At 49.3% G+C, this 59,592-nt stretch overlaps 1 protein-coding gene and 1 long non-coding RNA gene across 2 annotated transcripts; one reads left to right on the top strand and one right to left on the bottom strand.

Moving 5' to 3' along the window:
- The first annotated feature begins 18,985 nt into the window (after nucleotides 1-18,985).
- PDIA4 (protein disulfide isomerase family A member 4) lies at nucleotides 18,986-42,360 on the top strand. The gene is made up of 10 exons (XM_039253905.1): nucleotides 18,986-19,336; nucleotides 26,641-26,818; nucleotides 28,503-28,708; nucleotides 31,214-31,352; nucleotides 33,641-33,846; nucleotides 33,955-34,113; nucleotides 36,420-36,571; nucleotides 39,606-39,762; nucleotides 40,228-40,461; nucleotides 41,144-42,360. Exons 1-10 carry the CDS (start codon nucleotides 19,249-19,251, stop codon nucleotides 41,557-41,559), a joined length of 1,935 nt encoding a protein of 644 aa, XP_039109836.1. The 5' UTR covers nucleotides 18,986-19,248; the 3' UTR covers nucleotides 41,560-42,360.
- A 3,098-nt stretch (nucleotides 42,361-45,458) lies between these two features.
- LOC120246421 lies at nucleotides 45,459-47,620 on the bottom strand. Its single transcript, XR_005532046.1, has 4 exons — nucleotides 47,137-47,620; nucleotides 46,041-46,211; nucleotides 45,746-45,799; nucleotides 45,459-45,625 (listed from the first exon to the last, which is right to left on the bottom strand). It is a non-coding gene; the product is annotated as an uncharacterized LOC120246421 (long non-coding RNA).
- Nucleotides 47,621-59,592: the final 11,972 nt, after the last annotated feature.

Here is a 59,592-nt window from a genome sequence, read left to right as displayed (position 1 = left end):
AGGGGTAACAGTAACTCAATTTCCAATACTTAGCCTAATTTGAAACAATGTTTGCCAAGAAACATGACAATTTCTTACTGACTTTTTCTGCTATGGCAACAAAGGAAAAAAGTTATTAAAAATAGAATCCTTAGTGATTGTAATTTAACTCAGTCATTTTATGGGTGAGTAAAAGTGAGTTACAGAGAGAGTGAAATGACGTCCTCCACGTGACTGATAATACAACTTTGGTTTCCTGAGTTCCAGTTCTATGCCTGCCTTCCCTTCAACAAGTATCTATTAGGACTTCTTGCCTTTAACAGCTACTAATAATATTCACAATATTCTCTTGGGTGGTGACTGCCTAATCAAGCTTCTGATCCACGTTTTTCAGGTTATCAAGAAGCATTTTCCTTATTCCCCTTTATCACCTTCTTCTAGGTAAAGTGATAATTTGATTTTCTGGTGCTAAAGATAATTGGAGTTTTGTCATTTCCTTCTGACATTTGTAAGGTGTTCTTGGGCCAGATAATCAGTTTTCAGTTTAAATTTCATTTTAGTGGAGCAACACAGAACCAAATGTAGAAGTCTCTGTACGCATAACTTTCTGTATTTCCCATAAACACATGAGTGTTTTAAAGATACCTCCCAGAAAATGTTGAAGACAGTTCTGTGCATACTTTATCACACACTCCCATGTTGACATGACTGGGTCCTGCGGTATGTGCTCAAATGTTCATTTAATTGAATCAAACTCCTCATTTCAGGTTGTTTCTCCAGTTAGAAATGAGTGTCTGTGGCATTAACAATGACTGACTTATTTACGAGTCCCCCCACGAGTACATATTCTTATAAATCGAGAACCTATGTTTTCAATATTCCACCTCTCCCAGGGTGCGAGTCTGGTTTGGGTGAAGTATATGTTAACTTGTAGAAAAAGGACCAGCAAAGCCATCACAAGCCTTGCCTGTTGTACATATTGAAAAGTATGCCTTCTCAAGATTCATGAAGTTCTTACCCGATACGAACAGAGGTAGAAGCCTTCTAACTATTTTTGATGAGGACAGGTGTGGAGCCATCCTGAGACGACAGTGAGTGTTTGTGGGGCCAGGAGGCAGTGACCCGTACTGATCTGTTTCTGAGCACAGGAGGAAGAGAAGCCAGATGAACATCAGAAGGAACCTTCCACGCATGTCATAGAGAATACCTGAGATGGATCTTTCTAGGCATGACTGACATGTTTTTGTTGAAAAATTGAGAGTAATTCATGAAATCAAAGACTAAGCAAGTCCCAGCAATTCATTTGTTCCTTGTGTTTGCTGCTTGGCCAGGCTTTAATGAGGTGGCAACCTTCTTTCTCAATAGGATTTCCTTCACTACCCTATGTAGTGTCTTCAATGACTTTTTAAGTCGCATATATTTCTTTTTAAGGCACTTCCTGTTGAAGATTTAGCAGTGATTCAGAATGTCTTCCACAGGAAGTGAAAGCACAGGAGTGAAAGAGTGCAACTGTATGGGAAATTCTTCCATTTCTCCATTCTCTTAGAGTTGTCAGGCAGAGAGAAGAGAAAGCTACCTGCAAGTTTACTATTTGAAAATCATGTCATAAAGGGGCGCCTGGGTGGCTCAGTTGGTTAAGTGTCTGACTTTGGCTCAAGTCATGATCTCATGGTTCATGAGTTTGAGCCCCACATCAGGCTCTGTGCTGACAGCTCAGAGCCTGGAGCCTGTTTTGGATTCTGTGTCTCCCCCTCTCTCTGACCCTTCCCTGTTCTCTCTCTATCTCTCAGAAATTAAAAAAAAAAAAAAGAAAATCATGTCATAACTCCTTTATTTTATGACTCACATGGGGGGAAACACCCTCTTTCCTGCTGGATAAAAACAAGGAAGGATGTGGCTCCAAGAACTCAACCAACATATGGGAGCAGAACTGAGAGGGAAACCTCTTCCTGTTAACATTATTTGAGCCCCAGAGTAAGCGGTGCCTGAACTTATGCTACCCCTGGCTCCTCAGTTATGGGAACCAGAAGCATTTCCTTCTTGTTTAAAATGTTTCGAGTTGAGTTTTCTCTTACAAAATAAAGAATCCTGATTGGGGCGCCTGGGTGACTCAGTCAGGTAAGCGTCAGACTTCGGCTCAGGTCATGATGAGTTCAAGCACCGCTTTGGGCTCTGTGCTGACAGCTCAGAGCTTGGAGCCTGCTTTGGATTCTCTGTCTCCCTCTCTCTCTGACCCTCCCCTACAGGTACACACACTCTCTCTCAAAAATAAATAATAAAACATTAAAAAATAAATAAAAGACAAATAGTTAATAGAAAGGGGGTTTGCAAGTAATAAGAGACTAAACTATGGAATTGACTGCTTAGAGAAAGTAGAATGGGAGAAAGTAATTAAGTGTCCTGTCTGAGAAGTTGACAGTCTTTGTTAGCAGACTGTGTATATACTAGTATGTACCACTGTGGGCTTGGCAGGTAGAAAAAATATTCAGGTGTTGCAGTTTGTTTGTTTCAGCCCTTGGTAAGTTTCTAGGGGGAAAAAAAAGCAACTTTAGCCCGTCAGGACCTTCATACTTTTCAGGAATACAGCACAGTTGTTTTGGAGAATGTCCCTCAGTTTGGGTGTGCCCGATGAGTCCTCAGGATTAGGTTCAGGTTATTTCCCTTCAGAGGGATGTACAAGAAGCATTGCTGTGTTCTCATCGCATCTTTTTGGGTAGCACAGGATTTCAGTTCGTTCTGTTACTGATGATGTTCACCTTGATCAGTTAATCAAGGTCGTCTGCCAGATTTCTCCACTGTGACGTTACTTTTTTTCTTCTCTGTGATTATTAAATATGTGGTGGTTTTGTGGCGATGTACTTTGAAGCCACATAAGTATGCCATTCCCCATCAAATGTTCCATTTATTTAGGTATAAATTTTATATCTCTATGGCCCCATCAGTTCCTTTTTTATTCTTATATTATCCAGCGGTTTATAATCCTTTTCTGTCAGTATTTATTTTGATGCTCTGATTTTCCCAAGTTTGGCCCATGTAGGTTCCCTTACACAGGCTTATTTCTGTGTCCTTTTGACATGTTCCCATCATTCTCGAGCAACTTCCTTTGTTCTCTGGCACAGTTGTTCCAGGCTCACCTTCTACTTTTCCCTGTCCTTGGGCCAGAGCTGGACATTTCAACAGAGAGCCCTGGTTCCTTTTATTTAAAAAAAAAAATTTTTTTTTAATTTACATCCAAGTTAGTTTGCATATCGTGCAACAATGACTTCAGGAGTGGATTCCTTAATTCCCCTTACCCATTTAGCCCATCCCCCCCCCCCAACCCCTCCAGCAACCCTCTTTGGTTTTCCAGATTTAAGAGTCTCTTATGTTTTGTCCCCCTCACTGTCTTTATATTATGTTTGCTTCCCTTCCCTTATGTTCATCTGTTTTGTATCTTAAAATCCTCATATGAGTTCAGTCAAATCCCTGACTAACTTCGCTTAGCATAATACCCTCTAGTTCCATCTACGTTATTACAAATGGCATGATTTCATTATTTTTGATTGCCGAGCAATACTCCATTGTGTGTGTGTATATATGTATATATATATACCACATCTTCTTTATCCATTCATCAGCCGATGGACATCTGGGCTCTTTCCATACTCTGGCCATTGTCAATAGAGCTGCTATAAACATTGGGGTGCATGTGCCCCTTTGAAACAGCACACCTGTATCCCTTGGATAAATTCCTAGTAGTGCAATTGCTGGGTGGTAGGGTTGTTCTATTTTTAATTTTTTGAGGAACCTCCACACTGTTTTCCAGAGTGGCTGCCCCAGTTTGCATTTCCACCAGCAGCGCAAAAGAGATGCCCTGGGTCCTTTCAGCGGGCAGTGGCTTAGAAGCCAAGATCTGGCACTAGAAGTGCTCATTGCCACACCCAGGCCCTCTCAGTGCCTAGAGTGAGAACATGCATACATATAACACATACGTGTTTATATTTACACTTATTTCCCTTTCTCTTTTTTTTAAAAAATGGCTCCACAGCAATACTGCCAATTTCAGTCCAAAACCACAGTGTCCATTCAGGTTTGTCCCTTCTCATATTTGTAACTGTGTCTCCGACAATGAGAAACGTTGCTCCCACTATCCTTTTTTTTTTTTTAATTTTTTTTAAATGTTTTATTTATTTCTAGGAGAGAGAGAGAGAGAGACAGCGTGAGCAGGGGAGGGTCAGAGAAAGAGGGAGTCACAGGCTGAAACAGGCTCCAGGCTCTGAGCGGGCAGTCAGCACAGAGCCCGACGCGGGGCTCGAACCCACGAAGCGCGAGATCATGACCTAAGAGAAAGTCGGACGCTTAACCGACTAAGCCACCCAGGCACCCCTGATCCCACTATCCTTAATAGAGTCCTTTATCTGACCAATCCCTTTGTATGCAGCCCATCTCACCTGGCCACTGCCTGCCACTACCTGCCCTGAGCAGAGGCCCTCCTTGCCCCACCGCAGGTGTGACACTCCGTGACACTCCGCTCTGGACTGGCCCACCCCTCTTCAATCCCCCGCTGGTGTGGATGCTCACCACACCATTAAAAATGGCTCCATTTGATGATTTTGGAACTGAATTGTTCAGGAAAGGAAGGGAAGAGAAAGAGGAAGGAAAGGAAGAGGTAGTGACAGTGTTCATGTGAAGGGTTTAGTTGACAAAATGAATCCGTGTAGAAGCAGAAAAGATCTGCAGGCGGATATATGACCGAAATTAACCCCAAAAGTGAGTACAGAGTTGGGGCGCCCGGGTGGCATAGTCGGTTAAGCGTCCGACTTTCGCTCGGGTCATGATCTCGCGGTTCGTGGGTTCGAGCCCCGCGTCGGGCTCTGTGCTGACTGCCAGCTCAGAGCCTGGAGCCTGTTTCAGTCTGTGACTCCTTCTCTCTCTGACCCTCCCCTGCTCACGCTGTCTCTCTCTCTCTCCTAGAAATAAATAAAACATTTTAAAAAAAAAATTAGAAAAAAAAAAAGTGAGTACAGAGTATAGATTTGGGAATAATTTAAATAAAGGTGACTCTAATGCTATAGAATTAGGAGCAGTTCACTGAGATCACAAACATCAACAGCAAAGTGTGACAGCCATGGCTGAGGTTGGGAAAGCACACACAGTCAATATGTATTATATGTATGCATGTTCTCATATGCATACATGGCTGAGGTTGGGCAGCACCAGAAAGAAAAGCAGTCCTGTGCGTTTGCCCAGCGCTGAAATGGCCAGGGACTGTCCCCGCCCTCAGGAGGCTCACAGTCTAGTAGGCAGAAAGAGGACTAAACGGGCAGATACAGTGAGGTGGAAAAAGCACCAGGCTAGGGGCAAAGCAGCAGTGTGAGGGCAGCACGTAGGAAGGTCACTTGACCTGAGCTGGAGGGGCCGGAGAAGCTGTCCTGGAGAAACAGACATCTCAGCTGAGTCCCAACCCACGACGAGTGGGTGGCTGCTGTCCGAGTAGACTCGAAGTTGACAGAAACGCAGGTTCTGGACAGGTTAACAGAGCCAAGGAGGAAAGGAATGCACGTTTTCAACAAAGCGGTCCACGTGTGGTCTCCGGAAAGAGGCAGTGTAGACTAACGCATCGGGCCACAGCGCTCCTCCCTCGGCCCCGCCCCCGCAGGCCCCGCCCCTCCGCCGGCCACGCCCCCCGCCCGTGCGCCAGGTTCCCTGCTGATTCCTGGCATCTGCTTCCTAAACTGCTCCCAGTCATTTCCTCCGCTCCTTCCTGGGACTATGTCGTCCAGCCTTGGAACTGCCTGTTGGTTCTGAACAGAATAGTCCTATTACTTGTGTTAGATGCTACTATCTGCGCATGCCTACTACCACAAAATGTTACCACCCCGGGCTTTGAGTCACGTGACAGGTACACCGAAACAGGCACCTCAATTCCAAGTACAGGTTACATCCTCGGAGTGCTGACCGTTTTTATTTTCCCTTCCTGGAACCACAGGGTCCTCAGGGGGTTAGGTTTTTGTTTTTACTTTCTCTCTCCCAGTATCTTGCGGCTTTCGTGAAACACGGGAATTCTAGCACCACTGAATGTGCTTTTGGACGTAAAGTTGGAGGAAATTAATCCACCTCACGGTGACCACGCTGTGCAGACTGATAGTCCCAAACCAGACTCGATACCCCAGACTGAAGTTGGGGCGAGAGCCTCTTGCTCTTTGGGGATCAGAGGGAAAGGAGGCGGAAAAGACAGTTAACTCCCATGCCGGTGAGCGTGTAGTTTGAAGAGCATCAGAGCGTGGCTGCTTTGGGGGCAAGAGCACTGCCATTTGAGACTCTGCACTGAGATTATACAAATCCCTTTTCTTAGTCTCCTTGGTGTGGGGGGTTGGGGAATGGACGTGACTGAACTAGAAAAGAGGGCTCATTGCTTTTCTAGAAAGGAATGAGAACTGTTCGTTTATTCACTGATTGATTTATAAAGCTGGTATCAAAAACAGAACAAAATCCCTAAGAGGTGACCGAGACTTCATCTCTAGAGTTAAACTGAAGTTTGTCTCTCTCTCTCTCAAAATAGATAAATAAGCTTGGGGTGGGGGGAAGGCCTGGGAAGCCATTCTTTAAAACAATAATAAATTTTCTTGCTTTTATAGAATGAGCCTTATCGCAAAGTCTCCCTTTGAGACCAGTCATAAACTGAAAATGTGACTGTAACATAGTTGAGAGGATCTGAGGCATCTGGTTCCATTTCCTCTCTGTTCTTTATGGGGAATCCGCCAAGTCACTGGCTGCTTTACTGTTTCTGGACTTCCTGGGATCCTTATTTTGACTCTCCTATACCTTGGTATATGAAGTATGTATTCAGGGTCAATGCCAATAATAATCTGGGGGAAGAAATTAACAACCTCCCTGAAGTTCAAGGAGCTGAATCCTTATTGCTGTTCAGGAAAGGCTGTGACCTACTCAGGTCCTAGAGTGGAGAAGTCACTTTCTCCTCCATAAGGTGCTTTGGAGAAGGTCAGGTAGCCATAGTCCATAGTACACAGATTTGCAAAATCGGAATTCAAAGGCAAGGGGAGAGTTCTGTGCAAAGATGGTGGAGCAACCACTCAGGTGACTGAAGCTTATGAGGATACGCACAGATTCACCTCCAGAGCTGCAAGCGCAGGGATTCTACCCGGAGACCTGGTGCACAAAACCTACAGCCACCCAGATCAAAAGGTAGCAGCTTAAAATACTCCGTGTCTTGCTGCTGTTTCAGTGCCGTTGGCAAAAAATCATTAAAAAATACAGAATTGTACAAAACAAAAACCAAACTTTTCTTTCTCTCAAGTTATAAAAAAGCTTAAAATTTTTTCTTTTTATTTCTTTTTTTAATGTTTTATTTATTTCTGAGAGAGAAAGAGAGAGAGAGAGACAGTGTGAGCAGGGGAGGGTCAGAGAGAGAGGGAGACACAGAATCTGAAGCAGGCTCCAGGCTCTGAGCTAGCTGTCAGCACAGAGCCTGACATGGGGCTCAAACCCACAAACTGTGAGATCATGACCTGAGCCACTGTCGGACTCTCAACCAACTGAGCCACCCAGGCGCCCCTGAAAAATCTTTTTTAATGTTTTATTTATTTTTGAGAGAAAGAGGCAGAGTGTGAGTGGGGGAGGGCAGAGAGAGAGAGGGAGACATAGAATCTGAACAGGCTCCAGGCTCTGAGCTGCCAGTATAGAGCCCAATGCAGGGTTTGAACTCACAGGGCCATGAGATCATGACCTGAGCCAAAGTCGGATGCTTAACTCACTGAGCCATCCAGGCATCCCATAAGCTTTTTGAAGTATGTATGTTGTCCCATTGTTTTATGCTTTGCAAAACATTACTGATTTTTTTTTAAAAGACACATTTATTCAGCGTCATGATTAGACTATTACATTTAGCAATCAACAGCATGGGTGCAAAAAAAAAAATTCTACATTAAAACCCTTTGTTGGAATGCTTTACACTTTCCACAGAACAGAAACTAAAATAACCTGTTATACAATTAGTCACAAATACAGTCCTCGAGTTTTTTGCCCATACACATGAGTATTGTCTAAAACATGTCTTTGTAGCAGCTAGGCCCTGCCACCACTGTACTTGGCTGAGTTCACAAATCTGTTGTAACCTGTAGCTTCCCTGTCGCTTCTCTGGCTCTCCTCTCCTGCTAAGCTTTGTTTCCTGGCAGTAATTAAAACCTTCTGCCACTGCCATAGCTACTGCTGCTGCTGGAACCGCCATAGCCACCTTGGTTTCGTGGTTTGGCAAAGTATTGGCCTCCACCACCATAGGGGCCAGAGCTTCTGCCTCCAAAAGTTCCTCCTTTCATGGGTCCAAAATTTGAAGACTGATTGTTGTAATTGCCAAAATCATTATAGCTTCCAGCATCTCCAAAGTTGCTTCCACTACCACCGCCAAAGCCGCCTCCGCCTCCTCCGTTGTTATAGCTGTCATAGCTGCCACTCCCGCCATAGCCACTGCCCTGGTTTCCATAACCCTGTCCACCACTTCCATAGCCTCTGCTTCCTCCAGAGTAACCAGGGCCGCCTCCTCCATAACCACCATCGTTACCAAATCCGTTATAGCCATCCCCATTGCCACCATATCCACCACCACCTCGACTGCCACCAAAGCCACCACACCCACTGAAGTTTCCTCCACGACCAAAGTTGTCATTCCCACCAAAACCACCTCCACGACCACCACCGAAGTTTCCAGAACCACTTCGACCTCTTTGGCTGGAGGAAGCACTAGCCATCTCTTGTTTAGACAGAGCCTTCCTTACTTCACAGTTGTGGCCGTTCACAGTATGGTATTTTTGAATAACAATCTTGTCTACAGAGTCATGGTCATCAAATGTTACAAAAGCAAAGCCTCTCTTTTTGCCACTGCCTCAGTCAGTCATGATTTCGATCACTTCAATTTTCCCATACTGTTCAAAATAATCTCTTAGATGATGTTCTTCAGTGTATTCTTTAATGCCACCGACAAAAATCTTTTTCACAGTCAGGTGGGCACCAGGTCTTTGAGAATCTTCTCTCGAGACAGCCCTCTTTGGTTCTACAACTCTTCCATCCACCTTGTGTGGCCTTGCATTCATGGCCGCGTCCACCTCCTCCACAGTGGCATAGGTGACAAACCCAAAGCCTCTGGAGCGCTTGGTGTTTGGATCTCTCATTACCACACAGTCCATAAGCGTTCCCCATTGCTCAGAATGGCTCCTCAGACTCTCATCGTTTGTTTCAAAGCTCAAACCTCTGATGAAAAGCTTCCGCAGCTGTTCAGGCTCTTTGGGAGACTCTGACTTAGACATGACGGCGGTGGGAGGGGAGACTTTATCGATGCTTACTCGGCGGCGTCCACGGGCAGAAAGGTACTGATTTTTTTTTAGTGTTTATTTTTGAGAGAGAGAGAGAGAGAGACACATCGCAGGAGTGGGGGAGGGGCAAAGAGAGAGAGGGAGACACAGAATCCAAAGCAGGCTCCTGGCTCTGAATTATCGGCACAGAGCCTAACACTGGGCTTGAACTCACGGACCCCAAGATCATGACCTGAGCAGAAGTTGGATGCTCAACTGACTGAGCCACCCAGGTGTCCCTTAAAAACATTATTAATTCAATAACAGATGTTTGATAACCTTACTCTGTCCATTGAAACGTTTCAGCTTTAACATGACCGATAATAATTTCCTTATGTACAAGGCACAAATGTCCAGCTTAAAATTTAAATATTTTGTTTACAAACAAAGTTACTTTCATGGGTATAGCCAAGTGCTGTGAAAATGGAAGAGAGTTTATTGTTTTATGATCCCTACGTAGTTATACAATAGAACTAATGTGGCTTATCCAAAAGCCTCCAAGGAATTTCAGAATATTTTGATTGACCAAATGGAGAAACTGCAGCTCATTTGAGAAATTAAAGCCTACGGAATATGTTTCTCGTTAGAGCTTTTCATACAATGGCAATGAGATCAACGTTTATAGCAATTTAATATAATTCACCTAAATGCAACTGTAGCTTAGCTTTCAAACATGATGCTGATTTTTTAGAATTACCAACTATTGTATGCTGCTTAAAATTATGTAAGTGAACAATATATAGGACTTAAATCACCATAATGTTTGTATTTGAGTTCTCTTTCTCTCTCCCTCCCTCCCTCCCTCCCTCCTTCCCTTCTTTCTTCCTTCCTTCCTTCCTTCCTTCCTTCCTTCCTTCCTTCCTTCCTTCCTTTCTTTCTTTCGTTTATTTATTTATTTTTAGAGTGAGAGAGCGCATGAACAGGGGAGGGACAGAGAGAGAAGGAAAGAGAGAGAATCCCAAATAGGCTCTGCGCTGTCAGCATGGAGCCCAATGCGGGGCTTGAACACACACACAAGATCGTGACATGAGGTGAAACCAAGAGTTGATCACTTAACCAAATGAGCCACCCAGATGCCCCTTTTCTTTCATTAACGTATAGTTGACACACAATGTTACATTTGGAGATGTACGAGCTTCCGTGGTTTTTTTTTAAACACACACACACACACAGTAAATCATTCCAGAGTAAAATATCAGCGAATCATCAAGAGCCAAAGCATGGAAACAGCCCAAGTGTCCATTGATGGATGATTGGATAAAGAAGATGTGGCATATATACAATGGAGTATTACTCGGCAATCAAAAACAATGAAATCTTGACATTTGCAACTATGTGGATGAAACTAGAGGGTATATGCTGAGTGAAATTAGTCGGAGAAAGACAAATATCATATCACTTCACTCATCTGAGGACTTTAAGATACAAAACAGATGAACATAAGGGACAGGAAGCAAAAATAATATAAAACAGGGAGAGGGACAAAACATAATGGAGAACAAACAGAGGGTTGTTGGAGGGGTTGTGGGAGGGGGACATGGGCTAAATGGGCAAGGGGGCATTAAGGAATCCACTCCTGAAATCATTGTTGCACTATATGCTAACTAACTTGGATATTAATTTAACAATAAAGAAAAAAATAATAAAAAAATCAATGAACATCAGGCTTGTGAACTTAACTTTCTCATTCACGAGTGGCCAAAGAATTCCCTCATTGGAAATGACTGTACGCTCCAATGGGTTTTCTCTCATTTTTAAAAAAATATTTTAAATGTTTATTTATTTTTGAGAGAGAGAGAGAAAGAGAGAGAGAGAGAGAGAGAGAGAATGGGGCAGAGAGAGAGGGAGACACAGAATCTGAAGCAGGCTCTAGGCTCTGAGCCATCAGCACAGAGCCCAACGCAGGGTTCGAACCCATAGACTGCAAGGTCATGACGTGAGCTGAAGCTGGCACTTAACCAACTGAGCCACCCAGGCACCCCCCAATGGGTTTTCTTTATTGCCTATACGTAGTTTGTTAGCTCAACTGGACATCTCACCAGAGCAGTGAGAACAAGATGATGGATGAAATCCCTGAGTGGGCCAATTTAACGTGTCGAGTCTATGGCCATAGATTTATTTTTTTCAACAGAATTCTTTAGAGATTATGGAAAAACACCATCTACAAAGTGTCTATTAGGTATGAGCACTAGATGGGAAGACTGCAAAATCAGTTCCTTTCACAGGTAGCCTTGCTTTTCTACGTTGCTTCAGGAAAGACAGGGCCATAAACTGACAGACTCAGAGGAGTACGTTACTAACTGAATGTCTGTGTCCCCGCCCCCCCCTTTCATATGTTAAATCCTAATGCACAGTGTGATGGTATTAGGAAGCAGAGCCTTTGGGAGGTCATACCTTCTCATCTACTCTTCTTGAACATTTGTAAAGACATCATAAAGAAACTTCAGGGCCACTCTGGACACAGGGAAGCACTATTAATATTGGAGTCTAAGTGAATGTAAACACTGGATCACCACCACAGAGAATACAATGTGAGCGGTGCCCTGTCTTCGTCCATTCAGGCTACCATCACAGGATCCCACAGACTGGGTGGATTATGAATGACAGAAGCTTATTTCTCACAGTTCAGAGGCTGCAAGTCCAAGACCACAGCTTTGGTAGATTCCACGTCTGGTGAGGACCGCTTCCTGGTTCATAGAAAGCAGTCTGTCACTGTGTCCTGGAGGTAAGGATCTGGGGTCTCTTTTATAAGGACACTAATCTCAGTCCCAAAGGAAGTTTATTTATTTTGAGAGAGAAGAGAGGGCACACATGTGTGAGCAGATGAGGCGCAGAGAGAGGGAGAGAGAGAATCCCAGGCAGACTCAGCTCTGGCACCTCAGAGCCTGACATGGGGCTCAAATTCACAAACTGTGAGATAAATGGAGCTAATACAAGAGTCAGATGCTTAGCTGACTGAGCCACTCAAGTGCCCAAGACCACCCTCTGTCTGGTGTTTCTGATTCCAGGTGCTTCTCTGCTTCCACATGATCACAGGAGTATCTGTATAAAATGCAAATATTATCATGCTGCTGCTCCCCTGGTTAAAATCCCCTCACTCTTTATTGCCATCAGACCAAAGCTTTTTTTTTTTTTTTACAGTTTATTTATCTTTTTTTTTTTAATGTTTTATTTATTTTTAGGAGAGAGAGACAGACAGACAGCGTGAGCAGGGGAGGGTCAGAGAGAGAGGGAGTCACAGGCTGAAACAGGCTCCAGGCTCTGAGCTGGCAGTCAGCACAGAGCCCGACGCGGGGCTCGAACCCACGAACTGCGAGATCATGACCCAAGCGAAAGTCGGACGCTTAACCGACTAAGCCACCCAGGAGCCCCTTACAGTTTATTTATCTTGAGACAAACAGACACACAGACACAGTAAGAGTAGGGGAGAGGCAGAGAGAGAAGGAGAGACAGAATCCCAAGCAATCTCCACAGTCGCAACACAGCCCAACACAGGGGCTGTAACCCACGATACTGTGAGATCATTACCTGAGCCAAAAACACGAGTCAGACGCTTAATTGACGGACCCACCCACATGCCCCCAAAGCCTTTTATTTATTTTTTAAAATCTTTATTTACTATTGAGAGAGAGAGAGACAGAGTGCAAGCAGAGGAGGAACAGAAAGAGAGGGAGACACAGAATCTGAAGCAGGCTCCAGGCTCTGAGCCATCAGCACAGAGCCTGATGCAGGGCTTGAACTCACAGACTGCGAGATCATGACCTGAGCCGAAGTCAGATGCTTAACTGACCGAGCCAGCCAGTTGCCCCAGCTAAAGCCTTTTATTATCCGGCTCCGTCTTCTCCAGCTTCATCTCTTGCTGCACCCCCTGTCACTATATCTCAGCACTACTAAGTAACCTGCCTTTCTCCAAATTCTCCATGTTCCAGTTCCTTGCATGGGCTCCCCTTATATGGAATACCTCTCACTATGCATCCAAGCTATATTGTGTTTCCCATTCTTTGTGTTCTAATTCCTTGTATAGTCTCTTCTATATCCACCAACACCACCTGCCTAATTCATGGTCTAAAGCTATAATTAGAGGGAAGTGTGTAGCACAAAATGCCTATATTTGAAAAAAAGAAAGGCCACAAGGCCATGACCTCAACTTACACCTTAAGAAACTGGAGGGAAAAAAAGGTGAATGAAACCTGAAGTAAGCTAAAGAAAAGAAATAAAGATTAGAGCTGAAATCAGTGGAACAGAAAACAGGAAAACAATAAGGAAAAATCACTGCAACCAAAAACTGATTCTTTGGGGAGATCAATAAAACTTATAAATCTCTAGCCAGACTAATAAAAAAAGAGAGCAGACAAGAATTATCAACATCAGCACTGAGAGGTGACCTCACTACAGATTCTATAGTTACTTAACATATAAGAAAAGACTATTATGAACTTTATGCCAATAAATTTAATAACTTATGTGAAATGGGGAAATTCCCATTAACTATCAAAGCTCACCCAAGAAGAAATAGAAAACCTGAATAGCCCTATGTCTATTAAAGAAATTGAATTTATGGTTATGATCTTTCCCACAAACAAAACTTCACTAGAGAATTTTAACAAACACTTAAGAAAGAAAAATATGTCAGTTCTACACAAACTCTTCCAGAAAACAGAGAGCGAATACTTCCCAATTCACTCTATGAGGCCATCATTACATGACATCAAAAATATCCCTTTTAGGGGCACCTGGGTGGCTCAGTCAGTTAAGTGTCCGACTTCAGCTCATGTCATGATCTCATGGTTCGTGGGTTCAAGCCCCGTGACGGGCTCTGTGCTGACAGCTAGCTCAGAGCCTGGAGCCTGTTTCAGATTCTGTATCTCCCTCTCTCTCTAACCCTCCCCTGTTCATGCTGTCTCTCTCTCTCTCTCTCTCAGAAATAAATAAAACATTTAAAAAAACCCTTTTAGTAGATGTATAAACCCAATAAAATTTTAGTAAATGAAATCCAACAATACATAAAAATGATAACACATCATGACCAAGTGCAGTTCATCTCAGAAATGCAAGGTTGGTTTAATTTTTGAAAATCAATCACATATTGGGGCACCTGGGTGGCTCAGTTGGTTAAGTGTCATACTTTGGCTCAGGTCATGATCCCGTGGTTCATGAATTTGAGCCTGCATTGGGCTCTCTGCTGTCAGTGCAAAGCCCACTTCAGATCCTCTGTGTCCCTCTCTCTGCCCCTCCCCCTTGCACTTTCTCTCTCTCAAAAATAAACATAAAAAAAGAAAATCAATCAATATAATAATTTACAGGAAGAGACTAAAGAAGAAAAACCGTGTGATTCATTCCTAATTTAAAAATAAAAAACTTTTGGGGCGCCTGGGTGGCTTAGTCGGTTAAGCGTCCGACTTTCGCTTAGGTCATGATCTCGCGGTTCTTGGGTTCGAGCCCCGCTTCGGGCTCTGTGCTGACTGCCAGCTCAGAGCCTGGAGCCTGTTTCAGTCTGTGACTCCCTCTCTCTCTGACCCTCCCCTGCTCACGCTGTCTCTCTCTCCTAGAAATAAATAAAAACATTTAAAAAAAATAAAAAAATAAAAAACTTTTGGGGGTGCTTTGGTGGCTTAGTTGGTTAAGTGTCCGACTTCAGCTCAGGTCACGATCTCACGGTTTGTGGGTTTGAGACCCGTGTCTGGCTCTGTGCTGAACGCTGGCTCAGAGCCTGGAGCCTGCTTCGGATTTGTGTCTTCCTCTCTCTCTGCCCCTCTCCCGCTCACACTGTCTCATGCTGTCTCTCAAAAATAAATAAATGTGAAAAAAAATTTTTAATTAAAAAAAGAAATGTTTAAAAATAAAAATAAAAAACTTTCAGAAAACTATGAATCAGAAGGGAACTTCATCAACATGAAAAAGAGCATCTACTAAAAATTTATAGCTAACATCATCCTATATAATGGGAAAGACTGGATTATTTCCCTAAAATCAGGAACAAGGCAAGGATATCCACTCTTACTCCTTCTTTCGAACATTGTACTGGAGGTTTTGGCCAGTGAAATAAGGAAAGGTTAAGAAATGAAAGGCATCTATAATTAAAAAGAAGTAAACTGTCACTATTTGCAGAGAATATGATTTATATAGAAAATCCAATGGAATCTACAACAAAGCTATCAAAACTATTGTGAGTTTAGCAAGGCTGCCATATTCAAGGCCAATACACAAAATCGATTGTATGCCCAGATATTTGCAATGAACAGTAGGAATCTGGAAAATTTTAAATGTACTTTAGGGGCACCTGAGTGGCTCAGTCAGTTAAGGGTCAACTTTGGCTCAGGCTTGTGAGTTTGAGCCCAGGATCAGGTTCTGTGCTGACAGCTCAGAGCCTGGAGCCTACTTCAGATTCTGTCTCCTCTCTCTGCCCCTACGCTGCTGATGTACTTTCTCTTTCTCACAAAAATAAACATTAAAGACAATTTTAAAAACCCTAAAATGCACTTTAAAGTAGCATAAAATATTACAAAACACATGGAAGATTGCACATGGGTAATTACTTGGCACATAGTAGGTACTTAATAAATATTGAATGAGTAAATAAAGTGGTCGGGTCTAACCTCAAGGCCAGTATGACTTCAGAGCCTCTACTTCTTCCCTTCACAACAAATACAATAGATATTTTTTGTTTCTAATTTAAACTTATTATGTCTTTGATTTAACTTTTACTGTTTAATTTCCACAAATACCAATAATGTCTTTTTAGTAACAGCTACCACATGCCTGGAACCTTCTAGCATTTGGTGACAGTAAAATTTAAATACTAAAGGAATAATCTTAGTTTGACTCTTAAAACATTTTAAGAATTCCCTCACTTCAGGGACGTCTGGGTGGCTCAGTTGGTTAAGCGTTCTACTTCAGCTCAGGCCATGATCTCATGGTCTATGAGTTCGAGCCCTACATCGGGTTCTGTGCTGACAGCTCAGAGCCTGGAGCCTGCTTCAGATTTTGTGTCTCCCTCTCTCTCTGCTCCTCCCTTGCTCATGCTCTGTCTCTCAAAAATAAATAAACGTTAAAAATAAGAATTCCTTCACTTTAGAACAATGAGAAATAGTGGCCAAGACCATTGGCTTAACAAAGAAATACCTGTGCCAGTTGCCTTTTCCTGCCAAGTTGGAAAGAATGTCTTGTCACAGACAACCTCCTGCCAAAAATGTCAACTTGACCTTCCTTTCAATGGTTGGCCACACCTGTATGTCTGAACATTTCCCTGTTTTGAATCATATCAAAAGCAGTCAGTACTCAAAGCTAACTGAAGATGCAGAAGTTGCTGCTGCTGAAATATAGTTATACCCTAAAATATAATGATAGAATCTAAGTACAGGGTCCTAATGAGGCACAGAATTAATTGAAGGATGGTGTGGTGGGCATTCTCAGGCAGCTAACGGCGTCCTGAGTGTGGGCCTGGGACCTCATTTCCATCTCTAATCTTAGTTAAAGGCAGACCCTTCAAGAGAAAGCACAGTTCTCTAGGAAGACAAGGTAACAGTATAGAACAAATGATTATAATGTAATAATAAGTTTAAAATGTAGGATAGGAAATTACATGCAGGTGTATCTCTGGTTAGCTATCTTTTGGCTGAAGAAGCAGATATTTGTGGGAGTGAATTCCCCAGTGTGGGACTTGAACTCACAACACTGAGATTAAGACGTGGAAGCTTAACCCACTGAGCCACCTGGATGCCCCTATACTATAGATGCTTTAAAACAGAATGTATTCGGGGTCCCCAGGTGGCTCAGTGGGTTAAGCGTCCGACTTTGGCTCAGGTCATGATATCCCACTTTGTGAATTTGAGCCCTGCGTCTCGTTCTGTGCTGACAGCTCAGAGTCTGGCCTGCTTCAGATTCTGTGTCTCCCTCTCTCTCTGCCCCTCCCCCACTCATGCTCTATGTGTCTCTCTCTCCCAAAAATAAACATTAAAAAAAGAATGTATTTAGTTTCACAGTAATGCAGTACTGATTACACACATACACACAGATATATCTTCATACTACCTTTGGAACGATTTCCTTTCATACCTTGTCAATAAAGCTTCTTAGTGAAATGGTTATATTTGTCCCACATCCAGGCACATGCAGAGGAAGGGGCTCCTCTTCCTCTCAGTTTAATATGGATCTGTAGAGGGGTGCCTGAGTGGCTCAGTTGGTTGAGCATCAGACTTCACCTCAGGTCATGATCTCTCAGCTCACAAGTTCAAGCCCTGCCTTGGGCTCTGTGCTGATAGCTCAGAGCTTGGAGCCTGCTTCAGATTCTGTGTCTCCATCTCTCTTTGTCCCTCCTCCACTCATGTTTTGTGTATCTCTCTCAAAAAGAAATAAACATTGAAAAAAAAAAGGTTTAATATAGATCTGTAGAAAACTACCACGAAAAGACAAAAATTCTGGCTGGGCTCTAGTTGATGAGAATCATGTAGTGTATAGAATTGTTGATTTACTATACTGTACACCTGAAACTAATATAACAATGTATGTTAAATATACTGGAGTTAAAAAATAAATTAAAATGATATTGAACTATTTGATATTCTATACTAATACCATTGTAATAAGTCATTCAGTGTATACCTAGTTGCCGAATGTCTTTCTGCCCTACAAAATTGAGAGAACCATCAAATTCATAGGAATTCAATACATTTTTAAATTAAAATGTTCTAATTGATAAAGCCTGTAAGTAACCAGCTTTCTTTCTTCCTAATTTAATTTGTATACACAGAAAAATTCTCATTCTCCTGGACTAGAGTCTCTACCCCGCCCCCCCCCCCCCCCCCATTTGTCTTCTATAGCTCTTCAGGCTTACTGATTCCCACATGTGGAAGAAATCACAAACCACAGGCCTGGGATACAGAAATCATTATTATTTGTACAAAAATTATTTTAACCTAATCTTTTCAGTTTTCAAGAGGGAAAACTTGGACCATATTTAAATATACGTAAGCCACTAGATTGCCTATCTGTTATTGCACCTTTGCTGAAAATCACGAGAGCAAAAAACAACATGAGACAAAGTTTAGACAAGCAACTGCTGGTCTGTTCCCAGATGAAACCGTGGAGAGCAGCTTCCAGAGCTCTTAGGTCTGGATTACCTTTACTGCATACTCATCCCCGCCCCCCAAGCTCCATATATGTTTTAACCCAGGGGAATAAAAAATGCATACACACACATAAAAACTCAGAAGCCCGCGGACAAAAAGCAGACGCAAAAGCCACTTTCCCTTCTTTTCGCATTAACAGAACTCGCTCAGTCCCCTCTGCTACTTCGACCTCAAGCCTCCCCATAGCGAGCTGGTTTTGCGACCTGCCCTTCTCCCTAGAGCTCCCCGAAGGACACGTGTTCTTCCTGCCAAGCTGCCCTGAGCGACCCGGAGCCCCGCCCCGCCCCACATTCCCAGGTGCCACCCCGCCCACCGCGCCGACAGCCAATCGCGCCCCAATGCGCAGCCCGGCCCCGCCCCTTGGGCCCTGGCCCGCCGCCTTTGTTCTCCCTCACTCCCCGTCTCAGCCTGTGCGCTCCCGGCAAACCGAGTGGCAGCCGCTGATTGGTGGCTGCGGCGCAGCCAATCAGAAGGGGGCACCTCACGTTAGGGCTCCGAGCTTTAAACGCGCGAGCCGCGCGGCGCGCGGAGGAGGGCCGGGAGGAGGGCCGGCGAGGAGGGCGGTGCCGCGGGGCTCCGACGCGCAGCCAGGCGCACGCGGCCCGGGCCCCCAGCCCGCTTGGGATTGGCCCCGCGGTGGGTTGCCCGCCCCCCGGCGAGCGCCCGCGAGGACTTCCTGGGGGGTTTCTCGCCTTCCCTCCGGTTTCGCTTGCGAGGCCAGGGGCCGCGGTCCGGGAGCGCCCGGGGGCCGAAGAAGGCGCGGGGAGGCCGCGCCGCGCACCGCCACCACCGCCGCGATGAGGCCGCGGAAAGCCTGCCTGCTGCTGCTGCTCCTGGCGCTGGCGCAGCTGCTGGCCGCGGCGAGCGCTGGGGGGCCGGACGACGGTGAGCGGCCGGCGGCTGCGGGGCCTGGTGGGCCGCAGGGGCCCTCGGGTGGGGGCCGGGATGGGTGCGACCCGGGACCGGTGGGTTCCATGCGGAGTCCCTCCGTTACTGGCGCCAGCTTGCCGGAGTTTGAGGGCAGTAGCGGTGGGCGGGATCGGTGAGGAGGTCCCGGGGGAGGAGGGAGGGCGGCGGAGGCCTCTTAGCAGCCCCCTGCCTTCGCGGTTTGGACGCGGAGGGGGTGTCAGGTGCCTTGGCTCCTTCACCCTGATTCTGCTCCGTGTTCACTCGGGTTCAGGTTTGACTGCTCGCTCCTGGCAAAGGGGAGCCGGGGAGCTGGCTAAAATTTCCAGGCGAGCACGCCCAGGGAGCGAGAAGGCAGAGGGGCCACTGTTTCCAAAACGGGTCTTGGCAAAGAGGCGACAGAGGGGGAGCTCTCCCGGGCAGCGGCGGGCCGCAGGCGTCTTACTTTTTAAAAATGCGGCTTGTAGATTTGGAAAGAAGTAACTCCTGCGTTTTGGTTTGAGGGAGAACGGGACGGCTTGGTTTGCGTTTGTTAGAAGCCAGAGGTTCATTTCCTCTGCGACTGTTTACTTTTTTATTTTTTTATTTATTTCTAGGAGAGAGAGAGAGACAGACAGCGTGAGCAGGAGAGGGTCAGAGAGAGAGGGAGATATAGACTCTGAAACAGGCTCCAGGCTCTGAGCTGGCAGTCAGCACAGAGCCCGACGCGGGGCTCGAACCCACGAAGCGCGAGATCATGACCTAAGCGAAAGTCGGACGCTTAACCGACTAAGCCACCCAGGCGCCCCCCTCTGCGACTGTTTATTCAACACCTACTATGTGCCAGTCACCGTGCAGGCTTCTGGGAGTATAGGATGAGCATGGTCACGGCCCATAAAGCGTCCTGCTCCAGTACGAACGTTAGACAGCTCCTAGCCGTCGTGTCCGCATTTTTCTATGAAACCAGCTCGTTGCAAACAAACGGTATGAGAGACCTTCCATAAGTAGAAAGCAGTAGTCAAGGAAAGAATACTGTTCCTAGAGAACGGGCATCCGATTCCTGGTCTTAACTTTCTTCCTCTCTGGCCTTTCTCCTGATGACCAGTTTTTTTTTTTTTTTCTTCTAGCCAGTTTGTTCCAGTATAAATAACCCCCCTTTTCTAATAGTAGTGCGTAGGAGAAGTGTGAACTTTATACCCTTACAAACAGATTGAGTAACGTCTGTGTGGGTCACTAATTCAGGCTTTCGCCAAAATAGAAAAGGAAGTAAAAACCAGCACCTGCCGAAAGACCTTTATCCAAATCCTCTGATGCTTATTTAAATACAGAGACCCAATGGGGCGCCTGGGCGGCTCGGTTGGTTGGGCGTCCGACTTCCGCTTAGGTCATGATCTTGCAGCTCGTGAGTTCTAGCCCCGCATCGGGCTCTGTGCTGACAGCTTGGAGCCAGGAGCCTGCTTTGGATTCTGTGTCTCCCTCTCTCTGCCCTTCCCCCATTCATGCTCTGTCTCTCTCTCAAAAAGGAATAAACATTAAAAATAAATAAATAGGGGCGCCTGGGTGGCTTAGTCGGTGAAGCGTCTGACTTTCGCTCAGGTCATGATCTCGCGTTTCGTCGGTTCGAGCCCCGCGTGGGCTCTGTGCTGACTGCCAGCTCAGAGCCTGGAGCCTGTTTCAGTCTGTGACTCCCTCTCTCACTGACCCCTGCTCACCCTGTCTCTCTCTCTCTCTCCTAGAAATAAATAAAACATTAAAAAAAATTTTTTTTTAAATAAGTAAATAACTTTTTTAAAATGCAGTATATGTTAAGGGTAATAAAGCAAGGTATGCCTGTACCGTGTATCTGTTTAGGTCCTATGTGTATATTTGGGCTTTATACATAAATGTAAGACTTTTTTTTCCCACACACCCACCCAAGAACCAGCTCTCACCCCCTTGAAGGTAACATCACCTCGCTGGGAATGCAGGGTTTCCTGATCTTTTTTTTTTTTTAATTTTATTTCTAGGAGAGAGAGGGAGAGACAGCGTGAGGAGGGGAGGGTCAGAGAGAGAGGGAGCCACAGACTGAAACAGGCTCCAGGCTCTGAGCTGGCAGTCAGCACAGAGCCCGACGCGGGGCTCGAACCCACGAACCGCGAGATCATGACCCAAGCGAAAGGAGATCATGACCCAAGCGAAAGTCGGACGCTTAACCCACTAAGCCACCCAGGCGCCCCTGGAATCTGCATTTTAAACGGCTTCATTGATTTCATATGCAAATTAAACTGTGTGGGGGGGGCACCTTAAAGCTTGAGGACTAGTGGGGATGGAGGGTAGTTTTTGGAACGCAGCTAAAAAGCACAATAATTTTGTCTCGATTTTGATCCAGTGACTCTGTTTTCGGAGGGGGGGGGTGTTCTAAGAGGCCTGAGAGAGGGACAGACTTGGGTGGACCAAAAAGTTTTATCATTTGCGTGAGAGGTCACTAATGCCGTGAGGGCCCTGGGAAACCGTTGCCCCTGGGGTGACCCCAGGAATTTCTGGAGTTGTCATGGTCATGGTGGGTGCTCTTGAGGTGGGGGCGGTGTTGGGGAGGGGCTTCTAGTTCCTTCCTTGACTCCCATCCCTGAGGGGGGCATCCCTGCCCCTTCACTTTCACAGGTAACTTGTCCTTCGGATTTCCTTCCACCCTAGATGTTCTCAGTCTTTAGGTTTTGTTTCTGTTTTGCTTCTTACATGTTAGATTCAAACAGCACAGTGGTGTCGGGCCCAGAAGTCCCCCCCCCGCCTCACTACCCCCCCAATATGGTTACTTAAATGGAGCTTAAGTTCTGGTGTCTTTCTGTGTCTCAGATTAGAAATCAATGGTGCTTTTCCCATCTTTCCAGCTAAAAATAGTGAAGGAAAATACTTTGATGCACATTGTTGCCTGTTTTGACCCGGGATTGGTTTAGATGGTTTAGATTTAAAAGCAAAGCGGAAGTTCACTTGTGTGCGTTGCCAAAGTACTGCTCAGCCCCTCTCTTTTCATTCTGGAGAAGTAATGATCACCTGATTTCCACCTAAAACTTGCAGCATATTGCGAAGAAAGTCTGCTGTGACCATAGACCAGAGGAGTTGCGTGGTCAGAATTCTCCACTGAGTAGTTTTGTGATCCTTCGACAGGTGGCTAACACCCTGTGTGCCTTTGTTTTTTTATTTGCAAAGTGCATGTAATGTTTCCCTCCAGGAGTGAATGTGTTTAAGAGCTCAGCACAGTGCCTGGCACCTAATAAATACGACTCTAATGATCTGTCTGATAACAAATTTCTCTTTTCCTTGTTTAGCGTAAACGTCATGGTTTTTACCTAACGGTCGTTTATCCAGCTGTGCTAGGCACTTCCCTGGTGGGAATTGAAGAGTGAGCAGCTGAGGAAGTAGAGTGAGGACATCTTGAAAGGAGCTGCCTGCGCCCAGGCTGGGCAAGGCTCCAGTATTGTCACCAGAGGTACCGCTGAGCGTGGACAGGGATGGCAGAGCTTTGGCTGGAGGAGGGGCCCCTACTTCTGGAGGGGTCTTACCATGTAGGCTGAGCATTGTGAAGGTGATGTGAGAGGCTTCATTGGCCTCATACTAATGAGAATGGCATCCATCCAGAAGATGCTGGAAGGCTTTGGATGTATTTTCCATCCTAGAATGTCAATCTTAAAAGTGAAGCCCACTGAAAAAATGGTCTTCCCATTAAAATATGGGATGTTTTTGGGGCCCCTGGGTGACCCAGTAGGTTAAGCGTCCAACTTCAGCTCTGGTCGTGATCTCTCGGTTCATAAGTTCAAGCCCTGTGTCAGGCTCTGGACTGACAGCTCAGAGCCTGGAGCGTGCTCTGGATTCTGTGTCTCCCTGTCTCCCTGCTCCACCTCCCACCCCATATAAATAAATATTTAAAAAAATATTTTTTTATTGTGGGATATTTTCTTTGCAGGGGTGGGTGGGTTCCTAGTAGGTAGAGCTATTGATAGAGCCATCGCCCACTTAGAATGCAGAGGGTTTAGTACTGGGGTTATCTGTAAGCTGGGAGGGAATGGAAGGGTACGGGATGCCTTGATGCATTGGAGTCTTTTTTTTTTTTTAATGTTTTTTTTTATTTATTTATTTCTAGGAGAGAGAGACAGCGTGAGCAGGGGAGGGTCAGAGAGAGAGGGAGTCACAGACTGAAACAGGCTCCAGGCTCTGAGCTGGCAGTCAGCACAGAGCCCGACGCGGGGCTCGAACCACGAACCACGAGATCATGACCTAAGCGAAAGTCAGACGCTTCACCGACTAAGCCACCCAGGCCCCCCGAGAGTCTTTAATTATGTAGGGAATGCTCTTGTCATTTTGTCTGTTGTCACCTAAAACAAAAAAACAAAATTTTTTTTCAAGTATCAAGAAATGAGTTCAGGGGCACCTGGGTGGCTTAGTCGGTCGGTTAAGCGTCCGACTTTTGCTTAGGTCATGATCTCGCAGTTCGTGGGTTCGAGCCCCACGTTGGGCTCTGTGCTGACTGCCAGCTCAGAGCGTGGAGCCTGTTTCAGTCTGTGACTCCCTCTCTCTCTGACCCTCCCCTGCTCACGCTGTCTCTCTCTCTCCTAGAAATTAAAAAAAAAAAAAGAAAGAAATGAGTTCACTTTTTTTTTTAAGATCTTTTTTTTTTTTTTTTAAGGTTATTTATTTTGAGAGCCTGCGAGTGAGCACAAGCTGGGGAGGGGCAGAGAGAGAGAACCCCAAGCAGGCTATGCACTGTCAGCGAGGATTCCGACTCGGGGCTCGCACTCACGAACAGTGAGATCGGGACCTGGGCCGAAACCAAGAGTCTGATGCTTAACTGACTGAGCCACCAGGTCCCCCGAAATGAGTTCATCCTTAAGAAACTCTGTCGCATGGTAGCTCAGGGACACCCACTTAGTCAAGACAGCTCCGTCACCAGCAGCGCTCACAGACGAGATTGGGCTGACCATAGGTAAGAAGGCATCTTTGTTTTTTCTTTTTTGTAAAATTCACCTGATCCCTGTACTTAGAGCAGATCGCCACATCCCTCCTCCTCCCCTGGCTGTATTTCCTAGCTTAAAGCACAGACTAGGTTCCCCAGTGCTTTCTTTCCAGCCGGCCTCCAGTCTCTCCATTTGCGTGCACGTTCACCTGATTCTCATATGGGCCAGGGCAGTCGGGCAGTGAGAGTGGAGCCGCGTGGCCCGCAGGCCCTGCCTGACAGCCTTGCAGGCTGTCCGGCCCGCATGAGCATCTGGAGGCAGGGTGTGGGGTGCCTCCCAGGCCCCCGACCCGGAGCAGAGAGCCCTCAGGTGTGCAGCTGTCACACAGGTCATCGTGGGTGGGGCTTCCAAGCGAAGGGCGGTCAGAATAGCCTTTTGGAAAGCTGGGGGGGGGACTGCCGCATCTCAGGCCATAACAGGAAAGCCCAGGCCTCAGTTCTTGCCTTGTGGGCTTGGTGTGGGCAGTATTTCCAGAAGAACCTGGAGGGGCCCTAGCCAGCCGGTTTTAAACTCTGGTTCCCAAGAGCATTAGGTTCCCGGATCCATGAAGACCTGGGCATGTGGCATGTGGTGTTGGCTGCCAGTCACCAGGGAGGGGATTCGGTTTAGGCCACCAGCCTAAGGGGTGGAGGCGGGGCCCGCTTTGTCTTCCCCAGGTCCTGCCCTCCTCCACATCCGGGAAGCTTGGGGACAGTGCGGCGGGCGGGGTGGGGGGGGGGGACAGGGCCTCTGCAGGCCTGTCCTCTACAGCTCCTGCTGTGGAGCAGGGAGGCCAGGGCAAGAGCAGATGTCGCACAGCAGCGGCCCCGAGGGTAGGGGTGGGGGTCGCTAGTTCTAGGAAACAGGGGAGTCTCCTTGGTTTGCACTCGTCAAATCGGTGGCTTTTCTTTTGGGATTTTAAAGGCCTTCGTGCCCCCACAGGAGGAAATCTTACACCTGAAGCTGGAGAGAGACGCGGGAGTCAGGAAAAAGCAGCTGGATGCGTGAGGGATGGGGTTGAGGGAAGTGTGGCTCCTGGTAGATGTTTGGTTTGCTTTTTATCATTAGTTTGCCGATTGGTCGATGTTCATGCAAACAGACGGAGCTGCCGGGCCACCCGGACCAGTTCCCTGGCTTGTCCCGGCAGCGGGGGAGTCAGCCCCAAACACAGAGCCACCAGGGCTGCTCTGTGTCCCGGGGAGCACCTCCGGGAGGAAGTGCTGGTGCCGTGCCACGACCTGGCTCTGGGGTCGGTGCGGTTCTGGCGCTTGCTGCATTCTGTCTGCCGGCGTGACAGCAGCCGGAGACCCTGGTCAGCCTCAGCTGTGGCCCACGGGGCCTCGTGTCTGGTTCAGCGGAAGATTCCCGGAAACCTGGGTAGTGGGCAGAACCCCAGATTCTCGTGTTCTGGGAAGAGATCTTTGCTTCCAGACAAGCCATCCTGTGAAGGTGCAGCTTGCTGTGTATCTTTGATGCTCGTTGACCCTGTAAATCTTTAAAATTCTTCGTGGGAGAAGTCCTACCCTGGAGATCCTCTGGAGTGACTTTATTAGGATGTCAGACTTCCCGCTTCCTGCCTTCATGCTTCAGTCTCTCTCTGAAGGATCAGGGAAGCTGCAGAGCTGTTGTTTTTTTGCCTATAAGGTAACATGCGTCCCCCTTTCAGAACTGGATTTAGTGAGTAGTGCAGCTTCCAGAACGAAAATCATGGTACTGTCTTGGGGGCCCAGGCGGCCGCTTGTTCCGGGAGACTGAGTCAGGCCCTGCCTATGGGATGCAGAGTCGGTGAGGCGGATGTCGTTGAAAGTTAGCCTGGCCCAGAAGCACAAACATGGGGTAACCAGAGAATGAGGTACCCTCAAAAGTAAAGCGTGGGATGCGGATAAAGGAGCTTTCCTACAGGGGCGAGGCCTGGAAAGCCCGCAGAGGGGCCGTGCTGAGGGGTGGGTCAGATCCTAGTGCGGGGGGCGGTGCCGACGGTGGGGGCTCCCCCAGCCCGGGCAGAGGGGGCTCGTGGAGCTAGGCTGGGGGGCCGCGTCTGCACAGGCGCCTCGGCCTGCCCTCCAGTCTTGCCAGGTGTTTAGCCTTTAAATTCGAGACCTGTGGTTGTCAGACCTTTGGACGGGGACCTCCCGCTAAGTGAAATCTACGTGGCTACCCAGGATACAGACTTGAGTGGAATTTCTGGGGTGGGGGAGGCCTGATGTCCCCGCCCTGGCTCGCAGTGCTCCGCAGGGACCACTCAGGACTCATGACACACTTGGAGGGTTTGGGGTTCTAGTTTTTAGGGAGGAGAGTCCCCAGTTTCCTAAACCATTGTGTGTATTTGCTGCTCAGATTCTTCTGATAAGGAGGATGCCATTGAGGACGATGACGACGACGATGAGGACGAGGATGAGGAGGAAGACGACTTGGAAGTGAAGGAGGAAAATGGCGTTCTGATCCTGAACGACGCCAACTTTGATAACTTCGTGGCCGACAAAGACACGGTGCTGCTGGAGTTCTATGCTCCCTGGTGAGGACCCTCCTCCTCCTCACGCCGCCAGCGTGGGCGAGGGGCTCCTCTGTGCCGTCATCCAGACCCCCGGGGGGGGAGGGGGTGTCCGGGTGCAGGGGCGTCAGGGACCCCTTGCCGACCGCGGTCCTTAGCAGCTCAGGATGTGAATGTGGCCTCTGATAGTCATGGCCGGGGCATGGGCACGTTCAAGTCGTGCCGCCGCGGAGAGCCGCATTGGTGACAGATGCGTGCCTTGTTACACACTCTGCCCTGACCCGTCTCGAGGCCCCCCCGCCTCCCTGCTCCCAAGTGCAGGCCTGGCCCATGGTGGTGTGGGAGGGCGCGCAGTCCCTGGGGGAGCAGCGGGCCTGCTCGTCCTGTCCCCCCGCCCCCCGTGTGCAGTGTTGCAGCTCTGTGCCTTCCTCCTCCCCTCTCCTGCTGGCCTCTGTCCTCTGTCCCTTCTTGTCGCCCCCTTCCCCCCCCGCCGGTTTGTTTTGAGACAAGATAGTTCAGATGTACTCACGTCGTTGGTCCAGCGTTTGCCGTTCAGGCGAGAGGCGTTCTGCATAAAATAACTAAGTAGTCCTCATAACAGGTGTTAGTACTATCTTGTAGATCGCCACTTCTCAAACTCTTTGGTCTTGTGACTCCAAATAGCTTTTTAAAAAACTCATTAGTTCATTAGTATCATCATTATTTTGAAGTGAATGTGACCTTGAGAATTTATTGTCTCCTAATGTAGCAAAATATGAAGCTTAGAACTGAAGCACTTGGCCCTTTCTTCTCCCCCCCGCCCCCCGGGGGTCCATGGTGCTTGCATCTCTGCACGGCCCACATTCTCTTAGGTCGGCAGGCGGGCCCAACACGTTCAGGCCTCGGCACCACCTTCTGTGTAGTTTTAGCCTTTTTTCTGGAAAATCGGCTAGTTTGCCCTCCGTAGCCACTTTGCTTCCTGTCGTAGCGCTGCTTTCCCTGGGCATAAGGATAATCTTTGCCTTCTTGTACTGTGTCACTTTGTGGCGTTGGCACTTGCCATGCGGCTTGCAGAAAGTCCGGCAGTTTTTAGGAGCGTTCGCCCGGCTGCAAGAACACTATTGGCATGGAAAGCTAATTTATTAAAGGCCCCACGTTCAACACGGGCCTTGAACTCCTAACCCCAAGATCAAGAGTCGCACTCTCCATCGACTAAGCCAGCCAGGCGCCCTCCAGAAGGTTATTTATGTGGGTGAAGGCAGTCAGTATGTACCATACTGGACATTAAAAGAGAGAAATTTCAATATTCATCTTTAACGATACCCTTACATGTTAACATCAGTGTGCGGACATTGCGGTCTGTCCTGTAGCCTCTGGAAAACTCCACTGTGCGCTCAGAGAATGCATGCAGACGACCAGAAAGGTCTTTGGTAAAGAGCTCTTAAGACCTCACAGACCCCTCACAAGGGGTCCCTGGATGGACTTTGAGAAGCTTACAGGTGAAAGCCCTGGGGTTTGGAGGTGTGGAAGTGTGCGCCCAGCCTGGAGTGGGAATGCTGGCCTGCATCTGTCTGCCTCCAGCCGCCGTGGCTTCCTGGTTGTGTTAGCTTGTGTCTCTCCTCTTGGCTGCGATCATTCTGGTGCCCGGGCCCCGGTGTTTGTGTGCATTGCTGGATGTGAGTGTTCATGGGCACAGCTCACCTTCTCCTTCCCAAAATCTCTTTCTCAGGTGCGGACATTGCAAGCAGTTTGCTCCAGAATATGAAAAAATCGCCAGCACCTTGAAGGAGAGCGACCCTCCCATTCCTGTGGCCAAGATTGACGCGACCTCGGAGTCGGCTCTGGCCAGCAGGTTTGGCGTGAGCGGTTACCCCACCATCAAGGTCCTTAAGAAGGGGCAGGCTGTGGACTACGAGGGCTCCAGGACCCAGGAAGGTGAGCAGAGCCTGAGCTGCAGGGGGAGACGGGGCCCCGACTGTCCTCCCACAGGAGGGATGAGAGGGCTAGTTTGGATAGTAGAGAGGAAGACCCGTTGCATGGGCTGGGAGTGCTCCCTGCTGGAATGTCCCGGGTAACTGAGATCAAAATAAATCTGTTCTCGGGCGGGAGCGGTGTCCTCCCACTTCGGAGCGTGGAACTCCAGATCCGGAGGCCGTGTGTCCCATGACGCACGAGGCCAGGTTCTCGGCAGTGCCCTAGAGCCTCCGTCAGACTCGCCTGGTTGGCTCCCTCGGCCCGTGCTGGGCCCCGCCCCCAGACTTCCGGTCACGGCACTTCAGGTCAGGCGTGAGGATGTGCGTTTCTCTGAGGCTGTGGGTCCAGAGCCCCGTGTCAGGAACCACAGGCACAGGGGGCCAGGTGGTCCTCTGAAACCAGGCCTGAGGGATCCCTGCCGGGCTTACATTACGCACAAGCTACGGGTTTTTTTTTGTTTGTTTTTTTATGGCTATTTATTCTGAGAGAAAGACACGGAACATGAGCAAGGGAGGGGCATACAGAGGGGGAGACACAGAATCCAAAGCAGGCTCCAGGCTCTGAGCTGTCAGCACAGGGTCTGATGGGGGCTCAAACCCACAAACCGTGAGATCATGCCCTGAGCCGAAGTTGGAGGCTTAACCGACTGAGCCACCCAGGCGCCCCTCTTCACCATATTTCTTAATCACTAGGAAAAAATTATGTTACATTTCCCATTCCCAACATGGAATTGTGGAAATGGCACTGACTAGGGTTTGGGTCTTACAGCCTTGATGGAGCCCTGGTCCCGGACAAGGGTCTTCCCCTTGCCAGGCCTCAGGTTCCGCTTCCGAAGAATGGGAAGTCGCTTGGGGAAGGTCACTGAATTCCCTGTGAGCTGGTGTGAGGGTGGGCCCTGTGATCTTGTCAGCACTGGAGCCCAGCATCGGTTCTCAAAGGAGACTCCCATCCATCAGTGCTTACTTCACACTGTGTCTGAGAACTGACTAGAAATATGTTTGTGTGGTTCAGAATTCAAGGAGGTAGGTCAGGGATAGTGCTTCCACCCTGAGCCCGGCTATCCAGCTGCCTTCCAGGAAGGTGGCTAGTGTAATAAGTGTCCCCTGTGGTGTCCTTCAGAGTTCCTACGTACCCGTCAGAGCGTGTGTGTGTGTGTGTGTGTGTGTGTGTGTGTGTGTGTGTGTGTGATTTTCACACAATTGTTAGCATATCATGTGCACCTTCATGTCTTAAGCTAACAAATAGTCTTAGCCACATCAGCACATAGAGGAACTTAATCTAAGAGCAGGCTGAAAGTCGTGTACTTCTCTTTTAAAAGTAAACAGGTTTGGGGGCGCCTGGGTGGCTCAGTTGGTTAAGCATCTGACTCTTGATTTCAACTCAGCTCGTGATCTCCTGGTTCGTGAGTTTGAGCCCCGAGTCAGGCTCTGCGCTGACAGCAAGGGGCCTGCTTGGGATTTTCTCTCCCACTCTCCCTGCTCTCCCTCCAGCCCATGCTCGCGCTCGCACATTTAGTCTCTCAAAATAAATAAAATAAAAACTTCAGACAGGCTTGTGTGTTTGGAGGTTTGATCCCAACGCTTGACCACTAGAGGTGTGGCCGGTTTGGAATCTTGAGAGCAGTGTGGCCCCCCAAGTGCATTTTAGTACCTGCCCACCCCCCACCCCCGATGGTGGCCGCGGGGCCTCGGGTGTGGGCCGGGGCAGCGGCCCCCCCACGGCGGTGGCGCAGGGCTTCACACTGTGGACGTGGCACGTGTCTGCTGCTGTGCTTACTTCCGTCTGAAGGTTCCTGCTGTGCAGGGGTGCCTCTCTGATCCGGCTCCTTGGTGAGTCCGCAGCAAAACAAAAAGAAGAAAAAAAGGAAAACGTAAAGCGTGCCACCATTGCTTCTAAGAGCCACGTGGAAGGTGCCTTGTGAGTGCATATTCCGGGTCCCCAGTCGCGTCGCTGACTCCATCTCGGGAGCGGGGCCCTAGCCGGGCCTGTCGTGATGCCTTCCCCAGTGATACCGTCGCGGCCTGGGCTGCTCTCGGTTTTCTGTGATTTTGGCACACTTGTCAGGACGCGTGCTGTGCTGGTGTCAGATGTGCGTGACTGAACGCACGTGGCTTTGTGCCTGAGAAGGGGGCGCCCTCGGGACTGCTCCCTGGCACGCGCGGTCAGACCTGAGACACGGCCCCTGTGGGCCGCCAGTGAGCACCACAGTGTGGCAAGCTGGCCTCGGGCTGTTGAAGTCACCAGGCAGGGGAAAAATGGCAGGAAAGGGACCTTTGACCCTGAACTGTGGTCTCAAACTGCGAAGTGGCGCTGGCTAGAGACGCAGGTGGATTTCGGGAAACCAGACGTGTCTTGTTCTCCTTGTAGCCCCTGCCGCTTCTCCGTTCGTGCCTCTCACCCCCCTCACCCCCCCGCTGCCTCTGCAGTCAGGTCTGCCCGTGCTCAGTCTTGTGTGGTCCCTTTCAGAAATTGTTGCCAAGGTCAAAGAGATCTCCCAGCCGGACTGGACACCCCCGCCGGAAGTCACGCTTGTGCTGACCAAGGATAACTTCGATGAAGTGGTGAACGATGCCGACATCATCCTGGTGGAGTTCTATGCCCCCTGGTAAGCTGCATCCGTCCCATGTCACTCGGATACCATTAGCCTGTCCTGCATTCAGTTCCCCCGTAGCCCCTGGGTTGGGGCATCAGAGACAGACGCCTGCATGTAAAGCAGGGGTCGTGCCAGGGCCTCCTCCCCCACCCCCAGCACAAAGGCTGAAGTGGCTGCTAGGTGCTGCAGAGAGGGGTGGTCCTTTCCCGAGGGACGGGACGAGGTAGACACGGGCCTGTAGCACGGAGGAGAGTGGGGCCACCAGGCGGCCCGTGTTCCCTTGTGGCTGGAGAGAGCTGCGCGCCAGGCCGATGCCCGCCAGGTCCGTCTGTCATCACACGCCTGCCCTGCCCAGCGATGTGCTGAGGGCGTGTCCCTGAGGAAACACGCATGAAAGCATTGGGACCGCCGTGGCTCTGGGGGCAGTGTGAGGGGACAGAGCAGAGCTGCCACTGTGGTGCGTAGGGTGGTGGTGGCCGGTGGCCTTGGGCCATCTGTTCCAGCCTCGCTGCCTCCTGAGGTGTTTGAACCGTGGTTTTGTGTGTCTGCATCTGTGCTCGTGGCTGTTTGCTCCTGAGCAGATCCTAGAAGATGACCCTCAGCCTCGCTTCACGCTCCAGATGTGTCCCCGTCTCCAGTCGGGGCCTCTGGGGCCCCTCGGCTCTCCTGCCTTCTGCCTCCTCCACTCGAACTGGCTCCTTTTCTCTCTCTTGCCCCCAAATCCTCCATCACAGCCCTGGCCTCTCAATGCCGCCAGGCCCCCTGTCCAGCCCCCGACCTCAGGCTTTAGCTCTTATAGGAGAGAAATGGCAGAGCCTGGCGGTGGGAGTACTTGCCAAGGGGCTGTGGCCCTGGGACGTGGGTGGGGGTTGAAGCCGCTCCCTGGTGGAGAATTGCAGTCCCCAGCCCCGCGGGAGGGGTGTGGCCTGCGTGACCCCAGCATACGCAGGGAACGTGGCCAGCTCTGGCCCCCAGATAGTGGGACAACAGATCTCATGAGGAGAGGAGAGCAGAAATCAGAATGCCGACATGCGGGGGCAGGAATCAGTCAGGGGAGGGGACCCGGATGCGGGAAAGGGCAGTCGGAGAGTGGCTGGTCTAGGTGCTTCCTGAGGAGAGCACGGAGGGGTGGGCAGCCGGAGAAGCCGAGCAAGCAAAGCGGACTGTCATCAGGGGGTGTGAGCGTCCTGGTCAGCGGTCCCGGACGGTCAGCCTTCCCGGTTCACTGTGGTGGATTCATCGCGGGGCAGCTGGCGGTTCTGATTCTGGAGCAGGCTTGCAGTTGATCAGGGTGTGCGGTGTAGACCGGAGTCCGGAACGTGACCATGGGGCAGATGACAGTGACCCGGGGCTCTGGATTCTGCCGCAGAAGTCACCGCCCTGGTCTCACGGGGTGTGCACGTGCGGAGAGAAGACGGGTGGGGGGAGAGCAGGGCGGCCGCGGCCCCTCCCGTGGGGTTTTCGCTGCAAAGGGGGTCCATGAGGTGGTGCTGGCGCTGGAGGATGTGTCCTGAGTTGCAGTTGCGGGGGGCGGAGTTCAGTGGCTCGTTGACGTCACAGGCTCAGTAAACGCTCAGGGAGCAAGTTCACTGGGGTTCTGACCCCACAGAGAGCAGTTGCCCCTCTAGCTGCAGATAGTTCGCATGCTGCAGGGTGCAGCCCGGAGGCAGCGTCCTGGAGACCCCAACAAAACAGCGCTTTATTTGGCCCACCAAGCGGAGCACGTGACTACGAGGTCCTTGCCCCGTGGGAGCCGGCGGTTCCTGGCACGGAGTCGTCCGGCCCACCCTCTCCTGCCTGCTCGGCGGCCTCCCCGGGGGCCGGTTACTGTTCGTCCTCATGCTTTTGTTCTGTGGTTATTTTGGTCTGTCGCTCCCCTCACCCTCCTTTGACGAGCTCACGGCCACTTCTTACCTGTCTCTCGTGTCCCACATCAACTGTCACGTCCCGTGTGAAGCCGTCCCTGACCTGAGTCCTTCCCTGTCCCGACTGCAGCTGAGCAGATCTCCCTGCGTGGGATGTTGTCTTTCTCAGCCTTTCCCGTGTCTCACCCCCCACCAACACTCCCTCCTGTGTGTGTGTGTCGTGTGTGTGTGTGTGTGTGTGTGTTGTGGGCACCCTCTGGCTGTGTGAGCGGCCCCCAGAGCGGCCCGGCTCCACGCCCTCCCCCAGGAGGCGTTCAGCGGTTTGCTGGGTCTGACGGAGCTGCCGGGAATGCAGGCCGGGCTTCTGTCTCGCTCAGATGCATTACCATGTTCGCGCTGGAACAGGGCTCCCGACAGACTGGCTGCTTCTTACAGGTGTGGACACTGCAAGAAACTGGCCCCCGAGTACGAGAAGGCGGCCAAGGAGCTGAGCCGGCGTTCCCCCCCCATCCCCCTGGCCAAGGTCGACGCCACTGCTGAAACAGACCTGGCCAAGAAGTTCGACGTGTCTAGCTATCCCACCCTGAAAATCTTCCGCAAGGGAAAGCCTTTTGATTACAACGGCCCACGGGAAAAATACGGTAGGCTTGCCTCCCCGTCTCCCCTCAGCGCGGGGGGTGGGGGGGCGCCCTGGGGTACAGGGGGGAGGGGGGGTGGAGCCCCTACTCAGGCGTGTGCTTGGCTCGCAGGCATTGTGGACTACATGATCGAGCAGTCCGGGCCGCCCTCCAAGGAGATCGTGGCTCTGAAGCAGGTGCAGGAGTTCCTGAAGGACGGGGACGATGTCATCATCATTGGGGTCTTTGCAGCCGAGAGCGACCCGGCCTACCAGCAGTACCAGGAGGCTGGTAAGCTGAGGCCCCCCGGGCTGGACGACGCGAACGTGCCCGGGCCGTCGTCGCTGCTCTTGTGTGAAACTCCTGGGGCGTCAGTTGAGGGCACAGTCTGATGCAGGACTGAGATAGCATCTGTGGGAACGGGCTTTCCTTCCTGGGGTTGGGGTGAGAGTAGAGCTCAGTCCCCTGTTGCCTTGATGACACATGCGCAGTAGGATCCCGTACTGAGTATACGGGTGTGCTGTCTCCCTGGGCTCCGAGGGAGAGCAGGGCCATGGTCACGGCCATCCACGTTCGTTGTCTCCTTGTCTCTCCCCTTGTCTCTTCCCAGTCCCTCTGGGAGGGGCAGGGTCTCAACCAGAGTGAGGGTTTTTTTTTTTTTTTTTTTTTTTTAATGTTTTTAATATTTATTTTTGAGACAGGGAGAGAGAGAAAGAGAGCATGAGTGGGGGAGGGGCAGAGAGAGAGGGAGACACAGAATCCGAAGCAGGCTCCAGGCTCCGAGCTGTCAGCACAGAGCTCGACGTGGGGCTCGAACTCATGAGCTGTGAGGTCATGACCTGAGCTGAAGTCAGACGCTCAACTGACTGAGCCACCCAGGTGCCCCGTGAGGGTTTCTGACTCTGGCCTGGGTTTGAGTCTTGGCTCTGCCATCAGCATAGCGACAGCAGGTGGTGACTTGATCTTTTCTATGTCAAGAGGTTGTTATGTTAATTGAGATGATATGCATAGAGCGCCTGGCAAACGTGCCTGGTAACACTAAGGTCCAGCAAGTGCTAGTGTGAGGTTATGTGAACGACTCTCAGAGGAGGCGTCCTGTGGGGCACGTGGCATTTGCCCCATCTGAGACCCACTGTCCCTCTCCTGCCTGGTCGCAAGTGAACTCGCCCTCCTGGATGGCTCTGCGTTAGGAGTGAAAGATGTTTTCTTTCAGCAACGCTGAGGCCCCCTCGGCCTTGTCAGTCCCTTCTGATGTCCTGCACGCCGCTCGCACACCAAACACTGCTTGGTTTTCTGCTTTAGAGTAGCAGCAACTGTCTTTCAAGTGCACTGATTGCCACTTACTGCTAGTTTCCGTGCTGCACGAGAATGCTGGTGTGTCCGTCAAGTGCGGATTAACATGCTTAAACTGACAGTAGAGGTAAATGGGTTTTCGTGTCCAGTGAGGGAGCCAAGGCGCTTCATCAGTCTTAACTGATGCGTGACCTTGTCATCTGCTGGGAACTAGCCAGGAAGAAACTTGTCGAGCGAAGCCCCAGCTAACCCCCCGCCAGCGCCCCCACTCCACAACCCCTGCTCCCCCCCCCAGCCTACCCAGGGGCTTCAGGGTGGACTTCCATGTTTCTGCAGAGAAGGGACTGAGGCCCGGGAGGTGAGTAACATGCCTAAAGTCACATAACGAGTGGGTCTCAGAATTAGGATTTGAATCGAAGTCTGGCTGATTTTGAAAGCCATCCCCCACGTCCCCCCAGAATGTATGTTTCCTATCACCAGCCACCCTCCAGGTTGGGGTGACCCCTTTGAGGTCTTACCCAGCGTTTGGACCACAGACTCAGCTCAGGACGGGTCTGGATGCCTCAGTGAGGACAGCGCAGAGAACTGAGGTGCATCACCCCGGGGGGTTTAGGGCACGGGTGACACTGGCCTGAGGGCCACATCCGGCCCCTGCCTGGTCTCCTTGGTCTTTCAGGGATGTGGCCATGCTTTACACGCTGTAAAGGCTGCTTTCACCCTGCAGTGCAAAGTTGAGAGGTTGGAATAGTACGGCCTGCAGAGCCACAGATTCTCTCTGGTCCTTTCCAGGAGGTTTGTCAACCTCCGTTCTAGAGTATTCTCAGAGTGTGGCATTTCATCTTGAGAGTTTGATGAGATTAAGTCAAAGTGTGTATAGCAACAGCCCTGCAGCCTGCAAACAGGCCGGCCACCGACGTCCCAGGAGAGGCCAACCTGCTCTCAGGGGCCACGTGTGAAACCCGCCATGTGGTTATAGCAGAGCGCGATGCTCCCGTTTGCACAGACTGTCTGTGGGCTTAACTTGCTTCTCAGCATTGGAGATCGTAGTTCCTGACAGGCTAGCTCTGAGCTTTTCTGTGAACAGTTCTCTCTCTTTTTTTTTCTTAAACCAATTCTGAGATAGAGGCTCTAATACACCTGTACCCAGTTTTAAAATCCAAACTTCAGGTGTTTACATTTCAGGTGTTGTCCACGCAGAATTCACAGTGGGAAGTACTGGGCATCAGCTGGAGGGGTAACAAGTGAACCTTAGATCCGCCAAGTAATTTAATAAATGGTGTACTTACAATCTGTTACTTCCTCAGCAAACAACCTGAGAGAAGATTACAAATTCCACCACACATTCAGCAGTGAAATAGCAAAGTTCTTGAAAGTCTCCTCTGGGAATTTGGTCGTAATGCAGCCTGAGAAATTCCAATCCAAGTACGAGCCCAGGAGCTACGTGATGGACGTCCAGGTGCGTGACGCCTCTGCGGCCCCGGGCCGCCTTTTTCATTCAAGTGTTTATTTACATTCCAGTTAGTTAGCGCACAACGTAACCCTGGTTTCAGGCGTGTGGAAGTGCTCACCGGTGTACACTTGGGCTGCCGATTGAGCTGAGCGTGGAGCCTTTCCGGGCCCCCGCGGTAAAGGTGCAGGTTCCTGGGAGGCTGAGGACGTGCGCGCCGCCAGCAGGGTGGTCGGTGGTTTACTGGACCCCTGCCGGCATCGCGCCCTCTCCTCATGCTCCTGCAGCCCGGCGCCAGCCTCCCCTGGCGCCCGGCCGCCGCAGGTCTGGCCTGCGTGTCCGCCGTTGCTCCGGGCCGGGACGTGCCCCTCTGTCTGACCTAGGCCCCCTTCCCTGGAGGGCATTCGGGGTACGGAGGGCCTCAGAGCCATGCGGGCCTCCCTTCACCGGATGCAGCCATGGAGTGCGGCACGTGGAGTTGGCCTTGCTTTTCCTCTGCGGGCCTCCCAGCCCCCGTCTTCCAACACCGTGTGACCCACTCCCCGTGAGACGGGCGTGAAGGGTTCATGGCCCGAGGTGAGCCTGGAGTGCTCCGTGTCCTGAGAGCAGATCTTCCGATTGGGAAGGACCCTGCATCTCCTTTGATGGACTGGGCCGGGCTCCCACAGCCACTCAGGAGCAGAAGCTGGAAAGCCGCAGGTGTCACCCACTCCCCCCGCCAGGGCTCCCTGGGGACCTGGAGGAGGTGGCGGGCAAAGCAGGGTGTGCTCAGCCGCCTCCGCAGGCACTGCAGGGAGCAGCCACACGCCTTCTGATTCATTTTTGTGAGTGGGGAACATGTGGGGCCTTGGAGAGGCCGCCATGCGTCTTTCTGATTCCCTGGGTCTTGAACCCCATTGCTGCTTCTGGGAGTGTCATGCGTTGTCCGTATCTGCTCATCTGCTGCTCAGGCTCAGGGCCCCCCTCTTCCTCGGACATAGGGTGGCGACTCCGTCTCCCGTCCCTTCCACCTTCTCTTGAGACTCCAGGAATCGGCACCGTTCTGTATGGTGTGCATGTTTCCGGGAGAGGGGTCTGCAGCTTTCGATAGATTCTTACAGGGGTCCTTGACCCCCCCCAGAAGCTTAAAGGCCACTTGGTCTGGTTTGTTACACACATCACTGCCCTCTTACTCCGTATTTTAAGTGGATTGGTGTTGTGACTCCTGGGTGGCTCGATTAAGTGTCTGATTCTTGATTTCTGCTCAGGTCATAATCTCACGGTTCATGAGTTCGAGTCCCGCATCGGGCTCTGTGCTGACAGTGCAGAGCCTGCTTGGGATTCTCTTTCTCTTTCAGCTCCTCCCCTGCTTGCTTGCTTTCTCTCTCTCAAAACAAATGAATAAACTTTAAAACAAAGAAATAGATTGGTATTGCTCACGTGCCACCTTAGTTTTCAAATTATTTAAGACTATTTCGTAAAAATTCACACAACGTAGTAAAATGCAATTTTTTCAAAACGGATTTGGAAATCCGGACGAAGGGAAGATAAAGGCAGGGCAGGTATGGTGCAGCCCGGGGTAGAGTCGGCACATCAGCATTGCGTGAGAAGAAAGTAGCTGTTGGTTTGCGGGAGGTGAGGCCGGCTCTGCCCTGAGTTCGGGCTCGGGGCTGTGGGTGGCACATGCCCGACTGGAGGACAGGTCTGCCCTGGGCTTGCTCTGCTTTACTCTGGAGGCCACCTTCTGGGTGACGTTCAGTCCAGTGACTGTCCTGACCAAAGATGCCCCACGGCCCCTGCCATCCTCTTCGCACGTGTTTCCAGCACGTCCCCCCCCCCCCCCCCCCCCCCCCCCACCCCGGCCCTTTGTACCCTGCTTGGTTCCTGCCCTTTCTTCCCCTGGAGCTTTCCCCCCTCCCACCTGGCAACTCCTGCCATCCTTGAGTGCCACACAGGGCCACCTCCCTGACTGTCCCATCCCGATGGGACTTGGGCCCAGAGCAGAGTGTGGTGTCCCCTACCCACTTCCAGCTGTGCGACCTGGGTGAGCAGCTCAGCCTGGTGGTGCCTCAGTTTCTTCCTCTGTAATGTGCTTGTGAGGCTGGTGTCTGGATGGTCTGGCTCAGACTGCCTTATCGTGAGCCAGGGCTCCCTGCACGTCCCTTGAGGCAGTCACCCAAGCTCGCTGTCCCCAAGCCACTGCCCGCGTGCCCAGCCGGTCACAGGTGCTGCCTAAATTGCCCGTCGGGTTCATCTCCTCTGCAAAGCACCTGGGAAGCGTCATGAGCCGGCTTTAAGAGCCACTGTTGTTGAGCCTTTCCAAGCACAGCCGCCTGGTACCAGACAGCTGCGCCCCTGCACGCCCTGCCCCCCAGCCCCGTCTCAGGAGGGGTGGCCTCCAGCCCTGTCTGGCTCCCTGGTTTACCTGAGAGCTTGGCCAGGCTCTGGTGTAATCGGTAGTCATGGCGTGGTTTCAAGGGCCTCCCTCCCTTCACCTCTGTAAAATGCCCCCAGTGGGGCTACAGTGCGGGTCGGATGATGGGAAGATAGATCGTTCTGCTCTGTTCAGCCGTGGGAACAGCCATTTCCCTGTAGCAGTTTCTTTTCCTTTCCTTTTAAATTTTTTTAACGAGTTTATTTTGAGAGAGAGCAGGAATTGGGGAGGGGCAGAGAGAGAGAGGGAGAGAGAGAATTCCAAGCAGGCTCTGTGCTATCAGCTATTAGCAGGGCTCAAACCGTCAAATTGTGAGATCATGACCTGAGCTGAAGTCGAATGCTGAACCCACTGAGCCAGCCAGGCGTCCCCTGCGGCGGCTTCTAATTAACACTGACAGGGAGCCCAGACCCAGAGGAAAGCGTACATGGTGTCTGCTGTAGCTGGAGAAGCTGTCTTAGGGGTCACTGGAGGAAAGGGGTCCTGAAAGACAACAGGGTGTTACTGGGTGTGCTCCCCCAGCAGCTCCCCTTCATGCGGCTCTGCTCCCGGGCCCATCCAGAAGGTGGGTGAGATGAGCCCCGCCTCCCTGAGGCTGTTCCTCACCTGCCCCTCCCCCCCTTTCTGCAGAGCTCCACGGAGGGGTCGGCCATCAAGGACCATGTCTTGAAGCACACCTTGCCCCTGGTGGGTCATCGCAAGACCTCCAATGACGCCAAGCGGTACACACGACGCCCCCTGGTGGTCGTCTACTACAGCGTGGACTTCAGCTTTGATTACAGGGCTGGTGAGACCGCAGGGCTGGTCCAGCTGGGGGGTGGGAGGGCTCTTGGCTCTCACATTTAGGAATCCTGCCCCCAGGACCTTGGGGGTTCATGAGGGTGAATTTTTTATTTATTTATGGTTCCAAGGTAATTTTCCTTCCTTGCTGCATAGAGCTACCCTTCCTTTCTTTTTTTAGCACAGGGTGAGCTTAGTGCAGAGTCCAGAGGCCTCTTGGAGACGAGGCCACAGAACTGGGACTAGACCAGCCCTTGACCCTCAGGCAGGCAGGGGCTTATGTGTCACCGGGCACAGGCCACTTGGGCTCATTGGGATTTGAACAAGGTTCACCTGCCCACGGAGGGGATTTTTCAGAAACGCTCAAAGCCTCACTCTCCAAGTGAGGTTTGCGCCTGGTCAGAGTGTCTGAGCCACAGAATCTTAAACTTGATCTCTGCGACTCAGCTCACAGTGCTCATTCCCATTTTAGCCACTCAGTTTTGGCGGAACAAGGTCCTGGAGGTGGCCAAGGACTTTCCCGAGTACACCTTTGCCGTGGCTGACGAGGATGACTTTGCCACGGAGGTGAAGGACCTGGGGCTCAGTGAGAGCGGCGAGGACGTCAACGCGGCCATTCTGGACGAGGGCGGGCGGAAGTTCGCCATGGAGCCCGACGACTTTGACTCTGACACCCTCCGTGAGTTCGTCAGAGCTTTCAAAAAAGGTGAGCCTTGGCCACACGCTTCCCCACAGGGAGCGCCAACCCGGCATTCCCCCCCATATGTGGTGAGCCTGGCCCTGGGCGTGCCCTCCTGTGCTGGGGGGGTGGGGTGGGAGAATGGACACGGAGGCCCCCATTCCTTTTCTTTTTTGTAATAAAAGGCTGGTATCTTGGAAATTTTGAGAAGCCGATTTTAAAAGTGTTTGAGGTGTAAGACAGGCTTTTGGATCTAGAAATAAGTTTTGTATCCATGGAAAACTTGGTCTGAGGCATTAGATTAGAGTCTCTCTGTAGACAGGGGCCCAGTTTTCTGGCCCGGGGTGGAGTCTTCTGCAGACCTCGCTCCACCACGTGCCGGTGACCTTGTGCCGGTGCCCACAGGCCTTCCCGGCCCCGGCTGCCGGCTCCTTTAGGAGCCACTCCGCGCCGGGTGGTACCCCTCCTGTGGCAGCCTCCCTGGATGGGGCCTGGCGTCCCGTCAGGCCTGGGGGGCTACCATCAGCAGGCTCTCTGGCCTTTACAGGAACTGGGAGAGTAGAGGGGGTGAGGAGGCCAGAGAGCTAAGGGGCCCACTCGGGGCGGCGGGCTCTACCCGGCCTGCACTCGCCGCCTGGTGTTGGCGGCCCGCCGGAGCCCGGGGCGTTTGCGGCACTCACGTGGCTCCCCTGCTTGCCTCCCTCGGCAGGAAAACTGAAGCCGGTTGTCAAGTCCCAGCCGGTGCCCAAGAACAACAAGGGGCCGGTCAAGGTCGTGGTGGGGAAGACGTTTGACTCCATCGTGATGGACCCCAAGAAGGACGTCCTCATCGAGTTCTATGCGCCCTGGTGCGGGCACTGCAAGCAGCTGGAGCCCGAGTACACCGCCCTGGGCAAGAAGTACAAAGGCCACAAGGGTCTGGTCATCGCCAAGATGGACGCCACCTCCAACGACATCCCCAGCGACCGCTACAAAGTCGAGGGGTTCCCGACCATCTACTTTGCCCCCAGTGGGGACAAAAAGAACCCAATTAAGTTTGAGGACGGAAACCGAGATCTGGAACATTTGAGCAAGTTTTTAGAAGAACACGCCACAAAACTGAGCAGGACCAGGGAGGAGCTCTGAAGGCCTCGAGGGCGGCCTGTGGCGGGCGGGAGGGACCAGACACTGTCGTCACCAGCGGCCGGTGGCCAGCGGCCTCGGGAGCTGTGCGGCCGGCGGCCTAGCGCAAGGGCAGTATCTCTTTTTTGGTTTTTAATTTTTTTATACTCCGGTGTTCCACCTCATGCTCTGAATACTAAATAGATATGAATGACTCAGTAGATTAGCCCAGATTTTTACAGAGGATACATCTATTTTTACCATTATTTGGGGTTTGATTTTTTTTTTTAAACCTTCCATTTTCTTTAATATATTTCTTCAAAGCAGATACGTTGACTCTCTTATGTGTGAATGCTTTTTTCTTTTAATTTAAAATTTAAGAAAACAGTCGCCAAATCATGTTGATTTTTTTTTCTTTTTTTTTTTTTTTTTGCCTTTTATTTTACCATTGTCTGAGGAATTACTGGTTGAAGAAGATCTGACAGTCGTGTGCTTTCATTTTCATTTCTTCCCGTACGGCACCAAGAACTGTCACCGAGCCCCCTGCCGAGGATGACATGTCAGCCGTCCCCGTCTCTCTGCGGCACTGGGTGTCATCGTGCCTTCTGCTCTCACGCCCAGGACTGCGGGGCGAGGAGCATCTCCCGGGTCCCTCAGACCCTGGGTGCCGGCTTCCAGGGCTCAGCCTCAGGGTGGGGGGCAGGGGGACGGAGGCCAGCTCCTCCTGTTGGGCACCTGTACTCCCGGAGGAGAGGTGACCTAGGGCATGGGTGATGGAAAAGTTAGGGTAGGCTCTCAATGGAATAAAACAATTACTGAAAATCACCCGTAACTGTGTCAGAGAACATCCGCTCCATCCTGGAGCCTGGGTGGAGTTGAGAATGGGGAGGGCGGCCCATCCTACAGGTGCCCATTGCCGCAGAACCCCCCCCAGCATTTGGGGAGTGGGGTGTCCTGATGGAGGTGGGGGGCATCGGCGGTCTGTGCTCCTGGTTGTGTGGAGGACAGGGCTGGAGGCTGAGGAGACTGTCCCCAGCACTGGGGGGGCCTGGGTGGGGGGGACGGGGCAGGCGCTGGCGCAGCCCCGACATGGAGGTCTGGGGGATGTGTGCGTGAGGTGAGCCTCATTCCTCCACTCGCCTGCTCCTGACGTGACTAACACAGAAGTGAGGAGGTCGACAGTTCTGGAGTGACATGTGATTGCGGGGCAGGGGTGGGGTGCCTGGAGGGCGCCAGGAAGCGGGTCTTGGGCAGGGGTGGGCCTTGACCGCTTTCCAGCCAAGTGGCCCAAGCGGTGGGAGCCGTGGGAGGGCGGTGGTGCTCTGGTAAGTTCTGAGTGGCCAGTGCAGCAGCAGGTGCACTGCACCCACCTCTGTGTCCTCTTCCACTAGGAGAAGGAGCGGGCCTCCCCGCTCAGGGACCTGATACCAGAACATTCCGGTTCAGAGGTGGTGGGTGTGGGGCTTGAAGAAGCAAACCCCTCTGGCTAAAGAACCAAGTGCTGCTTTTCTGGGGGCTTCCGGTCTAGTGGGTGCACACAGGGCCGTGTGGATTTGCTCATCACCCACCTAAAACAAGTCACCAGGCTTTTGCCGTATCTTCTTTATCCTTCCGTCCCCCTTCCTTTCTGTTTCACCGCTTCAGACCTGAGAATGCCCTTCGCACAGAACCACCCTGCGCTTCAGCACAGCCACCAAAGCCCATGATCCCATCCAGTACCCAGCACACAATCACAGGTGCCCGAGCGTCTCAAAAATGGCTCTTTACAGCCGGTCTGCTGTAGACTCAGCACAGCGTCTGCTCCGGGCTTGTCTCCTGTGCCCGTCACCTGTTGGCTTTTCCCTGCAGCTCTCACTTGGCAGAAACAGGGACGGGATCGGTTGAACCTGTTGTTTGTGTGGTGTGCACAACTTTGAGGAACGTTCAGTACCTCGGTCTCTCCCAGAGGCACATAAAACCTGGGGAAAGCGCAGCAGAGAACCCAGCACCGAGTCCGGAGGGCCGAAGACGCGGGCCGTTGACCGCGGGGCTGCCAGGCGTCTAGGGCCCAGCACATGCTGTTACCAAAGCCTTAATGCAGGCGGACTCGGCCCCGCAGCCGTGTGAGTCTGGGCGAGTGCCCTAACTCCGTGGCTACGATGACTGCCGGGGACCCCGGGCAGTGGTGTGGCCATTGTGGGTGGGGCGGGCGCTGCAAGGCCCAAGCTTGGAGTTCTCATTGGCAGAGGCACACCCCTGTCGTCGGTGACTGTCTCTCACCCAGCCGTGTGCGAACTGAAGGATGCGATTCCCAGTACATAAGAGGACAGACCGTGGGACACCAGACCAAAGCTCTGCTGGGCTCTGAAATGCTAAGCTCGACGCCTTCTCCACGTACGTGGGAAGAGCTTATGCTTTTGCCTCTCACACCTGTTGTGATGGGCCAGGATGGTGCCCCTGACCCTGCCTTGTGGGGATGAGATAGACCCCAAGTGTAGGGTTTGGGTCTGTATAAAATGCAGATTTTTGGTGAACCCCCGTGCTGGCGTACTGAATCAGATCCAGCCGGAGTGGGGCCTAGTATCAGTTTTCAGAAGTCCCCAGATAACAATCACATTTCACCCCTGAAATGAAGACAGGGCAGATATTATGACCTGTATCTCGTAATGAAGAATATGGAGGCCAGAGAGATTAAATAATTGGCCCAGGTACGCTGGGGTGGTTCAAGTCAGTTAAGCATCCGACTCTTGATTTCAACTCTGGTCATGATCTGCTTCGTGGGCTAGAGCCCCACGTCAGGCTCTGTGCTGATAGGCTGGTGCCTGCTTTGGATTCTCCATCTCCCTCTCTCTGCCCCTCCCCCCACTCATGTGCTCACTTGCTCGTGTGCACGCGCGCGCTCTCTCAAAAATAAACGTTAAAAAAAATTAAATTTGCCCAAAGCCATAGGGCCATAAAATTGGCAAGTTGAAACAAACTCAGAACTAGTGTTCTTTCTAAGGCCCCAGAATTTCCCAAGATGTGTTCAAAGAATATTTCTAAAGATTAATAAATGCTCCATTAAAGTTGAATTCTGTTAGGGGCACCTTGGTGGCTCAGTCGGTTAAGCGTCTGACTTCAGCTCAGGTCATGATCTCACCTGTTCATGAGTTTGAGCCCCGTGTTGGGCTCTGTGCTGACAGCTCAGAGCCTGGAGCCTGCTCCGGATTCTGTGTCTCCCTCCCTCTCTGCCCCTCCCCCACTCAGGTTCTGTCTCTCAAAAATAAATGTTAAAAAATTTTTAACAAAATATAGTTGAATTCTGTTGATAATTTGACTTGGGAAATACTAGAACTTAAAAAAAAAAAAAACTTAAATGGGGATCTTGTTAAAGAAGCTCACAGAACGTTCCAGGGACTCTGTGGGAGAAGAATAGGCTTCACCTGGCTTCTTTAGCACAAACCACGCGGGTCCCCGGAGCTGCGCGGTGACCTCTCCCCATGCCAGTGTCCCAGTGTCCTGGCCCTGAGGAAGCACAGATGCCTTCCCCTCCCCCTCCCTCCTCTTTTGATGTGGATGGGCCCTGGGGTGAAGGTATGGGCCTCAACCAGCCCGCCCCTGAGCCCATCACAGCACAAAATGTCAGCAACTAGTTACAAGTGTTCTCACAGGTGTTCCCAAGATCCTATCCGCTGGGGCGAAGGGATTTATCCCTGAGAGCTCACATTCCTGTAGCTCCTTGATTCCTCAGGAGCGTGAATCCTGAGGTATTTATTTATTTTTTTTTCCTAATCTTTATTTTTGAGAGAAAGAGAGACAGACAGACAGAAGGTGAGTAGGGAGGAGGGGCAGAGAGAGAGGGAGACACAGAATCCAAAGCAGGCTCCGGGCTCCAGGCTCCGAGCCGTCAGCACAGAACCTTATGCGGGGTTTGAACTCAAACTGTGAGATCATGACCTGAAGTCGGACGCTCAACTGACTGAGCCACCCAGGCGCCCCGAATCCCAGGTATTTAAAATGCATCCTGTGGCACCTTGACGAAGTTAAGGCGGCTCTCCTTTAAATCCATGTAGTTTCCACATGACGGTTGGCTGGCTGTGCCTGGCCCGGGGCTTGGGAATGCTAACGTGAGCTGGCGGGGAGGCCAGGGCCAAGCACACAGTGACAAGTTAGAATGAATTACTGAAGAACCAGATCCCTGGGTCTACCAGGCTCCGCCGTCCCCTCCTCCCCACTGGCTTCCTTCGCTCACCTTGCACTTGAGACTTCCCAGTTCCGTGTGTTCCCACTTTAGATTACGGGGATTCTGTGGCCGAGAGGAGGACAAAGGACCACTTGTTAGTAAAATGGAGAAGGGGGCCTTTCTGGAAATTGCCTGCAGAAGGAATCTTCTGGGAAAGGAGCGCTCTGTATTCTTTCTGGCTTTTCTTCTATATAAAAAGGAAGTGTGAGCTCAGCCCAGGTTGGATCAAAAACTGAAGCCTCGGTCACGAGTGTATAGGAACCCTGAATCCTCCCTCTCCCTGGCTGTTAGGAGGGCAACCTACCTGGAAATCGCAGGTTGGCTGGAGACTTGAAGGACCTTCAAGGTCAGAGGTTGCAAACAGGTGTTCAAGGGGCTGGTGGGCACTAGGGAGCGGTGGGGACCGGGGCACACTTGAGATTGTGTCCCGCTTGGACGGGTACTTGTGGCCTGGAGGGATCCGGACCTGCTGCTGCTGTTCGCTATTTTAAGAAAAGCCAGAATTTTAATGTGAACTCGCCCGGTTTTAAAATGTTGGATCTGATTCAGACTGTGGTAACCATCCTCCGTGGGCCAAAGACCAGGCTCCCGAGGGCTGGCTTCAGTTAGAACCGCAGACCTCAGTAAAACCCCTTTGTTCTTCCCGACTTTCACAATCACAGAGGATGCCCTGAGTAAAAAGCCCAAAGAATCGAGTTCCTTCGGGGTAGCTGGGGACTGCAGTCTGGTGCCGGGTTGGGGGCTGGTTGTCCAGGGGGCTGCTGGGTACGTGGAACGGCCTGTGCTTCAACCACATTTGAACGCCGGTGACCGCCTGGCCGGGCAGACGCGCTCCATTTCAAGGGTGGGCTGGGTGCAGACTGGTCAGCCTTCCTGTTACTTCTCTGACCCCAGGTGAGCACCCCCAACAGGGACACCTACTAAGCCACGTTTCTAATCACTGCCCTTCACTCACCCCTACACTAGTGGGGCCCTTGGAAGCAACAGTTCCCTGGGGGCGAGGCTAGCTGGGCTCCAAGGCTGTTCTTGCCAAAGCCTTGATGTTTTGTTTTGTTTTTTTAATGTTTTATTTATTTCTAGGAGAGAGAGAGAGAGACAGTGAACAGGGGAGGGTCAGAGAGAGAGGGAGTCACAGACTGAAACAGGCTCCAGGCTCTGAGCTGGCAGTCAGCACAGAGCCCAACGCGGGGCTCAAACCCACGAAGCGCTAGATCATGACCTAAGCGAAAGTCGGACGCTTAACCGACTAAGCCACCCAGGCGCCCCGAAAGCCTTGATGTTTTTAAAGAGCTTTTACAGGGCTCTTTAGTGAGCCAGGCTGAACCAACTCTCTGCATGGCTTCACGTTTAATCCCCTCAACCTGCTACAAAAACGGATACTCGGGTTATGCCCATTTCACCTGAGAAACTGAGGCTCAAGCACTGTAAGCAACTTGTCTCCAAAGATACATAGTAGACAGTGAAATCGAGGACCCGGGTGAGGCGAGATGAGCCCATGCTGTAAATCTCTAGCGCCTTCCTGATTCTCACAATGTATTACCTCGCGTGTCATCCATCTAGGGCCATCGTCATTCATGTGGTTGATGACAACAGGTTAGACAGGGGCTGACCAAGGAACAACGCCATGGCACGGCACCAGCGCCTGGGTGGCATCGGTCCCCAACGGCAGGCTCTGAACCTGGTTGTCGAATCCCTTCCAGCCCACTGGACCCAACCCACACACAGGCAGAAGAAGAGCTGTAATCAACGGAGTCAAACACCAGTGCAATTGAACAAAACAGAAATTAACTATTTCGGTGTTTGATTTTTTCCCCCCTGTTAATTTTAAGTTGGCTCCCACTGTCTTCTACTAGAATTTCACTAGAGACAGTAATTTAGAGGTGGTAATTTATGAAACTCTTACTCTCATTTTTCCCCTCTTGAAAATTGAGACATTTCCCTATGTCTAGTTTTCTGGAATTGTTCATTCTCCTTAATCTCATGTGTTTATTCACTCAACATGTTTACTGAGCACCTGCTACGGCCAGGCATTGTGCTAGGCACCAAAAGGAATCAGCGATTCTCCTTTCACGTCAGCTTGGGGTACCCAGGGGCACATTTTCTCTGGTCAAGGTGGGAGGAGGGAGGGGCGGCTTCCGGCCTTCCTGTCTCTCCTGCCCCCCCTCTTCCCCCCTGCAGTCTTATAGTTGGGTCTGCTCTTCCTGGGGAGCTGTGAGCTCTGCTGGTCTCTACGTCCTGTTCCAGAATATTCCCATCCTTGTTTCTCCAGATTCATCCCTACTGTCCTCTCGCTGATCTTTGACCCGAGGGCGAACTCTAGGTCTTCCTGAGGTTTGCCTCTCTGACACTTTAAAGAAATCTGTTCCACTTGCCTTCACCTAGGCATCTTGGCTTCCGAGGTCATAAGCAGCATCCAAGGTTTTGGGGGGGTCTCAGGTGCCCCTCCTCCTCCTGTTACTGTAGTGGTTTCTGTTTTCTATCAGTTGGGGTTTAGGGAGGAGGACGCGATCTGGGGCAGTCGGGGGAGGCATCTCTGCCCCTCCGAAGGGGGCGGACCCCGCCCAGAGGGAGGGCGGCCGCCTCCAGGGTGTGGCGCTCCGCTGGGGTTGCGGATGCTGGGAAGCAGGGCTTCGCGCCGCCTCAGTTTTCTCCCGACCTCCCAGGGCTGCGCACGGGTCACACGCCGTAAACAAAGGAGGTCGGCGCTGATTGGGCAGCTCGCCCCGACCCTGCGCCTGGGGACCCACTCCAGACAAGCAGGACACGAAAAGAACCGCCCTAGTGACGAGATGCTAATTTTGCATTCTCTTTCCCAGGATGCTCAGCAGCGCGCCTGATTCTGGTCGTTAAATACGTTTACGCTATCTGCTGATAAACGGTTGCGCTGAGGGGTTCTTGGAGGATGCGTGCAATTGTGTCCTGTGAACAGGTTCTTTATAAACAATGACTGAAATGTCACTGCGACCTAAAAGTGAGGATACATTTGAACTTTAAATAGCCGAAATAGGAGCTGGGTTTTTCGGCTGGTCCGAAGGTAGTGAGTTATCTCAATTGATTGTTCACAGTCAGTTACAGATCGAACTCCTTGTTCTACTCTTTCCCCCCTTCTCACTACTGCACTTGACTAGTCTTTTGCAGAACAGCCCCTCTCTACATATGAGGTACAGCCCCCCTCTACACATGAGCTACCTTGATCCTTACTTTTATTTTAAAGTCAACACTACCAAGTACTGCTGCTGTGCCTGTATCATTGAGAAAAGAAGAGCTGGGAATACAAAAAAAAATGTTTTTTAATATAATACATTACCTTCAACCTTCAGGAGCTAATGATGAATTTGGGGAAGCCAACACAGACCACCTCTCTGCCCCCCAAATCATATAGAGATGATAAAGATAGTCCATATTCTGACTGGTCTTTTGTAGAGCAGTCCCTCCCCCCATATTAAAGACATTGTCCTTGTTTCTACTTAAAAATTTTTAAAGTCAACACTACCAAGTAGCGCTACTATGTTGGTATCATTGAAATAAAAGCTGGGAACACAAAACAAAACAAAACAAAAAATTTTAAACTACAAAAAACAAAAACCCACCAACACATTTTAAAATATAATCCATTGCCTTCAAACTTCAGGAGCTAATGAGGATTTAGGGAAGGCAACACAGACGACCTCCTTGACCCAAAAGCAAATAGAGATGATAAATATAGTATATATCTAGGAAAGGAAACGGGGTGTGTGTGTGTGTGTGTGTGACTAAGGCTTTTATTTTTTTCCACTTAAAAAAAACGTTTATTTAGAGGTGGGGGAGGGGAGAGGGGGAGAGAGAATCCCAAGGCTCTGTGCTGTCAGTGCAGAGTGGAATATGGGGCTCAATCCCAGGAACCGTGAGATCATGACCTGAGCCCATGACCTGAGCCAAAATCAAGAGTCTGAGGCTTAACCCACTGAGGCACCCAGATAGCCCTTCCCCACTTTTTAATAGAGTGGAGTTTTATTTAATTTATATAATTTCTTTTTTTTCCTTTAAGTTTATGTATTTATTTTGAAAGAGAGAGAACAGGGGAGGAGGAAAGAGAGGGACAGAGCATCTGAAGCTGCCTCTGTGCTTAGTAAACCAATGTGGGGCTTGAACTCATGAACCATGGTATCACGACTTGACTCAAAGTCAGACACTTAACCAACTGAGCCACCCAGGTGTTCCTTACTTATTTAATTTCTATATTCTTTTATGTCATTTGCAAAACAAAAGGAAATGTCTTCGAAGATATATGTAAGGATTTTACATGTTTTGAATATCAACAGAACGGGAGACTAATCTTTGATGACATAACACTTCGTAGACAACATTGGAGAATTGGAGACATTTCAAAGTTGACAATCCTGTTAAGTTTTGAAGACAGAGATGTGAACATTCTCAAGGAGAAAACATTTGGGAAGAAGGAAAACCAAGTCCAAGAGTCTGAAAACAGAAGAAGGTGGAGGAGCGTAGAGTACACTGTGGGACATCCAGGTGGGGCCTCAGAGCCACTTCCTCATCCTCCTTCTGCCCCTTCGTTCTTGTGCGACCTTGAGAAAGCCATTCAGCTGCCTCCTCACCGGACAGTAGGGGTCAGGTAGAGGCGATCCAAGGTAGTGTGCTCTCGGTACCTTGAGAGCACACCGGATTCCCCTAGTACTTCCGTGAGTACCATCTTGTTTAGTCTCAAGGTGGCTCCATGGGGAGGTAAAGCCGTGTTAAGAGCCGCACCCTAGGACTTAGACCAAGGGCTCCCTGTGGGTGTTCTCAATCTAGATCTCACGCCCTTTCCTGCACACCTCATTGCTTTCTCGGTAACAGATATACACTTAGGAGGCGAACCGCCTTAGTTACAGTGGATGCTTCAAGCCAATTGATGATGCTATGATCATACATCAGCAGTGAACACAGGATTATCGTATCTGAAGAATAGTGATAATAAGTGATACTGTAAGAGAACAACAGTCTGTTGGCCACAGCCAATGATCTGTATTGGCTAAAGAAAGCCCCTGTGTTTGCACTGTATTTTATAAGGTGCAAAATATTTTTCATATTGTTTATTTCACAATATTCTCTACAACCCAGTTAGGTTAGTATGGGAGACATTACCATTTCACAAATGAAGCAACTGAGGTTCTGAGAGAAAACCGTGAGTAGCTCAAGGCCAACCATAGAGTTCATTACTTGCAGGGGCCAGAATTACCCTTCTTTTTCAAGAAATCTCTCTGCTACCCCACAATGAAAAACTGACAAAGAAACAAGGACAACAAAAGCCATGAAACCAATTGCTGTGGTGTCCCAGTCAATGGAAACATTGCATTCAAATGCAAAGATAGGTGGATAATGAGACAGACTTCAGGGGAAGTAAGCAATTGGTGGTGGGAAAAGTGTGAAAATGGAAACTAAGAAACTAGAGAACAGAGTCAATTACTCTGACCCTAGGAAAATCTCATTCCACAGGTTAGAGGACTGCACAATTGCATCAGTCTTTTTTTTTTTTAAGTTTATTTTTGAGACAGAGAGTTTGAGCAGAGGAGGGGCAGAGAGAGAGAGAGGGAGACAGAGAATCCCATGCAGGTTCTTCACTGTCATCGCAGAGCCCCATGTGGGGCTGGAACTCATAAACTGTGAGATCGTGAAGGTGAGATCATGAGCAGAAACCAAGAGTCAGAGTTTTGACTGACTGAGTCACCCAGGCGCCCTCCATCAGTCTTGATGATATATATATCTCATCTCCAGGGGATTCCTAACCAGATAGTAATACTTGCAAAGCAATAATGAATGGCCAATGCAGCAACGAATAATATAATAGCCCAGAATAATATAATAACTCTAGAAAGAAAAGGGTTTGGGGTTACTTCTTTCCTAAGACTCGGGTGACTAAGATAGGGTTGCCAGATAAAATACAAGATGCTTAGATAACAAGTCATTGTTTAGTATAAGTATATCCCAAATATTGCAAGGTATATCCTGCTACTATTGCATACACTGTAGTTTGAAGCCCAAATCATCTTGATTTGCAAAACCCTGGCATTTGAAAAGAGAAAGGGGATTTATTTTCAATACCAAAATCTCTCCCTTTTACTAGAAAAGCAAAACTTGGTGGGCCCAAGGCTTAGAGCTAATACCGTGAACCACAGAGACTGAGGAATGCATAAGGGTGCATGGACAGTTTACCGAGGACTCAGAACAGAGTAAAGCCTCATTTCTGCCATGGCATAAGAGCCTTGAGATTTCCTTTGTCCTCTTTTCTGTGAACACAGACAAACTCACACACAAATATGACCTTTGTTTTGCTTTATAGAGTGAAATGGAAGCATTCTATGCAAATTATTTTGCAACTTGCTTGTGTTCTTTCCAGGGCACATGCTGCACACCTCTCTCCTGCACAACTGACACTGGGGATAAGGAGGTGCAAGAGGCATAGTTTATTCCCCGGGTCACCTAAACCTTTGGTTCTCCCTGTTCTTAAGAAACACTCGGGAGACAAGATGACTTTCCTTTTCAGCATGATCCATGCAGACCGATAAACCCTCAAATATGCTGCTGTCCAGTAGTCATCTTCACCAGCAGGTCTTCGTCGTGCACAATGCGTTTTCTGGTGTGTTTAAGAAACTGTCTGGCCCATGGGGCGCCTGGGTGGCTTAGTCGTTAAGCGTCCGACTTTTGCTTAGGTCATGATCTCACGGTTCGAGGGTTCGAGCCCTGTCTCGGGCTCTGTGCTGACTGCCAGCTCAGAGCCTGGAGCCTGTTTCAGATTCTGTATCTCCCTCTCTCTCTGACCCTCCCCTGCTCGCGCTGTCTCTCTTTCTCCTAGAAATAAATAGAACATTAAAAAAAAAATAAAAAAATAAAAAAAAAGAAAGAGACCGTCTGGCCCTGTAGGGGAAAAATTGTTTTTCCTTTTCTCCCCGCCCCTGCAGCAAAAGGCTAGTCAAGTGAAGCAGTGGGAGTGGAGAAGGAACAAAGAAATCTGTAACTGGCTGTGATCAATTAATTGTAAACACCACTGCACTCGGACCAGCCAGGATATGGTGTTGCACTGCCACTTATATAAGTCTCCAAAGTTCCATCTTCTCTACAGTTACGGTGATTGCAGTAAGGTTTATTTTTAAATAAAAAGTGTATAGTTTTAACTATACACTTCAAATATAAACCATACATTTTAAACGCAAGATCAGTAAACAACTTTGTCATGAAAAAAAGCCTTTTCCTTTTCAATGGAATCGAAGGAGCTCCAGGCAACGCTGCTCAGAGCATTGTGGGTGATGTGCATGCAAACGAGCGGCAGCCACATCCACCAGAATCCAAAAGGTGCGTCCTGGCGGTTCTGTTCATTGCGCTGAAATCGCCCGATTTGTCTTAAATCTTAATCCGTCTCATCAGGGCGTCTTCCGAGGCAGGACGCATGTTGAGACGTTGAGACGGCACCTGAACGCGGGTCGCTTCCGCCTTTTGGGACGGTCCCTGCCAGGACACAGGTGTATGGATGCTCGGCGGCAGGGCGCCCCCAGCCAGGGTCCCGACCACCGGGACCTGATCTCCTCCACTGGTCCTGGGGGCCTTGCTTGAGCTCTACCCGCCGGTCTCCGTGGCAGTGCTCTCAAGAGGTTTTGTTTCTAGAAGAACTGGGTGTTTCAGCTCTCTGGGGGTCCCCTGTGCAAACAGAAGGGGACGCCCACGGAGGCTGAGACAACGTATCATCAGAAGTCAGTTCTAGGAAGCTCGATGCAGAAAGGAAGCGCGCAGTAGCCGCAGGCAGAAGTCGGGGACGGGCACCTTCCCTGGTTTCCCGCAGCACCTGCCTCAGCGTCCTGCCCTTCCCGGCCCGGGATGCACTGTTCTCTCCTGGGACGTGCCCCGGATCTCGGAGCCTGCTGGGGCCACTGCACCGTTTGCCCCACCTGGGCGCAAAGCCAGAGGTGGGCACCACGCTGCTCGGCGGCAGTTTCCGTCCTCAGGTGGAGCCGTGGAGACCACTGCCTGACCCTGGAGGGGACAACTTGGAACTTTGCTCTGTACCACAGTTATTTTCAGTCATACTCCTTGCAATCATCAGGAGTAATTGCTGTTTCCTTCATTCGTTTCAAAACAAGCCACCAACAATTTGAAAAGGAAGAAATGTACAGTTTAAAGATTTTCTTTACATTCAGTGAATTATTTCGTATATGAATGAAAATTTGCTTTTACTAAAAAAAAAAAAGTAAAGAAAAATCCACCTTGCAGTTCCCTCTGTACTTCCTTGTTGAAAATAGTGTGTTTTAAACTTTAAATTAAAAAAATTAATTTTAATTTATGACCTATTTAAATAAACTTATTTTAAAGTTAAACTTTAAAATTCCTCTAAATTAATGTCATTTTAAATTAAACTTTAACAAATAAAATTCCAAGTGGTGACAGACAGTGATAGAAATTAAGTAACTCAATTTCTGTTTCTTGTCTGAACAATCGCTGTCCTACAATTCTTTTGGTGTTGTCGTTGGTAATAGTGTTCATTTTTAGGGCAGTTTTAGGATTACAACAAAATCCAGTAGATTATACAGAGACTTCCCATGTACTCCCTGCTCTAACACACCCACAGCCTCCCACACTATCTGTATTCTGAACTAGCTAGGTTTGCTTATTATAATGGACAAATTGATATATCCTTATCACCCTAAGTGCACAATTTACAATGGGTTCACTCTTAGTGTTGTGTGCTAAGTGCGCATGGATATCTACCATTACACTCTCATACAGAGTAGATTTACAAAATCCTCTGTGCTCTGCCTTTTCATCCCTCTCTTGCCCCAACTCTTGGCAACCACCTATCCCTTTACTGCCTCCATAGTTTTTAATTTTCCAGAATGTCATACAGTTGGAATCATATAATATGTAGCTTTTCAGGTTGATTTTTTTTCACTTTGTAATATGCCTTTAACTTTTCTCCATGGCTTACCCAGACTGTCCATTTCTTCGTGTATGAGTTTTAGCAGATACATGTGTCTTTGAAGGAATTGGTCTGTTTCATCTAGGTTATCAAAGTTGTGGGAATAGAGTTGTTCACAATATTTGCTTCTTATCCTTTGAATGTCTATAGGATCTGTAGTGATGTCCCTCTTTTATTTCTGGTATTAATAACTTAGATATTCTTTTTTCTTAGCCTGGCTAAAGTTTAGTGATTTTAGTGATCTTTTCAAAGAATCAGCTTTTGTTCTTGTTTTTGTTTTTTTCCTGTATTGATTTCTTGTTTACAGTTTCATTGATTTCTGCTGATTTTTATTATTTATTTTCTTCTGCTGACGTTGAATTTAATTTGCTCTTCTTCTTTTTTAGTTTCTTTAGATGGAAGCTTAGATGATTGATTTTATATCTTTCTTCTTTGCAATATATATGCATTCAATGCTATAAATATCTCTCTATTTCTTTCACTGCATCTCACAAATTTTGACAAATTTTATTTTCAACCTCATTTAGTTCAAATATTTTAAAATTTTTCTTGAGCTTTTTTCTTTGGCTCATGGATTATTTACAAGTGTGCTGTCTGATTACTAAGCATTTTGGGATTTCCCAGCTGTTTTTCTGTTTCTGGTTTGTAGTTTAATTCTATTGTGGTCTGGAGCAGACAGTTTATGATTTCTAGTTTGTTAAATTGGTTAGAGTGTATTTTATGACCCAGAATGTGGTCTATCTTGGTGAGTGTCCCATGTGAGTTTGAGAAAAATGTGAATCCTGCTGTTGAATGAAGTGGTCTATAGATGTCAACTGGTGATTTACTTTTAATAATATGGGGAGCCAGAGAAACTCCTTCCTCAAACAAATGCTTGAGCTGAGTCCACATGTGTTGGTTGATTCTATGCCTGAGAATTCTCCAAATTAACTCCCATGTGGAATGTGTATATATATATATACATATATATATATATATTTTTTTTTTTTTTTGAGAGAAAGAGGGAGAGCGGGCACAGATGAGCAAAAGGCAGAGAGAGAAAGAGAAGTGGGGCTCACCCAAAGCAGGCTCATGTTTGTATTTTTACCCAAAGACTCTTGCTCACCAGAAGAGGCCTCAAGCTCACCCAAAGTGGAGTTTGAACTTATAAACTGTGAGATCATGACTTGAGCCGAAGTCAGATGCTTAATCCACTGAGCCACCCAGGTGCCCTGGAATATGATGTGTATTAAAGGAAACATTTAAAAGATGCTAATTCCAGGGGTGCCTGGGTAGCTCAATCAGCTAAGCTTCTGACTTCAGCTCAGGTCATTATCTCCCGGTGAGTTTGAGCCCTACGTGGGGCTCTGGGGTGACAGCTCAGAGTCTAGAGCCTGCTTCACATTCTGTGTCTCCCTCACTCTCTCTGCCCCTTCCCCACTTGTGCTCTCTCTCTCTCTCTCTTTCTGTCTCATAAATAAATAAAAACATTTTTAAAATGTATTAATTTAATATATATTAAGTCCAAAAGTAACTGCAGCAATATTTTAGAACTTGGATGAGCAATAGATTTTGGATAAGGAGCACTTTGTCTCTGGCATTGTTTAAAATTACCAGCACACGGTGATAATAAAAGCAGACCAGGGTGACTCAGTTGGTTAAGCATCCAACTCTTGATTTCCACCCAGGTCAGGATCTTGTGGTTCGTGGAACTGAGCCCTACATCTGGCTCTGTGCTGACAGCTCGGAGCCTGGTTGGGATTCTCTCTTTCCCTCTTTCTCTGCCTCTCCCCACCCCTTTCTTTCTCTCTCTCAAAATAAATAAACTTTAAAAAAAAAAAGCAGGCCACCTTCTGGTTGGCTTTATGATTGTTTCTTGGTCCCCTTGGACCTGTGGTGTGCCCCCCATCCTGGCACACCCTCCTCCTGGTGCATGCTCTCCTTAGATCCCCAGTCCCAAGGACAAGTTATTTCTTCTATTGTTTTTCAATCTGGGCGTTGGGTCTAAAGGATTCTGTTCACAGCCACCTGGGTCCTGACAGGCTGATTCCCTTCTGTAGGCAGCTGCTCATGGGGTACTTTATCTTGTGCCCTTTCTGCCATCAGGTCCCAGCATTTCCCTAAAAGCCCAAAGCTCTTCGCAATTCTATGCCTTCCCAGGCTGCTGATCCCCTGACTTTCCTCCAAATATCCCAGAGAGAAAACCATCCTCACTCCTCACTTTGGGGGACTTTGTTCCTTCCTCTGGCCTGTCTGCATGGAGTTGGCTCCTGAATTGGCCCAGAGTTTGTGTGCATGTGGGGAGGGGCAGTAGGGGATCTTGGGCATTTCTTCCCACCTTCATCATCAATAACCTATGTTTTATGTCCCCTCCTCATCCTATCCAAGAGTGAGGGTGGATTTGCCAATAGCAAGGCTAGTGATAACCTTTACGTCTAAGTGGTAAAAGGTGAACTTTAATTAATGTCATGTATATGCCAATAATAACACCAGCAAAAAATATAAAATCATTCCATGTAGGTGCCTGGGTGGCTGGGTGCATTGGGTGTTGGACTCTTGACTTCAGCTCAGATCATGATCTCGGGTTTCTTGGGACTGAACCCTGCCTTGGGCTCTGTGCTGATGGCATGGAGCCTGCTTGGGATTCTCTTTCACCTTCTCTCTCTGCCCCTCCCCTGCTTGCTCTCTCTCTCTCTCTTTCTCTCTCAAAATAAATAAATTAATTTAAGAAACTAATTTAAAAAATCATTCCATGCTATGTATTAACCGTATATAAATGTCAAAATATTGGGATGCCTAGGTGGCTCAGTCGGTTAAGCATCTGACTTTGCTCAGGTCATGATTTCCCAGTTTATGAGTTTGAGCCCTGCATCAGACTCCGTGCTGACAGGTCAAAGCCTGGAGTCCGTTTCAGGTTCTATGTTTTCCTCTCTGTATGCCCCTCCCCCATTCATGCTCTGTCTCTCTCTCTTTCTCTATAAAATAAATAAACATGAAAAAATGTCACAATATTAAACCAAACTAATAGAAATATGAATTTGAAATCACTGTAAAAACTGAAAGTCACCAAGATACAATAATTTGCTACACAGGAGTCTTACATACAGACCCTGCTTTTTTAAAAAGGAAATGACAGTTTTTATGCTTACTTGTATTACGTTAGAGCACTGAGTTTTTGTACTGATGAAATTCTCTCAACAACAAATAAATGATTTTGATAACAGTAAACCAGTGCGAAGTAATTTCTAATTTCTGCCAAGTAATGTTTGACTTTTGGATAATGGAAATAAATGTATACATGTTATTACATAATGAAAGTACTACATATTATTTGGGAATACAGCAATACAGGTCTGACATGGTAAAGAAAGAGCTAAAGACAGGAACCACAATGCAAAGTGTCAAATTAGACATGACTAGCTAGTGCCAAGAGAGGATGTGTTTAATTTGAAAATAATCACCAATCACTGCAGAAAAAGAGCTCCTTGTTTGGAAACATAGACTACTCAGATACATATCAATAAGATTTTTCTCTTGTCAAACTTTTTCCTTTGTAATTCTATGTGGGATGACCGATTTCAATCCTGTTAGAATAACTTCTTCCATCTTTCAGGAAATGTGATACAGTAATTTTGTAAAAAAAAAAAAAAACCCTTTATTATAAAAAATAAATATATATATCATCCATCATTGGCGTCAATACAATTATTATAAAAATTTTAATATTTTGGGGTGCCTGGGTGGCTCAGTCAGTTAAGCATCTGACTCTTCATTTTGACTCCAGTCACGTGATCAGAGCCCTGAGTCGGGCTCTATGCTGGGTGTGGAGCCTGCTTAAGACTCTCTCTCTGCCCCTCTTCCCTGATCATGCTCTCTCTCTTAAAAAAAATTAATATTTTGCAAAACAATGAAGATATCTGCAGTTGGAGTGGTATCCATGTATATGTGGTACCTTTGAGCAGGGTACACCCTGAACAACTGTACACGGAACCCAGGCTTTGGAGCACTGGTAATCTCTCAGGCTCCCTCCTTGTAGGTACGTACACACATTCCAACAGGGCCAGCCCTTCCAGTGAGGTGAGTGAAATGTGCATAAACAACTAAATCTGTGTCTGGAGACCAAGCTAAGCTGCCACTTCCATGGTGGCACTTATATTGGTATTATAATGTGGGATATTTTATTCTCCTTAGAAAACAGGTAACCTTCTCATTGGATGTTGAAATGATATATTGTTTCAACTTTTCTCTGGTATGCACAGGTGTTTCACAACTCTCACCGTTATAACTCAGAGCCAAGCCTATGATATGAATAGTGTGGCTTGCAAGGAATGTCCCTTGTCTTTCTTCTTTTTTTAATGTTTATTTATTTTTGAGAGAGAGAGAGAGAGAGAGAATCCAAAGCAGGCTCCAGGCTCTGAGCTGTCAGCACAGAGCCCGACACAGGGCTCAAACCCACGAACTGTAAGATCATGACCTGAGCCGAAGTTGGAAGTCTAACCCACTGAGCCACCCAGGCACCCGTCCCTTGTCTTTCTAATTGCTGCTGGTCCCATAGGCCTGGCAATTGTAACCTCTTGCACGGTTGGATCTTTGCTTTTCAAAACATTTCCCACGGGCATATGCAACCTCACCATTTGCTCCCCACCTTCACCTTGTTTTCTACTGCAGGAAAATATGTGCGACATAACATTCACCATTTAACCATTTTTTTTTTTTTATTTCTAGGAAAGAGAGAGAGAGAGACAGCGTGAGCAGGGGAGGGTCAGAGAGAGAGGGAGTCACAGACTGAAACAGGCTCCAGGCTCCGAGCTGGCAGTCAGCACAGAGCCCGACGCGGGGCTCGAACCCACGAACCGTGAGATCATGACCTAAGCGAAAGTCGGACGCTTAACCGACTAAGCCACCCAGGCGCCCCACCATTTATCCATTTTTA

This window comes from Hyaena hyaena, unplaced genomic scaffold, assembly GCF_003009895.1.
Source record: "Hyaena hyaena isolate Hyena2069 unplaced genomic scaffold, ASM300989v1 scaffold_471, whole genome shotgun sequence".
Lineage (NCBI taxonomy): Eukaryota > Metazoa > Chordata > Mammalia > Carnivora > Hyaenidae > Hyaena > Hyaena hyaena.
Note: the sequence above shows the minus strand (reverse complement) of the source record. Positions and strands in the feature narration are given on the sequence as shown.

Bases quoted from the DNA above. Each gene is read 5' to 3' on its own strand.
- PDIA4 (XM_039253905.1), top strand. From the start codon at position 19,249: ATGAGGCCGCGGAAAGCCTGCCTGCTGCTGCTGCTCCTGGCGCTGGCG. The intron at 19,337-26,640 runs GTGAGCGGCCGG...TTTGCTGCTCAG, and splicing joins CGCTGGGGGGCCGGACGACG to ATTCTTCTGATAAGGAGGAT. The intron at 31,353-33,640 runs GTAAGCTGCATC...TGCTTCTTACAG, and splicing joins GTGGAGTTCTATGCCCCCTG to GTGTGGACACTGCAAGAAAC.